Consider the following 72089-nt stretch of genomic DNA (forward strand, 5'->3'; position numbering starts at 1 on the left):
TTGTAATTTTCGAAGCGAACTTTGATCAAAAACCAAAAACCACTCACACATAACAATGAATTCAGAAAGTGAAACTCATGCGGATATCTTTTTTACCACATCAATTAGTCAAAAAGGACCATGATTACAATCTTTGAAAAGCGGTAGATATTCAAAGTATGGTAGAAAAGCCACAAGCAATTACTCCACCATTTTTTGTAGGAATGTCCTTTGGGAGTGACAGTTTTCGAAAAGCGAAAATCTTACCTTCGAAATTTGAAAACTAAATTTCACCAAAGCTTTTTTTAGAATATTTTGAAAATAGTAAGAGTCTCGATGAGGCTAATCTCTTTCTCTTTTTTAAAAGGAACTAAATTGATAGGCTTTTATTTGCGACCAGAATGACAACGGTCGAAACAACAATAGTCTAAAGCAGTTTTTGTATAAATTATGTAATGAGAGAAAAACTTTACAAGTACAGGTTCAGGTCACAATCGATAAAGTAAAACCAAAGGTTTTTTTCCATCAATCCAAGGCCGTCACAAATAGAGTTCGCAGGAATGATTAGATCTATTTTTTCTCTAGTCAAAATCAGCCAATCAGGGTACTGAAAACCGAAAAACATTAATTCAATCAGCCAGAGGACCTCGAATTCATAAAACTTTTCATGCTATCGTTTAATCTAAGTTAGGTGTTACTAAATCCTACTTTGAGCGCAAGAAAAACGCTTCACAAACCAAAAGTTGAACAAGCGTCGTCAATGTGAACGTTCACTACAGTATTTGCATTGGTGAGAAAAATGATGAAGAACAACTGCATGAACGTAAATAAAGTTTCATGAATAACACGTCGAAAATTTAGTCAGCCAAAGAAATTAACAATACTCATAATTGTTTCAGAAAATCAAGTTAGCGCTTCTGAATAATATTTTGTCAAAATATAACTGGCGTTAAACAGATAAGAAGCAAAGCGAATTCCATCTCAAGTAATGCAGTGTTTCACATGCCGAAAGTTTGGTCACTCAGCCAGAGAATGCAGTCATGCAGTTTGATGTGTTCGCTGCTTGGTGGAGGACAGTATTTAAGAATTCACTGTTAACAACGCCCTGAAATTTCAAACGTTGATAATGATTATCGTGGCTGTCCGACTTATCAGTAAAATCAGGGCGAGGCTACAAAAAGATAAATCAGTATAAAAAAATCACGCATAGCTTACAAATTCGAACCTCAAGCGAACCGTGATTTTACCCCACCTACGGAAAAAAATGTTATAATTGCTGAAGTTCTAAGCAAAATTCAAACTGTTCTCAATACCATGTCTTAGAGTGATACAATAAATTTTGTCAATGAAAAAAATGATAATCAAAAATACACAAGAGCAATAACAGAGTAAATACTGCTCCTGTCCTGTCAAAAGTGACAATCAATCTAGTAATGAGGCCATGATTTATTCAAAATGTATCAGCGCAAAAATTTTGCAATCAGCTGCCGTTGTCTAATTAACAAAATAACCGATCTAACCCAACCTAAATACTATTTTGTTGCAACAAAACCGTGTCCAAACGGTTATCGGAGCTCTGTATGGAATTCCCTGGAAAACCGCAGTCAATGTAGAATGTTTTCTCGGTTGAATTGTTGAACATATTTTTTGGTGACTTTAATGTTCCCCACCAAGAACAAAACGTCCGAACAGAGCTTCGGATTAAAACTTCCGAACAACGGTCATTTCACCGATCAGTCAATCGACAAAAAAATTGTGAAAATATGTTTCACATGCATTTTTGTGATCGTAACTTTGTAAACATTTTAGCGATTTCTTTGTGTCCCAAGATCTAGACAGTGCTCAGAAGACAGGTAAGGAGCAAAATTATACAGAGATTAAATTATTATGCATGAACAATTTGCATGAAATTGTGTCCTGAGATTGAAAACGATGAAAAACCGGAAAGAAAACAAGCTTAACAACGAAACTGAAAAGTTGAGCCAACCAGTAAAGCAAACAAATAAAAACATGCGATTAAATTCAAACTACTAGCGGTTGGCATATTTGTTGAAATCTCAAAAGTGGATAAACAAAGAATGTACACAAACGGTCCATTCCAATTCCCGCTGGGTTATTTTTATTTCCTGGATGCGTTTCGTCTTTTTAGTATGTTTCTTTACCAATTTTTAGCATATCAAGAGGAACAAAGTGGCGCATTAGTCAACACAGCGCAAGGAAATTAATAGAAACGACAAATTTTATCGCTTTCCGATCTAGGCACTCTCAGTTACTTTTTCATTTCTTTTTTGTTCTTCGTTACCAAAACCATCTTTATCTTTAACAGCACAACAGCTTCCGGTAAGCCACCCAGTAAAAGCTCGGCAAAAGCACAACTCAATTGAATAAAGGTTAGGTGTTCAGAGAGCCGCTTGCTTAGCAAACTTGGGGTTGAACGTAATTCACAACAAAAATCAAAGCAAACGGAAAACGGCTATCATAAGTTGCTTGATGTGTAAAGACTGTTAGCATGTGCAAATTTTCTGCTGTATCCTATCTTCCCTCTCAAACAGTTTTCTTTACCTTCAACACTCCACTGATTTCAAAAAGAGAGTTTCTTCCGACCAAGATAACTTTCGGTTTTATGCTGAAAGTGGAACTTAACTAACCACTTCATAGTTTTGTTACCTTTACTTGTTATACCATTCTTTTCTGTTCATATCAAAACAACGGTCTACACGTTTCTCTAATTCTTCTAAGACTAACTTTACGCGTTTATTCTTCTTATTGTGATTCATACCGAAAACTATGTTTTATTTTATGGCCAGTTTAAAACGTCTCTGTAATAATAGCAACGAACCAAGTCAAAATTTGAACATATGCTGCATCTCACACGGACTTAAGCGCGGTCCACTATTTCGGCTTCGGAGTTGTACGCGTCTGTTCGAAAATCATCATGGGCAGCTTATTTTTCGGGAGGAATGGAAAATTTGGAAAACACAACAATAAAGCAAAACATTTTCTATCACACAAGACAACTTAATCATTTTCGCTATCATCAAACAATATTCAAAGGGCTCTTGCCCCACCTATGCACATCAGGCTTTTAATGTCCTCACAAATTTACTATTTTAATTTTTGTTTTAATCCTGAAGATACATGTTACTAAACAAAGTAAGAGACTTGCCATTCAAACAATCTCCTACGAGGCTAGCCAAACAACCGAGACGCTATCATGTGGATATATTAGGATCAAAACGATGCCAAGTGCTGGCTAAAACCATTATTAACGTTTTTCAAAAGCAGTACTCTAAAAAAACATCTTGAATTGTTCCCTAATACTGAAAATTACCTCAAATGTCATAAAAGAGTCTTTATTCTGATTTTATTAGCGGTCTTGGCAATAGTATTCTCTGTAACCAAAAACGGTGTAAGATTTCTTGAATCGAAGAATGAAACTTCAAATTTCATTATCATATCTGCTTACCTTTCATTGCTTTCGTTTTTGCTATCTATTTTTGCTATTTTTTGCTATTATTGTAGTTACCTATTTTTGCTTCCTCTGTTGCTACCCATTAAAGCTGCTATTACAGCAATCATTTCTGCTCCCTATTGCGTAAAGTAAAATTTGAATTATATTCTCTTAATTTTATTCTGATTATGCATAATTGAGAAACCACTTCACAGTTGGTTGTAAAATCATTTTGAATCAGTTCTAAAACCTTAAATTGCTCTGAAATTGTTCTGAAACATTACAGATTGTCAATGACTCTTAGGTGTGAGTTTTACTAACTGATTTGTGCAAAACTATTGCACGTTCGCAAAGAAAAAATGCATTGAAAAAAAATAGAGATTACAATGATTTTTTTCTGCCGTCAGACAACCTGACACTCGCCACAGAATATTTGCCCAGGATGAAGTCCGCGACCCAAGACAGGTATTGGCCAGACCAACTTGGGTCGCGGACAGGGGGGTCAGGTGCGACCGTCCACAATGGTCTGGAAAAAATTTGGGTCGCGCCTTCCGTCTGGGCCATGGCAATTTTGGTCTGTTCGGTCTGGCGAATACCCATAATTCGGTTTGTTCGGTGTGGCCAATACCCATATTTCGGTCTGTTCAGTCTGGCCAATACCTATCTTTGGGTATGGTCGGTCTGGCCAATACCTGTCCTGGGTCGCGGACTTCATCCTAGGTGTCATTACTAGTTCAAATCTCTGCTGACAAAATTTTGATCACCGGAAGTGAAAAACAAATCTATTTTGCAAACCAAGGTAACCTTTTAATGAAATTGTTTCTTCACTTTTACAAAAGTGGCCTAACATCACTTCAAAAAAAGTACTGACCATAGTTTTACGCAAACAGGTTAAGTTTGGTGAGCTATTACGTCAGCTGTCCTGTAAAACTGCTCATAGTTGGACGTTTACCGTATTAGCGCGCTGTATTAACAAGTTGATATACCAGGCAGCTGTAATATCAATTTGTTCTTTGAAACTGTTTTGAATTTTAATGACCGTTTCTGATGACTTTTGCTTTTAGTTTTAGATTCGATGACTTTTCTCATGGCACCGCTGTTTTAGCTCATCTAAAGCTGCTGTTTTAGCGCAGTAAAAATCACGGAAATCTGCAATTTAAGATGTTTTAAAGCGAAACAGAGAAACAGTGTTTTTATTATTTTGTCAGACAAATTTTAATCCGGCACCAAACATTTTATCATTACTAGCGGATTTTATGTTTATCGTGTTTAGCAAAGTTGTCTAGTTTCACTGCTGGACAAGTCTACTCGGAGCAGAAAATGACACAAATGCCAAATTTTGCTATCAATGTATTCGTCCAGTTTAGTACTATGTGTTCGTTATTGCTGATGATGGTGCAACTAAGTCACCCAATAAGTGACCAGACTCTTGTTCCAGATGCCTCGGGATGTGAGGTTGCAAAAGCTGCCCTGGATAGGGTTAAATCCAGCGGAATTTTCAAAACAGATGACAAATTTTTACTGGTTAGAGCGGCTTATACCAGTAAATTCGGCAAGAAAGTCGTGATTTCCGGAACCAAAGGTATCTGGCATTTACCGAAAGCGTCGTTAAAAAAAGCTCAAGATATCTCTGCAAAATTGAATTATGTTGACAAAATCCGGAATATACTCTGCGTTGATTTTGAGAAGGCAAGTTTTGAAGACTACAGAAAACCGTTGTATAGTGTAGTTGCGGCTGCGCTTTTAATAGAACAAGAGGGTAAAAATGTTCCTCTAAGATCTCAACAAAAGGAACAACTGAGTATGTGGAAAAAAGACTCCCTGGTATCCAATGAAATTGACAAACTCTGGAGTTCAGCTATCAAAATACTTGACGAAAACAATGGGGAAGATGACACGCAGTGTTTTGTTTGCGTGGAGCCTCCTACCGATGTTTGTATCGCTATTGACGAGTCAACGAGTATTACTCCAGCGTAATTTGTTTTCTTTTGTTTAAAAAACAAACCAAATCTCATTGTGTTATGTTGAAAAATCAACAACAATCCTATATCACAATCTTTCATTAGGATACCTGTATCCCCCCGTTGATATTTAACGCAATCCATGGGTCTGTAATATTCATCGTTTATTTGGATCTAATCTGTTCCCCCTCCAGTGTTTCGTTTTACTCCCAGTTATAAACTATGTGTTGTTATATAGCACGTTGCTATGTAAAAATAATGCACGTGTGCAAGAGGGTCATAAAGCAATTATTCCCACTAAGCTTGGGGGGGGGGGGTGGTGGGCAAAAAGGAATAAATCTATCGCCATTGTGAGAAATATGTGTCCCTTGACTACACTTATACTGTAGCCACAAAGCCATAGCGAACTTGTCAGAGTTTAGCGTAATTGAATCGTATCATCGGATATTGTATCGGATACTGTTTTTACGGCTGAAGAGCTCGTAAAAGTTAGCCGTTTTTTAATCAACCGAGATGGTGTAGAATAGGATGAAGAAGTCAATGTCGCACTTGAAGATAATTACTTTTTCGTTTTTGAACAAAGTCGAGGAGCATAGAGGTGAGAGCGTAATGGTTTGGTTCATTTCGTTTTTCTGGAAGATGAATTTACTAAAGTTGAATTTAAATTTTCAATTAAATGCTATCAACTGCTTCCAAAACTTCGAATTTTCTCTGAAGTATCATTGAGAAGTTGAGGGTGTTATTGTGATCAAGTATTGTTTCCCGGGAGCTTATTTGTCAAGTCATTTCAAACTAATCAACCGCATGACTCCCAGAAATTCGAATAGCTTTGAAATTGCAAAAAAAACTAGAACCATTGAAAATTTTACAATCTTCCTGCCGCCAAAATTATAGCAATTTTATGTGGAATTTTGGTTATTGTAAGTTCAAGATAATCGTTTAACTTATCGTAAATTAAATTGACTGGCATTTAGTAGAGCTTGGCCTGCTTCAGACAGTTCGATTTGCAGAGAAGCTTTGTGTACGAAATCCTAAAGAGATACGAGAAAAGTTTCAACGCTAAAACTAGTCATGGTGCCGTAATTGGTTTCACTGGAGAAATTTGCAGAGAGGTCCGTTTCACGGACAACTATCAGCAGCTAGTTGACGCCATGAGTGCGCCTTACCATTATGAAGCTGAGTAAGTAGAAAATAATGTTTGTCGATATCTTTTTTGGTTATCAGAAAGCAAATAATTGTTTTTCTTATTCTAATTGTATTAGCCACGGTTAATAAAAACACAAGTTTTAAGATCGCAGATGGAGGCCTATTTGACAAAACGGCGTAAGTTTATGCGTAGGTTTAGGCAAATGCTATGCTCCCAGTAAAGTAACGTTGGAGGAATGAAAAGAGCATACGAACTGAAAGAGCAACATATTTTGTATTTCGTCGTCGCGATTTTTGTTACAACCATATGACGTCACAACCACTTCAAATCTGCTTTTTGTTCATTCGTTCTTGCAATTTCAACTGAATTGCGTGCGTGACGTCATTTTTCGTTCTTAGTGGAGCGAGTTTTTCTGTTCATTCGCGTGATTGAATTTTTGGTCACACTTGATTTACCTCACTCTCAAAAATGACTTCCTCACTTTGAAATTGACTTTTACTTAAGTTAATTCAAAGAAATAAGGTCAATTGGGTGTGTGTTACTCTAAAGGAAGGTTATTAGAGAGCAGCTAATAGAGGCAGCAAAAACATATACATATTTTTAATCAAAATATAACAAATCAGCTTTCAATGAAAAGAGGGTTTTTTAGGTCCGGCCTTTTTACTGTTTTTTTAGACTGCGGGTCTACGAAGCTATAGCGGCTATTTTCTGGCAATCCGCCAGCTATGTTATCATTAGTTTGTCCCTAAAAGAAGCTTCAACGTCAGCATGCAGATAAAAACTGTTCTCAATTCCCCTCGAACGATGTTTGAATCAATTTCGGTAGGTGTCTTTTTATGCAATGCTTTCTGGAAACCGTTTGCGTGCTTTTCTTGTAGAGTTTTCTTTGACTTTTTGAATGACTGTTTCTTGATTGTTCCAAGTTGCCCTCATTCTGAAATAAAGTTTGTGGCTAATATTAGAGCGGTTATGATCAAAACGGCTCTGAAGCCATTGTAGCTTGCTGGTTGAGATTTCAGAATGACATCCCGGAGTTGCACGAACTTCTTTGGTCTCGCTTTCTTTTGCAGAGAAAATCAAAAAAAACTTTTCTATGCAACGCTCTCTTTGAATCATCGTGTCTCACTTGCCATTAGAGAGAGCAGATCATCTCACAAAAGTTTGTTCAAATCCGAACTCAGGCATTTGGCGACATCCAATTGAAAATGCGACTATTAGTACGAGTTTCCCGAAAAAACCGCTAAGTTCAATGTTGCGTTAAGTTTTGCAGTTATTAGAAACCAATGGTTCAATAACAGAGTCTTTGCCGTCCTCTCATTTAACGTTGAAGTTTAATTTTTGTCTCTGTTTCCTACCAATTTGAAATTGAATTTTTTTGGCATTATCAAAGGGTCATGGCATGGACCAATTTTATTCAAAAAAAATAACCCAAAATAATAACCTGTAAATCTGAAATAAAATTCTGAATTGAAAAGATTGGATGAAAACTTTAAGGCTGGCTACATAGGAAAAAAGCATAAGAGAAGGAAGAATAGTTAGTTCATAGTTGTAGTGCAGATCGAGTTGAAGAGCAGGAAAAGGATGAGACCACTGATAGACCCACTGATCCACCAAGACATCCAAAGACCTGAAGTATACACATACTAATAACTATTGTTGAAATAACGATTCAAGCAAGCTAATTTTTGGATGATGACAGAAAAAATTGGTCAATTAGTATCTTGGAGGTCGATCTTGAAACTGTGGACGTTATTATAAAATACATATTCTTACAAATCGATTCCACAAGATCGCAGTTACTTTCATACGCTATTGAACACTCCTCACACAATAATTTTTTACTTCATAAATTGTTTACATCAGACATCGGTATTTTCAATGTTGACAAATCTGACTTCTAATGAAACAAAATACATTGTAACTTGATAACATTTTTCAACAAAAAGACCTATTATCAAAATGACGGATAGCAAACTTAGATAGGCTTAACATTTCATTACAATTTTGTTTTTATCTCTCAATTATTGAAAGCGTTCGTATCACTGTCCAAATATTGACTTTCAGAAAATTTGTCTTCAACTCTTCAGGATACACTGTTACAGACAGCAATTCAGGGCTCCTTTGTTTTATTTATTCGACAAAAAACAATCAATTTCCCCAAGAAACTAAATTGGAATTGTTCGGAAAATTGGCATTAACATTGGCATTATTGTGCTATCTTGATTTGAAACAGATTTAAAAAAATTGGCACTGAAGATGCCAATGGGCAAAAATTCACAATCCGTCAGCTATCCATCAATTTTGAGCTCAGTTTTTAAAGAAAACTCGGTTTAGATATTCATTACCTTTATCTCCAGTGATCACCAAAATAAAATCGATCCCTTAGTAACTTGACCAAATGCTCCTCAGCAGAGAAAGCCGCGGTTAAAAAAGTTTCAGACACTGCAGCAATGGCTACAGCCATCGCAACGGCAAAAACGGCTAGCATAACTACTTCAACCGATTCACCAAACGTACAATATACGCCATTCTCGGGCTCTTCTACTGAAGACTTCAGAGTCTAAAAGCAACCAATTCATAGTTTTTCAGAGTTTAGCGTAATTGAATCGTATCATCGGATATTGTATCGGATACTGTTTTTACGGCTGAAGAGCTCGTAAAAGTTAGCCGTTTTTTAATCAACCGAGTTGGTGTAAAATAGGACGAAGAAGTCAATGTCGCACTTGAAGATAATTACTTTTTCGTTTTTGAACAACGTCGAAGGGTAGAGAGATGAGAACGTAATGGCGTGGTTCATTTCGCTTTTTTGGAAGATGATTTACCAAACTTGAATTTAAATTTTTAATTAACAATGCTATCAATTGCTTCAAAAACTTAAGAAATTTCTCTGAAGTATCAATGAGAAGTTGAGGGTGTATTGTGATCAAGTACTGTTTCCCGGGAGCTTTTTTGTCAAGTCGTTTCAAACTAATCAACCGAATGACTCCCAGAAATTCGAATAGCTTTGAAGTTGCAAAAAAACTAGAAACATTGAAAATTTTACAATCTTCCCTTTTCATCCTGCCGCCAAAATTATAGCAATTTTATGTGGAATTTTGTTTATTGTAAGTTCAAGATAATCGTTTAACTTATCGTAAATTAAATTGACTGGCATTTAGTAGAGCTTGGCCTGCTTCAGACAGTTCGATTTGCAGAGAAGCTTTGTGTACGAAATCCTAAAGAGATACGAGAAAAGTTTCAACGCTAAAACTAGTCATGGTGCCGTAATTGGTTTCACTGGAGAAATTTGCAGAGAGGTCCGTTTCACGGACAACTATCAGCAGCTAGTTGACGCCATGAGTGCGCCTTCCCATTATGAAGCTGAGTAAGTAGAAAATATTGTTTGTCGATATCTTTTTTGGTTATCAGAAAGCAAATAATTGTTTTTCTTATTCTAATTGTATTAGCCACGGTTAATAAAAATACAAGTTTTAAGATCGCAGATGGAGGCCTATTTGACAAAACGGCGTATTGTTATGCGAAGGTTTAGGCAAATGCTATGCTCCCAGTAAAGTAACGTTGGAGGAAAGAAAAGAGCATACGAACTGAAAGAGCAACAGCTTATTAATAGCCGCACAGCGATAGCTGGGGCTATTATTGGCCTTCTCTTGGTTTTTTTGTTTTTCGTCGTCGCGATTTTTGTTACAACCATACGACGTCACAACCACTTCAAATCTGCTTTTTGTTCATTCGTTCTTGCAATTTCAACTGAATTGCGTGCGTGACGTCATTTTTCGTTCTTAGTGGAGCGAGTTTTTCTGTTCATTCGCGTGATTGAATTTTTGGTCACACTTGATTTACCTCACTCTCAAAAATGACTTCCTCACTTTGAAATTGACTTTTACTTAAGTTAATTCAAAGAAATAAGGTCAATTGGGTGTGTGTTACTCTAAAGGAAGGTTATTAGAGAGCAGCTAATAGAGGCAGCAAAAACATATACATATTTTTAATCAAAATATAACAAATCAGCTTTCAATGAAAAGAGGGTTTTTTAGGTCCGGCCTTTTTACTGTTTTTTTAGACTGCGGGTCTACGAAGCTATAGCGGCTATTTTCTGGCAATCCGCCAGCTATGTTATCATTAGTTTGTCCCTAAAAGAAGCTTCAACGTCAGCATGCAGATAAAAACTGTTCTCAATTCCCCTCGAACGATGTTTGAATCAATTTCGGTAGGTGTCTTTTTATGCAATGCTTTCTGGAAACCGTTTGCGTGCTTTTCTTGTAGAGTTTTCTTTGACTTTTTGAATGACTGTTTCTTGATTGTTCCAAGTTGCCCTCATTCTGAAATAAAGTTTGTGGCTAATATTAGAGCGGTTATGATCAAAACGGCTCTGAAGCCATTGTAGCTTGCTGGTTGAGATTTCAGAATGACATCCCGGAGTTGCACGAACTTCTTTGGTCTCGCTTTCTTTTGCAGAGAAAATCAAAAAAAACTTTTCTATGCAACGCTCTCTTTGAATCATCGTGTCTCACTTGCCATTAGAGAGAGCAGATCATCTCACAAAAGTTTGTTCAAATCCGAACTCAGGCATTTGGCGACATCCAATTGAAAATGCGACTATTAGTACGAGTTTCCCGAAAAAACCGCTAAGTTCAATGTTGCGTTAAGTTTTGCAGTTATTAGAAACCAATGGTTCAATAACAGAGTCTTTGCCGTCCTCTCATTTAACGTTGAAGTTTAATTTTTGTCTCTGTTTCCTACCAATTTGAAATTGAATTTTTTTGGCATTATCAAAGGGTCATGGCATGGACCAATTTTATTCAAAAAAAATAACCCAAAATAATAACCTGTAAATCTGAAATAAAATTCTGAATTGAAAAGATTGGATGAAAACTTTAAGGCTGGCTACATAGGAAAAAAGCATAAGAGAAGGAAGAAAAGTTAGTTCATAGTTGTAGTGCAGATTGAGTTGAAGAGCAGGAAAAGGATGAGACCACTGATAGACCCACTGATCCACCAAGACATCCAAAGACCTGAAGTATACACATACTAATAACTATTGTTGAAATAACGATTCAAGCAAGCTAATTTTTGGATGATGACAGAAAAAATTGGTCAATTAGTATCTTGGAGGTCGATCTTGAAACTGTGGACGTTATTATAAAATACATATTCTTACAAATCGATTCCACAAGATCGCAGTTACTTTCATACGCTATTGAACACTCCTCACACAATAATTTTTTACTTCATAAATTGTTTACATCAGACATCGGTATTTTCAATGTTGACAAATCTGACTTCTAATGAAACAAAATACATTGTAACTTGATAACATTTTTCAACAAAAAGACCTATTATCAAAATGACGGATAGCAAACTTAGATAGGCTTAACATTTCATTACAATTTTGTTTTTATCTCTCAATTATTGAAAGCGTTCGTATCACTGTCCAAATATTGACTTTCAGAAAATTTGTCTTCAACTCTTCAGGATACACTGTTACAGACAGCAATTCAGGGCTCCTTTGTTTTATTTATTCGACAAAAAACAATCAATTTCCCCAAGAAACTAAATTGGAATTGTTCGGAAAATTGGCATTAACATTGGCATTATTGTGCTATCTTGATTTGAAACAGATTTAAAAAAATTGGCACTGAAGATGCCAATGGGCAAAAATTCACAATCCGTCAGCTATCCATCAATTTTGAGCTCAGTTTTTAAAGAAAACTCGGTTTAGATATTCATTACCTTTATTTCCAGTGATCACCAAAATAAAATCGATCCCTTAGTAACTTGACCAAATGCTCCTCAGCAGAGAAAGCCGCGGTTAAAAAAGTTTCAGACACTGCAGCAATGGCCACAGCCATCGCAACGGCAAAAACAGCTAGTATAACTACTTCAACCGATTCACCAACCGTACAATATACGCCATTCTCGGGCTCTTCTACTGAAGACTTCAGAGTTTAAAAGCAACCAATTCATAGTTCAATTGCTTTGACTCAATTTCCATAAGCAGGCAAAGTCGATCATTTGAAACAACAACATAACAGAGGTGCCTTCATCTATTTTCTGGAACTATTAAATACCGACCAGATTACAATGACTAAAGCTCTTGCTGCATTCAAATTTAGGTCTTCCACTGCAATTAAATTAGAACTTTATTAATTAAGTTTTGAAAGAAAAATTGACCACTCGAAAGAAACTCCAAAAAAGTATTTAACTAAACTCTTCAACATAGCTCTCTCTGGTACACCTGGAACAAATAGACCAGAAAAACGACCTCGCCGATTAGGGACATTCATTTCTGGGTTGAATACTTAATTTTTTTCTGAAACTTCTGATGAGACCAGATAGAGACCCCGTCCCGTTAATAACTCTTTGCTCGCAATTCTCCAAACCTCTTGGACTTATAGGGATTTTGGCAGATGATGAATCTTCTACAGTTTTCAGTTTTGGCGACTGCGATGAAGCCCGAACATTTACAAAGTGCTCAACTTTTTGGTGGAAGCCCAGTAGATATCATTAAAGCATTTTAAAAAACAACAAATGTCCCAAAGAGGCGAGTCAATGCAATATAAATCAAGATCGAACTGCCCAATAGCAGGAACACGACATCGGGGACAAAGCAGAAGTCCAATGAATTGGAACCAACTGAAACCAATTAGAATTAGTGGGGTTATTTTCTAAACAACACATAATGTTTAAAAAAAAACTTTGGCATCACAGAGAGACTTACATTAGCAAAGGTCATACAGCCCAAGGTTCTCAGCAATAGCTTCTCAGCCAAATGCAAAGAGATTGACTGGCTCGAAAACTAGTACACCGCGATTATTATGTTCCATTTGCAACACTTTCAAACAAAAAATAACCAAAATTTAGCCTCATGAGTTTTTCTCTAGCATTGTTCAAGCAAAGAACTCACAATTGAGTTCCAGTGCATGATGAGATTATTTTCAAGATTCAATATAATTTTGGAAAAATTAATGAAAATTTACTAATTGACATCGGAGCCTTCTCGAGCGCCATGCCCTATGAGACTTTACAAAAAAGCTGAAGACCCTACTGGAAGCGATCATCAAGTTTAGTGATTATTTTCCAAGCAGAGTTGGACTAGGACTCGCCAGCGGGAAAAAAGCTGACGTTTTAAATTCAGTGATATTTGAAAATTGAAAAGCACATCCAAATTCGAGGAAGAATTCTCAAACTTGAAACATAAGAGCTCACATTTATTGGAGAATCCATTCTTCAAGAAGAAAAATTTTGTGCTACACCCAAACAGGGTTCCTTTTTTATCAGTTTTCACTGTAGGCCCCAAAAATTGTAAAACAAACAGAACTGGGAAAACAACTTTATTACGTTGTACATGGATCAAAATCACGTTAAGAACTAAACAACAAAAAGTATATGATTGTGAAGTTACGGAGGGTGATCCTTTCGAAAATAAAGTATTGGATTTATTAAGATCTCAGGAATGTTCGAACCTGGCCTTGTTCTATGTCATTAAGAATAAGCAAAACTGATTCGTGCCGAAAAAGAAAAACAGAATTAATTAACTAATTAACTTGATGCCAACAGTAGTGACATTCTCGGCAAGAACGCGCAAAGCTGAATTTCAAATAATGGCCCTAAAACAAGCAACATATCTCCTACTCATTCACCCCTCAATCCTGGAAAAACAAAACAACCTTAATACGATAATCAAGGCAGACAAAAACGGTCTTAAAGCCAATTATTTGAAGTTAGGCTATGGTTTCCAAAACCTGAAAATTGTCCGGACGGATCCGATTACGCTGGAGTACAGAGAACCATTCGTCAAACCATAAAATTCTTCAATAGAGTAGCAAAATTAGGTATAATTTACGTAAAAAGAAATTGGTGCAAAACTTCTTATAGATTTGGACTGGAAAGATTCAGCTTTCAGCCCGCAGGAAAAACAGAAGAGCAAAAATTCTTGTTAAAATATCATTCAACTTTTGCATGCCATGGATCATATTTAGGCAAAAACAAATATTGAACCATCCTACTAATACCTGAATATACATAACCAGTATACAATTCAAATCGCCCGACGCCAATTTTTTAAAACATTTAGAGATGATAACATCATTGCATTTTCTAAATACTCCTCACCGATAATTACCCAATGAAAGAGTTCCGGCAACTTACGAGACATAATAAACCTCTGTCGAATTAATTCATGATTAAACCAAAAAGTAGTTTCCATTTACAACAAATCCTGACGCTGTAGCCCACTTAGCGAGAATGTTTTTTGAAAGTTTGGAACTTTAGCCTAGCTTTTTTGTCTAAGGAGTGCCAACGAACTGAGCAGTCCATATTTAGCGTTCAGTTTTAGTGGCAGAAAGTTTGCAAGCAAAAGGCTTGCTCAAGGGTTAAACAGGTCGCCTAATCTAGCTCCTCCGTAAGGAGGCAATTACACTCTTTATTGCAAGCAGCAAATACTTCGTCAGCTTGATAACCTCTGGAGTCGAGCGAAAGATTAAATCACTGTGATCAAAAACTAAATGCAAACTCCAATCAGTACTCTCTCTATGTAAAAATATCAGTTTGGTATCAGAAAAAATAATTTCCTTGGTCAAACTATCACGCCCGGGCAGAGTGGAATCAGCCCGAACAGAGTGGAAACTGGATAACTTTTGGCCAGTAGTAGTAATATTAGCCAGTAGTATTAATATTATGGCCAGTAGTTGTAATTTGGACAGTAGTAGTAATAGGGTGAGCAAGGCTCCGGGGGGGGGGGGGTGTAGACCCCATGTATTAAGATAGGCTATAGGAGTATTTTTGAGAGAGGGTCTACTCTAATGTTTTAAGTTAGGGTATACGCGGCGTACATGTATTAAGATTAGTTATAGCGGCCGCCACGTATTAAGATTAGGAATAGCGGCCGCCACGTATTACGATTAGGAAAAGCCGCCGCAACGTATTCAGATTAAGAATAGCCGCCGCAACGTATTAAAATTAGGAATAGCAGCCGCAACGTATTAAGATTAGGTATAGCCGCCGCAACGTATTAAGATTAGGAATAGCCGTCGCAACGTATTAAGATTAGGAATAGCCGCCGCAACGTATTAAGATTGATTATATTGACCAGAGTGTTAGTAGTATAGTGTGAGTAGATCAGGCGCATTTTTGGGAGCCGGTCCATAGCCTTTCCGAGCAGGGAATTGTACAGGCGGGGAATTGTACAGGCAGCGCGCACGGGAATTGTACAGCGCACGGCAGTTACACTCTTTATTGCAAGCAGCAAATACTTCGTCAGTTACATAAGCTCTGGAGTCGAGCAAAAGATTAAACTACTGTGATCAAAAACTAAAAGCAAACTCCAATCAGTACTCTCTCTATGTAAAAACATCAGTTTGGTATCAGGAAAAATAATTTCCTTGGTCATCTATCACAGAAAACGGAATCAGCCCGAACAGAGTGGAAACTGGATAATTTTTGGCCAGCAGTAGTAATAATAGCCAGTAGTATTAATAATATGGCCAGTAGTAGTAGTTTGGACAGTAGTAGTAATAGGGTGAGCAAGGCTCCGGTGTGGGTGTAGACCCCATGTATTAAGATAGCGTGTATGAGTATTTTTGAGAGAGGCTATACTCTAATGTATTAAGATAGGGTATAGGCGGCGTACATGTATTAAGATTAGTTATAGCGGCCGCCACGTATTAAGATTGGGAATAGCGGCCGCCACTTATTAGGATTAGGAATAGCGGCCGCCACATATTAAGATTAGGTATAGCCGCCGCAACGTATTAAGATTAGGAATAGCCGCCGCAACGTATTAAGATTAATTATAGGGACCAGGGTGTTAGTAGTATAGTGTGAGTAGATCAGCCGCATTTTTGGGAGCCGTTCCTTAGCCTTTCCGAGCAGGGAATTGTACAGGCGGGGAATTGTACAGGCAGCGCCCACGGGAATTGTACAGCTCACGGCAATTACACTCTTTATTGCAAGCAGCAAATACTTCGTCAGTTTGATAAGCTCTGGAGTCGAGCGAAAGATTAAACTACTGTGATCAAAAACTAAAAGCAAACTCCAATCAGTACTCTCTCTATGTAAAAACATCAGTTTGGTATCAGGAAAAATAATTTCCGTGGTCATCTATCACAGAAAACGGAATCAGCCCGAACAGAGTGGAAACTGGATAATTTTTGGCCAGTAGTAGTAATAATAGCCAGTAGTATTAATAATATGGCTAGTAGTAGTAATTTGGACAGTAGTAGTAATAGGGTGAGCAAGGCTCCGGTGTGGGTGTAGACCCCATGTATTAAGATAGCGTGTATGAGTATTTTTGAGAGAGGCTATACTCTAATGTATTAAGATAGGGTATAGGCGGCGTACATGTATTAAGATTAGTTATAGCGGCCGCCACGTATTAAGATTAGGAATAGCAGCCGCCACTTATTAGGATTAGGAATAGCGGCCGCCACATATTAAGATTAGGTATAGCCGCCGCAACGTATTGAGATTAGGAATAGCCACCGCAACGTATTAAGATTAATTATAGGGACCAGGGTGTTAGTAGTATAGTGTGAGTAGATCAGCCGCATTTTTGGGAGCCGGTCCTTAGCCTTTCCGAGCAGGGAATTGTACAGGCGGGGAATTGTACAGGCAGCGCCCACGGGAATTGTACAGCGCACGGCAATTACACTCTTTATTGCAAGCAGCAAATACTTCGTCAGTTTGATAACCTCTGGAGTCGAGCGAAAGATTAAATCACTGTGATCAAAAACTAAATGCAAACTCCAATCAGTACTCTCTCTATGTAAAAATATCAGTTTGGTATCAGAAAAAATAATTTCCTTGGTCATACTATCACGCCCGAACAGAGTGGAATCGGCCCGAACAGAGTGGAAACTGGATAACTTTTGGCCAGTAGTAGTAATAATAGCCAGTAGTAATAATAATAGGGCCAGTATTATTAATTTGGACAGTAGTAGTAATAGGGTGAGCAAGGCGGAGGTGTGGGTGTAGAGCCCAAGTATTAAGATAGGATATAGGAGTATTTTTGAAAGAGGGTCTACTGTAATGTATTAAGATAGGGCATAGGCGGCGTACATGTATTAAGATTAGTTATAGCGGCCGACACGTATTAAGATTAGGAATAGCGGCCGCCAATTATTAAGAATAGGAAAAGCGGCCGCCACGTATTAAGATTAGGTATAGCCGCCGCAACGTATTAAGATTAGGAATAGCCGCCGCAACGTATTAAGATTAGGAATAGCCGCCGCAACGTATTAAGACTAGGAATAGCCGCCGCAACGTATTACGATTAGGAATAGCCACCGCAACGTATTAAGATTAAGAATAGCCGCCGCAACGTATTAAGATTAATTATAGGGACCAGAGTATTAGTAGCATAGTGGGAGTAGATCAGCCGCATTTTTGGGAGCCGGCCATTAGCCTTTCCGCGCTGGGAATTGTACAGGCGAGGAAATGTACAGGCAGCGCGCACGGGAATTGTACAGGCGAGGAATTGTACAGGCAGCTGGTATTAACGGAAATGTCCCCTCTCAGTAAATATCAACATTTTTTTGGGATAGCCACTGCATTGTATTAAGATTAGGTATAGCTGCCGCAATGTAATAAGATTAGGTATAGCCGCCGCAATGTATTAAGATTTGGTATAAATGACCCTAAATAGCAAGATGGCGCAGCCGTAGCGTGCTGGGCTCATAACCCAGAGGTCCGTAGATCAAAACTACCTCTTGTTGATCTGGCATTGTCACAGTACTAGTGGACTTTTACGCGCTCATAACTTGGAAAAATGTTAAATAAAAGAAAAAAATTGAATTAAAAAGTAGAAAATAAAAGACAGTACAAATTAAGCAAATGAAATTACAAAATTAATCATATAGTTACATGATGATAGCACAAAAGGAAAGAGTATCAAAGTACATTTAGCCGAGTAGTTAATAAAGTCGACAACTAAAATTTGAGCAACTAACGAAGAATTTAGGAATTTAGAAAAACAAATTAGTGTCGACTTTATTACACTTCGACTTTTTTTTAACATTACATTTATCTAATTCACATATAATTACTTATAAAGTTTAAAACATGAACATCATGAACATTGTTCAGTTTTGTTTGAAAAAATTTGAATAGTTGAAATGCTGCAAAAATTCGGTAAAGTCCACACAAATTATCAGTTTTCTGAACTTGTTGTTGTATCATTTTCTGATACTTTTTATTCAACAATTTGTATTTTGTGATTGGACGAGCCAAAGAATCAGCATAGTAATAAGTTCGATTGAGTCGAGCAATCACTATCCAACGCTCTCCAGCTTCACTGCTCGGAGAAGTGTTGCTGATAGCAAGGCTGAATGTGGGTAGTCTTGGAATGCAATCTGCTGGAAAGGATCCAATATAGCGGTATTTCAGTTCTGGGATTCGTTCAATAATCTGTCTCAGGGAAGTGTTCTCCATGACAAACAATTTTTCTCTGCTTTAATTCGCAAGTACCATTTACACACGGATTTCTAACTGTACAGTCAAGCTGAAAAGACTCATTCTGTTCAAAAAAGCAGCAATCATTGGACTTTTTACCTTGCTCTAATAAAATTTTGCTTGATTTTTTTATTTTGTCAACAGAATTGTTATGGGAGTTGGGGTAGAAAAAAATAATTATAAAAAAGCACCAGAGAAATTAGGAGAGGAAGGCAAACAAAAGTTTGAATTAGTTCGCCCCCACTTAACGTCAATTTTAAGAAATTACTTTGTGAAGAAAATGGCAACTGAGTGACGATAATATATAACCCACAAATGTTCCAATGCAGAAAGCGGTGATCTAAAATCCATGAAAAAAAAGAAAAAAAATATGAAAAAATTTTCGTTAACGCAAAAATCTTCAGATATTTTTAACAACCGTTCCAAACTGATCAATTTTAACAGTGGACATTCTGTCTCCTAGAAAAATTATTTCTGTCACGTTTCTTAGCGGGCGGTCGAAAAACATTTCTAATTGGATACTTTCACCGCTGAGTTCAAAATAATGAATATTTTCTCCAGCATCTTGAAGTGAAGTGAGATCAAATACAAGCAGGTAATGGTTCTGAAATAGATTATTTGGTAACGCAGGAATTTCTTCGTTAAAACTCATTGCTTTCATTGTTGTTACATATGCCCTACATTCATTGGTTGTATCAACTGATACTATAGGTCTACCTCCTGGAACAATTCTTAATTCTCGTAAACCAAATTTCTGATAGTGGAAAGGTTTTTCTTGAAACCGTCCTGTGAATGCTGAATTTGTGTTCATCACAATAACTCTTCTTCTGATTGGAGCATTGTTAAAAACATTTTGCTGAATAAACTGGTTCTGTCTTGAAGGAATAATAAATGTGCGTGCAATTGTTTCCATAAAGTCGTAACAAGCAGGTTGATGAGTTGATTGATATTTGATAGTCTGGTGATACACTTCGTTAACAACAACACGTCTTGTAAAAAGGGAACAGTGAAGAACTTTAAAGGAGACGTCAGGATTGTAGGAGATCATGTAAAAATTGGGTCTCGCACGAATGAATTTCACATTTAACTAATTTCAAATTTACCATTTAACTATTTTACACTAACTTTTCACATTGGAACAAATCAATTGCTAATTTACCGTAATAAATAGTTCCATTTTTCAGCAAAAGTTCTTCTCGATCTATAAAAGGCTTTTCTCAAAATCGCGAACAGCGAGTCTTGAGAAGAGCGAGTGTAATAAATTTTTGACGTGAGTTAGATAATGTAAATCATCATCTGTGAAAGACATTCCCATATCTGCTTTTCCATGCTCGTCTTTTTTCATAAAGTCATAAATTTTGATAACTCATGTATTGTCCCGTTGAGATGATATCTCCATTCTTAACTTTTGATATAAACGGAATGCATCGTAAAAAATTGACAAAAAGTCTTTTTTGTTACACTTTTTGGAGTTTTACCTGTTGACCGATTAAATCTTGTGTTCATAGTTTTGAGAAAGGAATCCATTTTTCTCATGTATTTGTCACCATTTTCTTCCATATAGCGATACAGAAGGTTTTTCAGAGATTTTACAGCTCGTTCTTCTACAGCAGCTTTTGTTTCACTTCTAGTTTAGAAAATTTTGATTTCCTTGTCCGTACAAAACTTTCGAAACTCACCACTAAACTCTGTTCCCTGATAAACCCATACTTTTGTTGGCATACTCTTTTACGCAACATTGTTTGAAAGCTACAACTGCATTGGTAGAGTACTTTGACTCTATTGGTTTCACACGAACAAAGAGAAAAGACGTCAACACATACTAATAAATATTTCACTCCATTATTACTGTCCGATAATTTATCCATAAAAGTTATATCGAGACACCAGATCTCATTGATTCGCTTAGCAAATGCTGGGAGCTTTTTGAAGTGTCGTGTTGCATGACGATACTTTGTGTAGGAATCTTTACTGTTCAGAAAGTAGGCAACTTTCTTTTTGGATAATCCACTTGCCTTTTGTAGATTTTGATTTGATCCATATGCGGCTTTTCCATCTTTACACAGTCTTTGTAGCTTGGCTTTTTCGGATTTTGAAAGGAATCCAGCCCCCTCTGACTCTGCTATTGGCATCTTTGTTTACTACTTTTTGCGGATTTATTCCGGCATCATCAAGTATTGTGTAATACATGTCGGGAAAATCAACGTTCTTTCTTTTTAATGCAAAAATAAAATCTATGAAAGCTACTGCTGTTTCTCTTCTATCTAATAAAATTGTGTCATTGAGAGATAGCTTGACTCGCGGAGAATTCAAAATTTGATCTACAATTGATTCGTTCTTTAATGATCTGGTTTTGTGGCTGATTTCCATGTAAATAGGGCTCAAATGTGTTGGGACAGAAACTGGTTTCTGCTCAAAAGTGTCCAAATTTTTAACTTCTAATTTAATTTTTTGTTCATAAAGGTGTTGAGGGATCAATACAAACTGTTCCATTTCAAGACAATTGATTAATGATAGATGGTGTCAAAATTGATATGAGCTCTATTCCTTTTCGTGAACTTAAAATTGCTCTTCTTTTTTTTATTCCGGTTCTTTTCAGCACGTGCTGATGAATTTCGTCTCTGACTTTATTATGTCTTGCTTTTGTATTTCCGGTAGTTGTCCTCCGAGATGGTTTGCTCTGCATTCATTTAGAAACTGAATGAAATCTTTTGGACAATTTCATAGGAACGTTTTCTTGAAGTTCTGGGAATACGTTCGGAACGTTATCAGTGTAGAGAGATGTTGTGTGTTCATCGTTCAAAAAAGTAATCCCTTGTTTCGTTTGAGGGAGAAAAAAAATAGTGGGCATAGAGCCCCTGTTTCTGTGCAAAATCTAAGAGAGTCGACTGTTTTCGGAGTCAGATCAATGAGTAGATGACCATACGGGATTGAAGTAGCTTTTGTAAACCAATCTTTTAATTGTGATCCTAACGCGAGCTGTTGACTAAGAGTGTTAATCTGGAGAACACCTCTAGGAGACTTGAATAAAACTATATGAGTATTTGTAACTCAATATCTCTTGCCAACGTACTCTGATGAAAAAGATTATGCTTTATATATATTGTACTAAGTCCTTTGTGTCTTCCAGCAGTCGCGATTTTGACAAAATCTTTCGAGCTTGAGATTTCCTCACAAGAATCAAAGAAATCATCAAGTACTTTGTTCCATTATTAGGTAGACTCTGAATGAACTCAAAGTCAACTCCTTGAATAAAATGAATGTTCCTAATGTTTTTGGACATTAGTCCGTAAAGTGATTGATAATGTTGATAAAAATAGTAAATTTAATCAAAATCGGGTTGAAAAGCTCCAACAATTGGCCAATAATGGATAAGATGAGATTTTCCAGACCCAATTGGTCCCAACAATGAAATAAAAATGCGTTCCTTAGTAGAAATTATTTTGTTCATTGTTTAGGAGAAGGTAAAATATAACCGACTGCACCAGATAAGATAGCAATCCAAACTGTTGTTTCTTCACAGGTTTTGGCAAGAGTTATTCTTACTATACAACACGCTAATAATAACAAAATTACAAAAAATTGGGACAAAAAAACCACCAGAGAGCTATTACAGGTCTGTCCAAAACATTTCCACGATTTTCGTTCCTGGTTATTATCATCAAAGAGGAAATTACCTAAATTTATACCGTTATCTGTATGATCTGTCATTTATACCTTATTTTATGGGAAAATCAATTTTTCCAACTGAGAATGCGACTTCTGTCTGATTTCAAAAGTAGTAGAATAAAAACAATTAATTACAAAACGATCACAAATACAATTAGAAATTACAAATATTATACGTTATCAAAAAATCAAGAGTCCAAGTTCCGTAAGCATAAGCTTTCTTCTCTACACAGTGAAATGTCTTTTTGTGTCGACACGGATAGTTTCTACAATCCCAGTCAGTATCCGAGTCGTTGAGAAGTTTGGACACTTTTGGACAACCAAGATCATTTAGATTCTCCACATCTTTACACAAGTAATTTGAGAGGAGATTGCACTTCTCTAACCATTTTGCAAAGTATTCTGTTGTAGGTGAACAATGTTGGTGAATGATTGATGACAACTCAGTGTATTCCAGTTTTCCATTGTTCCAATTAATCCCATGTAAACTTTTAGTGTTCCACTTTGAAAAGTAGGTTTATAGACTTTGGGTAGGAGGAAACTGTATCCCAATACATTTCCATCCTTGAAAACACCCATTTCCTTGACAATTTTTCCCTACAAGCACTCAATATCAAATACAACCAGAGATAATCTTTTTTCTAGGTTGGATTGTTACAAAAATGATTAGCAGTCTAGCATTTTGAAAATTTGAGGTTGACAAAATTCAATAAAAACACAAAAGATTAACCCAGTTAAATGTCCCAGGAAACATGAGCTAGGAACATTCGGTAACATGTAGCAGTATCCTGGACCCTTGTTGTGGTTGCTTTAACCGCTCCAACAGAATCGTGTAGTATAGCATGTAATCGAAAAACTTTCAATCTAGCAAAGAAAAAGTCTAAAAAGGAAATTCCATAACCAATAAGTCCTCCATGAGGAAATTTTTGGTTAATTTCCTCCAAATTTATATTCTTGTCCAAAATCTTACCGGCCGCTAAAAAACAGTTTTTGCGTTTTTCATTTTCGGGAAACATTGAAAGTGTGCTTCCGTAACAATTGAATATGTTGACAAGAATGACAATATCAATCAGTTTTGCGTTCCTTCATCCATGTCAATGCAAGTTTTCTTAAACTTTTCAATATAAGATAAAAGTGTATTGAGACGTTCTAATAAGTTCTCGTACTCTTCTTTTTTAATTCAATATTTGTCAGAAAACTCCACTGATATCCGTTCCAACAATGTTGTGAAATGGTAACTTGTTGTTTATCTGAACGATATATGAGACTTGTTCTGCGTAAACCGTTGTGAATAACCCACTTAAATTCCGAACTTTGGGACTCTAAGTCCAAATTTTCTAATTTGGGAAAATTTTGAGCTTCAAGAACAGTATAGGAATATCTTTTAAGTTCGCAATGAAGTCTAACGTGAAAAACCTTTGACCTTTATCTCTGAGACTCAAAAAAATGTTTCTTCAGCAACCAATGTCCCAATTCATTCTCAGATCAAAGATTTTTAAAATGAAAAATTTATTGTAGAGAAGACAAAGACATATTACAAAATCACACAACAATTATTACTGAAATCTGCATTATTCAATGTTAGAAAAGTCATTCAAATTTTGAATCAGTTCCTTGAACTCGTCCAAAGTGTAGCTGACATAAGTCTCCTGTTTGAACTCATTGTTTTCTTTACGACAAAAGAGCCGAATCTGCACATAAATGGAGGCTGGATTCTCCTGAACGTATTGAACGAAAGTCACATTTATTCGTCGATATCGTCCTATGCTGACTTCTCTGAATTTGTGACATCGTTGCAGCACATCCTCCATTCAGGATATTGTTCTTTTGGAAACAAAATTTTTTGAATTCGTAATCTCCAATTCGAAGTTTTTGGTACTTCTCAAATGTTCCAGAGTTATCTTTTTTGAATACTTGGAAATTTGGTTCAGAATAATTTTGTCCATTTTTAAAAATTTGGGACACAGTAAATCTCCCAAATCTTTTTGGGTTAGAACCAAAGTCTATATAAAATGGAACCGACTCAGTTCCAGTTTTAGGTTGAGAATCGGTTAACCTAGAAAGAGCACTCGAGTAAAACGGAGAGACTTTAGAGAGAGACATTTTATCAACTGAATCTAGAGAGAAATTAATTGAATGATTTGAATTGCAATTTTATTCCCTCTATTGTTTCCGATCACCTTTATTTGGTAATGATGTCATTATCCTTCTTTCATTTCCAAATATGTAAAATTCAATTGCATTATTTTGCAAAAAGTCCTTATAAGGAAACTTTGTCAGAAATTTTAAGTTGAGCAAAAATTTGAACTAGAGCAGCATATTTATCTTGGTGTTTAGCACGTCTGTGTTGCATTGGCGAGTAATAGTGTTTGAAATATTTAGAACAAGTAAAACAACGGATTTTTTCTGAGCTGCTGTCTCTTGAACTGTGTCATTTTTCAAATAAAATTTTTGTTGCGTTTGAACTGATTTGCGTTACTTCCTTATACGGCAGTTTAAAAGAATCACTCCAAAGTCAATTTGGTTACAGAATGACAGCAGCTTTGTGTCAAGTTTTACCTGACTTTTATAAAAATCTTGTGAGAAAGCTTTGTTCATTTGCGTATTTGTTAAGGATTATATCCCATAGCTGCTTTCTAGTGAATACTTTGTTGCGTCTCACAATTACACTTTTTGTCCTCTGAAAAATTGTTCTTATCACATAATTCTCATTTCATCGTCCATCAATGAAATACTCCAAAAAATAGATGATTTATTTTTTCAATATCAGACAGTGGACTGCTTATACACCTTATATAAACATCAGTTTTTTGGTCATACAATGGACGAAGCAGGACTTGGTTTTACTCAATTGAAGAGAGTGGTACTTTATAATTCGCAAAACAAATTTTTTGAAAAACTACCCAGCGTATCCAAGAAGAGATTGATTAGAAAGAAGTTCAAGAGACATCTACTGAGAGCTGAGCAAAGAAATGCAAGCACACAAACATTGAGATCGTCCTTCTTTGACCGAATTCAGAAATTTAAGAACTCAAATAATGAGAGTGAAATAATAAAAATTTGTTGATTGTTTACTAGATGGCCATGGAATAATTGATAACCTCATGTTGTACTTTGAAGTTAGAAAGTAATAAAGTTTTGATACTAAAATATTTCAAATCTAGTGTATATTCTAAAAGTCGAAATTTGAATTCAATTTGTTTGTTAAATGTCGAATATTCAAACAACATTTTTTGATAAAAGTCAAAAATAGAACCTGAGATTTTTCGTTAAAAATCAAAAATGTTACCAAATTGTGCTAACAAAATGTTCAATTTTGTCTCAATTTTCTTAGTTTTACGGCATGATTTTAAGCAAAAAACAAAAATTTTTATTGTTTTTAAAATGACAAATGTTGACTCTGTTCTTGCAGCTTAAAAATCGAATTTAATAATTTTTTCTTAGAAATCGAATTTTTTCTCGACATTTTTTGTTAAATATCAAAATTAAATTCGACAATTTTCTTAAATTTCAAAATAAATTCGGCAATTTTCTTAATTAAACAAAGCTTTTATTAATATCCAAGTACCTAAATTATCAAGCAACCTTTCGTGTTAATCTTTTATTCTGAAAAACTTGAAAAAATTAGTTAAAATTTTTATATTTGAAAATATAAATTTAATACGAAACACCTAAAAGGTTTTAAACAGCTTTATTATTTTTAGGAAAAAATACAAAATAGCTTACAAAATTGAACATAGAACTCTTTCAAAAAGAGTTTCAATAACATATTCTGGCAAGTTCTGAATTTCAATACCGAAACCTCTTTGTCGCTCAATTCTACCAGTTAGTTGGGTTGGTTGAACAGTGACTGGGGTATTAGGTACATCACTCAAAAAGATAGGGTTGTGAGCTGTTCCTACCTCAATTGAAGGAGCTGTCATCGAGGGCGTAAGTAGATCCATAGTACTGCGCTGGAACAAAGTTTTCCAGATCGTTAAATGACGTGGTGGTACTAGTATCGATACTCAACTCGCTATTTTCTCTACTATGAGCTCTTGAAACCATTTGGAGAATATTGTTTTCCACCTCCGAGCTTGATGTCTCACCTACCTCCGGTGAAGTGAACCAGCTGTTTGGAATTTGCCCTTTCTCCCACGGAAATGTGTACTGAATGTTTCCAGCGACGTAGTTGGCGGAAAAACCAGATCTATTACGTGAGGATAGTGGTGTCCACTAACAACAGCGACTTCGTGTCCCATCGCGTGAGTTCCGAGCTGATTCTCTAAGATTGGAACCTGACCCTGATGATATGTATCAAACTGTTGTCGCTGGTGCTCAATAATGTGCCACACAGTAATGGGTAAACCGATCACTGACTCATACAGTCCGTTTGATAAATCTCGAACTCCTGTCCGAGCAATCTCCTCAGTGAAAGAAACTGAGTACAGAAGGTTATTATTTTGAACAGTGAACTCCATTTTGGATTAAAAGATAGAAGAGATTTTTTGTTAGAAAGTGTTGAGAAGGGAACGAAAGATTCCTGTTGAGAACGTGATAAAAGTGATCAGTGGAGAGTAAGTTAGAAAGCAGCAAATTCATTTTTTAGGAAGAAAATAGAATATCTAATTTAGATTTAAACAAAAGTTAGAACTAAAGTAAGTATTTATTAATAAGAAGAATGTGAATGTTGGAGCTCGATAGCATGACAAAATGTTGACGAGTAGTTAGTATAATGGTGAGAAACAGTAGCGATGATGTTTTCAGACAAGCTGGATCAAATGATAATGTCAAAATCAACAACCTCTATATACAATCAGAGAACATTAACCAAAGATGGAAGATTTTACGAGAAAAAAGTGACGTTTAGCTTGAAATTTCTGGAAGAACTGAAATTCAAATCCAAATTTTTTAGGAAGTGAAGGATACGTACAAGTTTCCGACTAAGCTTTTATCTAGAATGGACTATTTTAGTTAAAATGAGGTGACATAATTTAACAAAAAACTCCAGCTTTGATAAATTTTGTCCAATTCGTTAAATTTCAGATCAATCTCGAAAAATGTTCCATTTTTGGAATCAAATTTTTGTTTATATACGTTAGGTAAACGAATTCCGAACCTGATCCCTACTCCCACTGCATTGTAATCGTTGTAGTAACGGAAGTACAAAGCACTCTGTAGTGAAGAAGTTATTGTTATTGGGTCTGGGAGAGGAACAAAGTTTGTTTGTGAAATATTTGTGTACTGCTCCACTATATCGGGGACGGAGTTCAAAATGAACAACAATTCGTACTTGCCTACATGCAATTCTGAGGATAAATTGAAAGACTGTTTCGCAATAAACTCCTCATATTCAAAAATTTTTTAATAGAGAACGTTGCATACTCAAGACCTAAATCGTATTATTCTGTTGGATTTTGAGAAAATGTCCAATAAATTGTAAAAAAAGTATGAATCTACATCTATTTGGTCAATTTTGTATGCATCAGTAATACCTTCTTTTCTCTTGTAAATCTTCTACAATTTTTGTAAGTGGTGTTTGATCAACATGTTTCTCAAAAGATCAATATTTCACGTATTAATCTATTAAAACAAAAAAAAAGTTTAAAGAGAAAACGAGATAAACAAAACGATATCCTTAACTTTTACAACAAGATTCTTAATACTAAAATTTGATTGGTTTGTAGTTTGTAATATAATCACGTTAGCGTCAATTGTATAGAAGTTATCGTCAACTATAGTAGGAGATTTCTTCTCTAATGTTTTAATATTATTGTAAAAACACAATTAGTGTACTATCGATAAAATTACAAAATTATTTCGTTTACAATAATATTTGTATTCTCTAAGTGAGCAAACATCTGACAGACAGATTTTGTTAAAAGGTCTGTTTTGGGATGAAAAGTATTGTTTTGTAAAAAAAAGTAACACAAATCAGCAATATGACAACTAAATATAACTTCAGATTTCCAATTTTCCTCCAAGGAAAAATATTACACACTTTGGATGCTTTCTGGATTTAAATACAATGTAGAATGCAACACTGTGACTGCTTCATAGGAAGTTCTTGAACTTTTTATTTCGTACTGTTACTAAAAATGGAAATTACGCCATTTCCTTATATGGAAATAATGAGTCATACGAGTTACTCTAACTAACAAACCAAAAATTGTATTCATTCTCACTTTGTTATCAGATACAGTTGCTCGGTTTTTTACCTGAATTTCATTCAATTTTATTTGGATCAAAACGGTACAATGCCTTCTCTTGATAGAAATCTAACTGTCAAATGCACAAAGTGCGAGAAAATGGTTGTCAAGCACCAAATTGCTCGACACAGAAAATCATGTGATAGTGGGACTTTAAATTGTCCCAAGTGTCCACATTTCTATACAAAGAGGAAAAAGGACTTAAACTACCACCTTGCTAAGCATCACGCTCCTCAAGACAAGAAGCCTAATACAGTGTGCACTAGATGCTTGGAGGAATTTCCAAGTTTTTATTCTCTTCAACAACATAAGAGACGGAAGCAGGGAACATCGAGCAAATGTTGGAATCAAATCCAGCAAAAGCTTGAAAGAAGTATTAGAATCGGAAGAATTGGATAAGAACAACGAACAGTTACAGCAGGAAGTTAGTGCCTGTCAACACTTCTTTGACAAAACTGAGATAGAGAATGGTAGACATAGAGTTTTCAATTTTAAATTGTGGAAACTTCATCCAAGCGAAATTAATGAAAAACTGAGGGAAGTGTTTGAAAACCTTAACTGCGCTGCAAAAATAAATTTACCGCTTAGTTTTTTTACGAAATGTGGACACAGACGAATACCGATACTGTTATGCTCATGAGAACAACACCTTCTTTGAGAAGTCTCATTTACATTGTTCTAAGGGGGACTTAGTCTCACTTCAGGATAGAGTAGAGAAAACGGATTTGGTTGAGACTTGCGCTCAAGAAAGGGCAAATACAAAATGGCGGTATGCACTAACTACGAATGTAACAATTTTCTGTGCTCTTCTCAACAATATCCCAATGGGATGTATAGATGCTGTTATACCTGAGCAGTTGTTGAGGAGATCAGATGTTAATTGTCTTGTTACGAATGGATACGGAGAAACCTACAAGCACTACCTTTGCTTGTTTAGAGCTGTGGCTGTTCACTTGTATGGATCATCTGAGCTGGAAACAAACGCCGCTAAGTTGTTCAGTGACTTTCTCCACGAGTCTGGTCATGATGCAATTAACTTTAGAGGAGTGTCAATGCATCACCTTGTGTTTGTTGAAAACGCTATAAAACACAACTTTTTCATTTATGACATTGATATTGAGGGCGGGGATTTTGTAGGTGAACTTGCAAGAAGAAGTATTGAGATGTACGATAACCTATTGCGCTTCAACAACCACTTTTGCTATGTTGATGATATCAACACGTTTTTCAAACGATTCCGCTGTCCTAATTGTGATACTTTTATTAGGCGTGCTGGTAACTTCCACCGCCACGTAAAATCTTGTAAAGATAGGATACAGCACGTTTGTCCGAAGAGTGTTTACACTTTGAGAGAAACTTTGTTCGATAAACTTGACGGATTTGGAGTTATAAATGAGGAAGATCAAAAACTGTTTAAAAACTTGGCTGTATTTGATTTCGAATCAATCTGCGTTCCATCTAATGAACTAAAAGATACCAATACAACTACTTGGATAGGATAACATGAACCAATATCTGTGTCAATTTCCTCTAATCTATTACAAAAACTTATTTTCCTATGCAACAAAGACCCCAAGACACTGATTGTATCTTTTGTTGAAGCACTAAAAGAACTAGCTAGCAAAAGTAAAGCAGAAATGTTGCAAAATTCAAAAGTGAATTCTATTGTCGAGAAGCTAAATGAAAGGAAAAATGAGAATACTCCAATGTTTGAATTTCAAAATATCGAAGAAGAAGAAGAAATTGATATGTCGACTGAATTCCACCAAATTCGGAAAAATCAACTTCTCGAACTACAACAACATTTTGAACGTTATGTGAACACTGTATTTGTTTTCAACATTTTGATCGTTATGTCATAACTGTATTTGTTAGCTGTATTTGGATTCAACAGCAGGAAAAATGATCTGAATCTTATCAAGTCTTATTTACTACCCTCCCTCATTCACGAGCGCGATGTTCAACCAACGGTTATTAAAAAAGCTAATCTTTTTGTATCCTTTAAATTTGGTGATGTACAGTTTCTCGATATTCTAAACTTTCTTCGTGGAGCAACATCGCTAGATTCGTTCCTCAAAGCTTACAAGACAAATGAGACCAAAGGGTTTTTCCCTTATGCATGTTTCGCCTCACCAAACAAATTGGACGCAACTTTCCTTCCCCCTTACGCATGCTTCTTTAGTAAGTTGAGAGATCACAATCCCTTGGAGAAAGAATTTACGGATTTCAAAAAAATGTTGAAGAGTGGATTTTCACAACAGGAGGCTCTGAAAAAACTTAGGTTGATGGTAGTGCCCCCCTCGGGAGTTGACAACTACAATTACTTGGAAAGTGTGTGGGAGCAAGAGCAAATGACATTTTTTCTAGACTTTGTCAGGTGGTATAACAACAAGGATATTGTTACGACACTAGAAGCGATGCAGAAAATGGTCAAATTCTATCATAACAAAGGGATTGATATGTTAAAACTGGGTTGCACACTACCTAATTTGGCAAATATTTGTCTACACAAATCAACTAATAACAATTTTATCCTTTCGTTGAAGCAGACAAAGATTTACATGATAAAATACGCGAGGATATGACTGGTGGTCCTTCTATCGTCTTTACTAGAAAAGCGGTTGTAGATCAAACATATCCGAAGCTCAGAAAACATTTGCAAATCAATTGTGGGTATAGACGCCAGTCAACTTTACCTTTTAACCGAGGAAGTTTGAGAATATGGTTATGTCGTACCTACAATCTCAGCGTCCTAACTGCACTATTGAAAGTTACTACACAACCGGAACTCAGAAAAAGATTGGTCGTTTTAATGTAGACGGATTTTGTGCTCACTGTAAAACCATATTTGAAGCAATGGGTTGTTACTTTCACTTTTGTGCATGTCAGGAAGCAAGAGCAAGTATGTCAGAGGAAGAGACTCAGAGAGGACTCAAGAAACGGGAATACGATGAACTAAGACGAGACTATTTTCGGAACAAAGGATATAAAGTTGTTGAGATATTGGAATGTAACTGGTGGGAAACTCTCAAAGGTGACGAATCTGTAAAAATTCACGTGAGAAACAATTTCCCATTCAAAATACCTCTGACTCAAAAATCTCTACTTGCTAAGATAAGAGAAGATAAATTTTTTGGTTACGTTCAGTGTGATCTCGAAGTTCCAGATGGGTTGAAATACAGGTTCTCAAATTTTCCACCAATCTTCAAAAACTTTAATGTTAGTCGAGCAGATATTGGTGATTAATTGAGTGATTATGCAATTGATAACGATTTACTCAAGCAACCACGACGCATTTTGATTTCGAGCTTCAAGTTGGAGAATGGAACAGTCATAACACTTTTACTCAACTTTTACCCCAGTCTTGGTCTGAAATGCACCAAAATTTATCGCTTCGTTCAGTACACACCCAAAAAATGTTTCAACATTTTTGTCCAATCAGCTGTTGTTGCAAGAGGAGCTGGAGATGAAAATCTTGAATCAAGCGTTGTAGCAGAAACACTGAAACTGTTAGGGAATAGTTCCTATGGTTACCAAATCATGGACAGAAGCAGACATACAGAGACAAAATACCTGAACGATGAAAAGACACACAAAGCTATCAACGGGAAATTGTTTAAGAGACTTAGCAGTGTGTCGAAAAAACATTACGAAGTTGAACTTGTAAAATCAAAATTTGAGCACCGCGAACCGATAATAGTTGGCTTTTTTATACTTCAGTACGCAAAATTAAGTATGCTGGAGCTTTATTACAATTTTTTGATAAATTTTGCGATGTCGACACTTTCCAAGAGTTAGAAATGGACACTGACTCCTTTTACTTAGCTCTAGCACAAGATAATTTGTACGATTGCATTCGTTCATCTAAAAAAGCAGAGTGGGAAGCTCCGAGGGAACACGATTGTGATGATTCTTTCAAAGCTGATGCTGTACAAAAATTCTTCCCTAGATCTTGTTGTGATAAACATAAAAAGCACGATAAGCGTGAACCAGGACTGTTCAAGGAAGAATTTAGATGTACTGAAATGATTTGTCTCTGTAGCAAAACGTATTTTTGCTACGATGCCAAATCGGATAAGTACAAATTCACCAGCAAAGGTCTAGACAAACGAACATTGGAAGAGACCGGAGATGGTCCATTGGAAAAGTATCTGCGAGTGATGGAAGAAATCATCAATTTAATATCTTTAAGTAGAGGATTTCGAACAATCAACCACTGCGTCGCTACCTATGAACGAACAAAGAAAGCACTCTCTTATTTTTATCCTAAACAAAAAGTGTTATCTGATGGAATTCATACTGTACCCCTGAACTTGTAAACTATTTTTCATATTGTGAGCGCTCTCTGTTGTGTTTAAAATTACTTATAATGTACTTCATTAATACTGTGTCTGTCTTTTTGTGCCTTCATAATTCATTCTTTTAAAAATTTTCAGTTTTCTCAATTTTTAACGGTGGCTTTACCTAGTCTTAATACGTTTCGGCGGCTATACCTAATCTTAATGCGTTGCGGTGGCTATTCCTAATCTTAATACGTTGCGGCGGCAACTCCTAATCTTAATACGTTGCGGCGGCTATTCCTATTCTTAATACGTTGCAGCGGCTATTCCTAATCTTAATACGTTGCGGCGGCTATTCCTAATCTTAATACGTTGCGGCGGCTATTCCTAAGCTTAATACGTTGCGGCGGCTATTCCTAATCTTAATACGTTGCGGCGGCTATTCCTAATCTATTAACGTTGCGGCGGCTATTCCTAATCTTAATACGTTGCGGCGGCTATACCTAATCTTAATACGTGGCGGCCGCTTTTCCTATTCTTAATAATTGGCGGCCGCTATTCCTAATCTTAATACGTGTCGGCCGCTATAACTAATCTTAATACATGTACGCCGCCTATGCCCTATCTTAATAAATTAGAGTAGACCCTCTCTCAAAAATACTCCTATACCCTATCTTAATACATGGAGTCTACCCCCGCCCCCACCCGTGGGGCCTTGCTCGCCCTATTACTACTCCAATCAGTGCTCTCTCTATGTAAAAATATCAGTTTGGTATCAGGAAAAATAATTTTTTTTGGTCATACTATCACAGAATACGGAATCAGCCCGAACAGAGTGGAAACTGGATAATTTTCGGCCAATATGCCTATGCTAAAAACAATAACGCAAAAAAGACGTTCAGTTTGCTGTGTGCAAGTTTTCAAAGAAATATACGAAATCTGGCAATCAAATTGCCTGCATTTTTTGTATTTTAAGAATCATGAGTGCATTTGGAGAAGAATGAGATCGCCAAGCTGGGAGACTGAGTTCAACTATTCATAACTTTTGTAGGTGATACTTTTCATATTTTTTGGTGTCTGTGAGCGTCTCTGTAAACCAGGAGACAAATTAAAAGTTTTTGTTCGTAAAAATGCTTGTATAGGAAACACCAAGTGTTGTTTAATGATAAGAAAACTATTTTTCCATTTCGAAGAAAAACTCCGAAGTTTGGAAAAACCTAAACTTGAGAACTATTATTTTTCAATGGTGTCAATTCAAAGCTTTTAGAGAAAGCTCATAAAGTTAACCTACATGTTATTAACAAGTAGATGTAGAATGGAAAAACTCTTTGAAAACTCGGACAAATAGGAAAATTTACTTATTTTTACTTCAATTTCGGGTTTTTAAATTCTTTTAGCACAAATTTTTTTTTTAAAAAATCCAGCTGATAACAAAAAAATCCAATTGTCTGTCGATGTTACTATTTTCGATAAAATTGCCTAAAGAGGTCCAGACATGGTTAAAAAAATAGTAAAACAAAAAATTTTAATGAAAAGTGATGAAACATGAGTAATTATCAGTTGACAAAAAAAAATTTCAAAAAAACTTTTCCAGGTGCCTAGCATTGTTCTTTAGTGGTTTAGTTTGTGTGTGTGTGTATGTGTGTGTGTGTGTGTGTGTGTGTGTGTGTGTGCATATTTTTGAGCGCAATTTTGTGGGTGTGAGTGCCTTTGTGTGCAAAGTGTGCGGTGTGTGAATATATGAAACAAAGAGTGAACCCCACTTTTTCAAGAAAAAAACACTTCATAACACAAAATTGAATCAGTTGAAACCTGGACTAAATAAGTTAACCTGTACTTCCTTGAGTAAGATATGAGGATATTAGAACAGTCAATAATGAGACTCGGTAACAGGTCGACAAAGAATTGCAAAGAGCGCAAAGTTCAAAATTATGTTTCTTTTATTGAAAACAACCAATTACCTATCAACTGGGTTTATTAACAATGTTAGTTTATACCTCAATGGGATGCAAATCACATCTCACAATATCCATATTATGTCAACAAACAACAAAGAGATAGAGAAACCTAAAAAATTTCAATTAATTTTAACAAGAGAGCGCTGTTGCAAACGTTAAAATCATAAACTACCACCTGAAAACTTTAAAGATGTTCAATTGAACAATTCTTCAACGCCTATTGAGCAAACCCATTAGTGTGATAATGTGGCAAGAGAACTAAAAAACCTCAGAAAAACCTCAAAATTCCACAAAATTACTTCTTTTATGAAAATGCGTAGTACCAAATCAAGGAAACAATTAACTGACTATAAAAGCATAAAATAGCTTGGTTCATGGTTCACGAGAAAGTGGATTCCACCTGCAGTTAAAAAGCCCACAATAAATAATTGACAGCAGTAAGAAAAATTACAAAGATAAAAAAATACTGATTTTTTAAAACAACTCTTTTCAAAATTTCAAACAAACCATGAGAAAAGAAACTAACTCATAACCAAGAAAGTTAAATTGCAACCGTTTGGGAACCTAATTGTGACCGTTTTACGTGAGAAGGAATCATAAGACATCAAAAAACATAAAATAAGAATTTTTTTTCAAACAATTGAATGAAGAGTCTGTTAAATCATAAATAATCGAAGGCCCTGAAAGCCAGAAAAAACATTAAACTGATAATTTTACCACATCCGCTTATTGGGTTTCTTAGCAGTCTTCCTCGAAAAAGGTTCTCTATTTAAAAGACATGAAAAAGGACAAAAATTGACCAGTATCAAAATCTTACGAATTTTTGTTTGAAAACAAATTTCTAAGCTCTTAAGATGTCAATCAAAACAGAAAGTTGCTGATCTTTGTCAACAATGACACAAAGTTACTTGTTGACGACAATGAGAACAGAAATCTGGAACTACAATTTTTTCAAACAAAAACAATATTATTGAAAGTAAATAAAAACGATAGCTAAAAACTGCAGTTTTTGAATAGATTCATTTAGACATCGATAGAAGGAAGCCATTTTTTTGTTGTCAATAATATATTTTGCGACAACAAAAGAACGACAGTTAGATGCAAAAAAATTCTATTAAATTTTGAGAGAGATGGTTTTGCAGCTTTTAAGACTGTAAGCTTTTCACTGATACCTTCAAAAGAACGTCACTTACAGCAGTCCATCATTGTCAGTTTGAATTACATTTAATTCAAAACTTTCTAAAAGGAACAAACTACAACCTCAAAGGCAAATCTGCAAAAACCAAACACCTGTTATCAATTTTGGAAGTAGTAAAGCCAAAAACCATCCGTTATATATACAAAAATATATAAAACAATTGTGGAGAGTTTTTTATTCACATCTCATGGATTAAACTTTGTCTTTTATATTTTGGGACTGAGCCACATGTGGGCAGAAAAAAGATAAAAAGTTGACAAATTTCGAAAGTTTCACTGTTATTTTCTTCAAACAAATTTATTTAAAAGCCTCAAGAGGCATTACGTTACATCTATAAGCTTTTATAATTCCAACTCGAGATCCTAAAGAACTTATTTGAGTGCTTGATTGTAATGTCAAGAGGCCGCGAAAAGAATGACAAATGAAAGCAAAACAAAAGAAATCATTTAAAAATTACGAGAACACAATGCCATAGTCTTTAAAAAATGAGATTTTCTCTAAAAAACGAGGTAAAAAGAATAATTATTTCATTGCAAGAATCCAAGATGTGTCCAAACCTATCCTCGATTTTGCTGCGCGTCCAATAAAAACAATTAATTATTCCATACAGTTGCAAAAAAGGATCAATTAGCAAGGAGATATTTTAACAAAGCAAAAAGATACGATGTACTTTCTATAAACGTTGATTTATTTTATCCAAAAACTCGCAAAACTTTAACTACTGAAGTTTCTTTTTTTGGAGGTTTCAAAGGTTATGACAGCATATTTCAGGTGTTTACTTCAGGCATATTTAAACAAAGAGGGATAAAAAACGTAATAGGAGACATTTTTGGTTTAAAAATTCTGGAATCCAAAAAAAAATTAGCCAAAGTATTAACCAAAAGACTAGGACAAGACCAATAGAAAAGCCTCATCTATCTTTGAAAGTAAAACCAGCAACTTTTTTGAAGACAATTTTACCAAAATAAACAAAATTGACGAACTTTTTGTCAAAATTACGGAAATTGTGAATAAGAACAACAGTATTCTGACTACTATTCTCAAAATTTTATACCTCGATAACTCCGCAACTAACGAAAATCAGAAAATTCTCGAAAGTTTCACTGACATTTTCTTCACACAAATTTATTTAAAAGCCTCAAGAGGCATTACGTTACATCTATAAGCTTTTATAATTCCAACTCGAGATCCTAAAGAACTTATTTGAGTGCTTGATTGTAATGTCAAGAGGCCGCGAAAAGAATGACAAATGAAAGCAAAACAAAAGAAATCATTTAAAAATTACGAGAACACAATGCCACAGTCTTTAAAAAATGAGATTTTCTCTAAAAAACGAGGTAAAAAAATAATTATTTCATTGCAAGAATTCAAGATGTGTCCAAACCTATCCTCGATTTTGCTGCGCGTCCAATAAAAACAATTAATTATTCCATACAGTTGCAAAAAAGGATCAATTAGCAAGGAGATATTTTAGCAAAGCAAAAAGATACGATGTACTTTCTATAAACGTTGATTTATTTTATCCAAAGCTCGCAAAACTTTAACTACTAAAGTTTCTTTTTTTGGAGGTTACAAAGGTTATGACAGCATATTTCAGGTGTTTACTTCAGGCACATTTAAACAAAGAGGGATAAAAAACGTAATAGGAGCCATTTTTGGTTTAAAAATTCTGGAATCCAAAAAAAAATTAGCCAAAGTATTAACCAAAAGACTAGGACAAGACCAATAGAAAAGCCTCATCTATCTTTGAAAGTAAAACCAGCAACTTTTTTGAAGACAATTTTACCAAAATAAACAAAATTGACGAACATTTTGTCAAAATTACGGAAATTGTGAATAAGAACAACAGTATTCTGACTACTATTCTCAAAATTTTATACCTCGATAACTCCGCAACTAACGAAAATCAGAAAATTCTCGAAAGTTTCACTGACATTTTCTTCAAACAAATTTATTTAAAAGCCTCAAGAGGCATTACGTTACATCTATAAGCTTTTATAATTCCAACTCGAGATCCTAAAGAACTTATTTGAGTGCTGGATTGAAATGTCAAGAGGCCGCAAGAAGAATGACAAATGAAAGCAAAACAAAAGAAATCATTTAAAAGTTACGAGAACACAATGCCACAGTCTTTAAAAAATGAGATTTTCTCTGAATACATAAAATAATTTCGTTTTGCTTCATTTTGTAGTAAATAGGATTGGTAATTAATTGGGACTTAATTTGAGATTATTCTTGTCGGTAGTCAAAATGAAAATAACCAAAATGCGAAAATATTTTGAAAGAAACACCGCTCTAAAATAATACGAACAATTATTTCATTGCAAGAATCCAAGATGTGTCCAAACCTATCCTCGATTTTGCTGCGCGTCCAATAAAAACAATTAATTATTCCATACCGTTGCAAAAAAAGGATCAATTAGGAAGGGAAATATTTCAACAAAGCAAAAAAATACGATGTATTATCTATAAACGTTGAGTTATTTTATCCAAAAACTCGCAAAACCTTAATTAATGAAGTTTCATTTTTTGGAGATTTTAAAGGTTATGACAGCATATTTCAGGTGTTTACTTCAGGCATATTTAAACAAAGGGGGATAAAAAAAACGTAATAGGAGCCATTTTTGGTTTAAAAATTCTGGAATCCAACAAAAAATTAGCCAAAATATTAACCAAAAGACTATGACAAGACCAATCGAAAAGCCTCATCTATCTTTGAAAGTAAAACCAGCAACGTTTTCGAAGACAATTTTACCAAAATTAACAAAATTGACGAACATTTTGTCAAAATTACGGAAAATGTGAATAAGAACAACGGTATTCTGACTACTATTAAATTCTTCTGTAAAATATCATTCTTGTTATTCTCTCATTTTGAGAAATTAATTTTTCTACTTAGTTAATAACGCTTTTATTCCGCTTGCGAAAGTCCATAACCCAACAGGTTATGGGCCCAGCAATTTTCTAAGTCTTAAAACTAATTTCTAAAACAAAACTAATTGTTGTTGACAGTCATAATCATTTTCTGCTTAGTACCTTTACTTTTCACAACTGTTTTGCCTGGTCAAACTACGATGGATCAACAGACAGTGAAGCTGCTTACCTACACAGGAAAGGCACAGGACTTTCCAATCTGGAGCACAAGATTTGTGGCAATGATGCAGACGATGGGACTCTAAAAATCACTACTTGGGTCAGAGGAGCAACCCAACGAGCCTGCACCACTAGCCAATGGGGCGAGCAACGATGAAAAGAAGAACCATAAGGTGCTGAAGGATGCATTTGAGAAGGAAGTTGCAGACATCAAGGAGAAAAGGAACAATGTGTGATGCCATCTGGCACTGACTCTAGATGCAACAACCCTCATGCTGATGAGACATGACTATGTGGGAAATGACGGAACCGGAGATGGAGCAAAGGCTTGGAAGCTTTTGCAAGAGAGATTTCAGAGTGTGGAGACGCCGACAGTGGTGACTTTGGTGGCACAGCTTGCTCGACTGCAGCTCGAGGATGCTGAGGATTTGGATAGCTTCTTCATCAGAGGACAGGAGTTGCTCACAAGGCTACAAGAAGCAGGGGAAGCAGTCTCAGAGACACTCTTCAACGCCTTGGTCCTCAGTGGACTGCCAATGAGGTATGAAAGTTTATTTATACAGGAAAGCTTTAACCCGGCAACGAACTTCACTTGATGTTGCGGTGCATACCCTTCTTGTGGTATGAGCTGCTTTTTTAAATCTTTGTATTCTTGACCCACAAAACACTGCTGCTCGTCAGTTTTTTTCTTTACGTTTTCATGGATTAATTAGATTTATGTTATCAAACTCATATTTGTTTTCTATTATTACGTTTGGTGTAGTTCTCTTTACACCTATAGGAGTAATCTGATCTTCTTCGGACATGGTAGAAAACTCTGTTTCAAATTGGTTCTCCCCATGAGGCTATTAGTCTAGCCAATCATCAAGGCGTTCTCTGTTTTCATGGAAAGAAAGAAATCGAATGCCTTACACACTCTTTACTTTCGTGCTCGAGTTTTGTTCTAACATTAACTGCTCCACTTCTCCTTCTTCTTCTAATTCAATATGTCTCACTTCTAACTCTCTCTTCTCTCTGGCTCGAGAAAGAGAGAGTTTTCGTTCAATTTCAACTTCATCCCGTTTCCTTACTATAGCCGCTTCTTGAGCTAACGGCCTTCTCTCGCTTCATTGTGAAGAAGTTGTCGATACTCTGCTTTTGGTCTGAAAAGAGGCTTCTTTTAGGGTATTTGAGGTCACAATCGTCAGTTTTCTCTATCCTTGATGAAACAAGTTCACCCAATTTTTCGTCTTCAGTTTCTTGATTTGTTTTATTTGCGCTAACTTCTGCATTCATTGGAGTGCTCTTCTCTGGGTCTCCAAATGCGACACTGGCTGTGGCTTCAGCATTTTTAGGTTGCGCCTGTTCTTCAACAGTTTCAGTTCGAGAAACTGGTGCAGTTAATTGGGGTGCTGCTGTGGCTGCGGTTACGATTTCTTGTTTTCTTCCCCTTTAGTCTTGAAACGATACAGAGGGGCTCGTTTGAAGCGCTTCAGCTTCAGTAATGTACTTCAGCCAAAATTCTAACGTGGGTGCTAGATAGTTCTGCAATTTTGTTTTCTGGAAGGACTTTTGTTATTTATATCAGTTGAGAACAAACTGATCCTTTTTATTTAAATGGTCTTCAAAAATGTCCATCAGATTCTCTATTTTTTCAATCTCGTTTTTGACTGCTGCTACAATTCTTTTCTGTTTAACCAAGGTATTTATTTCTTCCTTTAACGTGTAACATTGCGCCCGCTAAGCAGTCATCTGCTCATTGTTTTTTGCATTTTGCGAAAGATTTGCTGAAGGTTTCAACTCTATTTGCCTCTTTTCGAGAGCCCCTATCATTCTATACCAAGCTCTCCATTGCACAATTAATCTCTCAAATCTTTTCTAACCGAGCATACAATTTCTCGTTCTTGTCCATACTTCTCTTGTGAAAGTTTAGTACTTTCTGCTAATGCATATTTAAACACATTTGAAGGTTTTAATATCTCAGTATAATTTTTGCTAACTCACTGACTCTCATTTCTGCAGCTTTCGAATTCTCGTCACAACGAGCTGAACACAGTCTGCTGTTCAGATCGTCACCTTGCTTCTTGACTTCTGCAATCTGCTTCACGTAACCTTCCCATTGGAATTTTGTGTCAGGATCGATAAGATGTTTTTCAATTTTTGAAAATAATCGATATTGATTATCTTGAATAAACTCAAAGAAAATAAAGATAACAATCAAAGCCAAGGAAATTAAAACTCATTTGCGAACCAATAATATTCCGGTTCGCGGCACCGAATATAACGGCTGATCAATAACTATTACTTATCGGCCCTTTAGACCGGACCTGGTCGACCACAAATTTTGTTATATCTTGAAAATTGAAGTAAAATCTTAATTTTTCTCAAAAGTAAATCCTTTATAATACTATTAACTATCGATTCCATTGCTTCGGAACAAAATTGAAAGCGTACAAAAAACTCGCTGAAATTGGCTGGAAAATTTGTAACTTGAAGATGATTTTATTTCAAACAATATGTTCTCTGTTTTATTCTCTGAGCGAATGTTAAGCTCATGAAATGACAAAACTGGAGTAGAATCTATTGAACAATTCAAGCAACCGTTTTCTACTATGGTTGAGAGTAATCTCTAAACAAGTATATTAAATTTATACAAAAATGAGGTTCCTGTATTTTTTTACACAAATATTTGCTATTATAAGGCTATACGGGTACCATATAAGTATAAAATGACTATATAAAGTTATATTGCTTTCTATTAGCATCCGTTAATCTCAAATAATCTTTTGACTGCTTAAAATTTTGAAATATAAACTGAAATTAATTAAAGTTATCTCAAATATATAATATAAATTTTTGAAACAAAATAAGAATATCTCAGTAACTAATATAAAATTTGGGGAACCAGGAAAATCAGTGTAGAAGCACATTTTCATGCTATACGACGATATAAAACTCAATAAGCTGCAATGAATGAGATATAAACAGGGTGACATAAAATAAACAAAAAACTAAAAATTTTAAAAATAATGCTTCAAAAGGTCGCAAGCTTATCGTTTTCCCCCTTTAATCATGAGCAAAAACAATTGCCGTTTTTTAAACGCAAAAGGAGATTGGTTTTTTGAGTGAAAAACCATGAACTATTATCATCTTGGTTTTCAACACAGATGAGTTCCGCAGGCGAAGCTAAAAACCATCGGGATTTTCAGTTTCAAACATAATCAACCGTCAGAAATTTTAAGAGACCTTGCTTGTAAACTCTTTCAAGAAATAGTCAAACTGAATTGAACAACAGAGTCCTCCTCAATCAAAAATTTTGCAAATTTTTCAGGATCTTTCTTTAAGAAGTACATTCAAAAATCCTACACAAGGAACGCTATCACAACGTTTGACAACGTTATAAACAGAAAAATAAATTTTTTATGCAAAAACCAGCCATTTCTTATGTCTAGAGCCGGACATAGCGATTATCTTATGCGTTTAAGTACTGAACATTTCGACGATCTCTTACGTTTATTCACCGAATACACCGACGATCTTTTACATTTAATTATCGAACATTCCGACGATCTCCCACGCTTTAATACCGAACATACCAAATCGTCTGAAACCAAAAATATCTAATATCTTTTGCATTTAAAAATGACGATAACAACAAATCTTTTTGGCGTTCGAGACAGACAATGCCGAACAAATCGAACGTACTGATGCTTCCTTACTTTTGAAACCAAACAAACCGAAGATTTCCTACAGTTTTTTTGTTGTTTTTGTTCAACTAAGGGTTCAGTATTATCTCAATTTTTTCATAAACTATGACTTCACTCAGAAAACAGATCCACAGCTGGAAAATCATTTCCAACAGAAAATTCTTCCACAAGTTTCTTTGTATTTTGTCTTCCAAAGTTTTATTCCTCCAAATTTAAACGATTGTTTTTTGAGTTTGTTTTCATAAAACGAATAGGGAGTTTTTGTCAGACTTCTCATAAGATCTGAAAACAATAATTTTTAATACTTTATTTTTAGATTTTTATTTTGATTTTTATTCGAAATAAGAAACGTTTCACAAGAAGTTCACAAGACCCAATTTTTTCTAAGTCCCTGCTAAAAGACATTTTATCCGTTTCGCCTGTAAAAAAGATGTTGCTTAATACGGCTTGAAAGTATTATGTTGGAAGAGTGTGATGTTTCTATTCAGATCAATAGGTTTCCAGAGCACACTGTTTTCAGAATCAAGGCCCATTTAAAAGTCAGGAAAATTTCGCCCCTGCACTCGACTGGCACCAAATTAGAGGTTGAAAATGACTGCGTATAATGTCTATTGATGCTGTCTTCATAACATTTTAAATTTTTCTGATAAGTGTTCCAGAATATTTTCATCCTCAAAAGACACAAGCACGAGTTGAGAGTTTTTCGCAAGAAAACTTTAAGAGTTTTGGGGTGAGTAATATATATTCTCCACTGCAAAGCGTCGCGGTATTACGTATTAATGAATATGTTAAAAGCGGTGATTTGTTTTTCAAGTTTTTGCTTTTCGAGTTGAAATGAAAAGTTGTTATCGCTGAGAACACCAACCCCAAACTTTAAAAATAACGCATTATAACCCAATTTCTTAAAAACTTTCATGACCAGGGTTTGAAATTTCCATCTCCGAAAGTCTTCGAATTCTGATGAAGAAGCCTATTCTTTTTTTCTTTGCAACAACTGTCTCCTTTCGTATGTCTTCAAATCAATTTCTAATTAATTTAGAGTGAAATATCTGCGCTTAAATTTTGTAAGACAGAATCGCGCGATTCCGTCTGCTGATGTTTAGTCACCCAGGTTCAGACTTCGACTTATGCGAAGACCATACTCCACCGAAAAATGATACGAAAAGACCATGCTCGACTCAAACACACCTAACAACAGATGCTCACAGAGAACAGGTTTTTAAATTGTCTCAAGTAAAGTTTTGCGGAAATTATAATATTCCTGCTTTTTTGCAATTTTTTTCGGCGTAATAGATTCTAAATAAGCAGCATGCCAAAATTGTTTTAGAGAAATAAAATATTAGTGTGAATGGCGGTTCTAGTTTAGACCCCCCATCAACCCCTTCACACTGCCAGCCCATATATCGGTCTCCTTCACCCCTTCCCCCTGTAGCAGCCCCCCATCAAATTTCTAATACCACCCCTGCACATTGATCCACCCTTAACACAGTGACTCCACCCTTCAAATATATCTTGATCTTACCGCTTTGAGTTTGGATGGATATAGAATCCGACTATCGAGAGTTTTTTGGTCAATTCAAGCTTTTTGGTGCAAGTCTTTTGAAAAGAAACCTCTTATCAGACCATGCCTGACCAAAATAACCTCTGATCAGAATAAAGTGCGCTGGAACCTGTCTGTGATCAGAACTCGCGGGCGGAAATCACATCTGATCAGACCCAAATTAGAACATTGTCCAGACAATTATGTACCGATGACCAGAACAAATCCAGACCATCGTTCAGACGATTTTGCGCTTGAGATGACCCCTAATCAAACTATCTTTAGACCAAAAAAGCCACTTATCAGACTATTTTCTAACGATCGTCCACACCAACTCAAGACCATTGTACAGACGATTGTGCGCTTAAAACGACCTCTGATCAGACTATCCCGAGACCAAATATGCAACTGATCAGACCAATTCTCCACTTCTTCGCTTATTATTTTTTTGAAAATGTCGAAAATTTATTGGGTCAAGGACTTGTTTAAGGTAAACCAAATTAATATCTCAGACTAGTAGTATGCAATATATAAAACAATAAGAGCTGTCTGCCTAACGTTCCCTGGACAAAAATTGTATTGCTTTGGGAAAAATCGACCTACTCGCTTATTACTTTTTCAAAAATAAAGAAATTTTTTGGTTCAAAGAGTTGTTTAAAGTAAACGGAATTTATATCCCACTACCAGTATTATGTTGTCACTACAATCAGAATAGTCTGCCTGAAAATCCCATTCAGAAGTGACTTCTGATCAGACCATCCACAGACCGAAGTAACCTATGATCATACTAAAGTGCGCTCGAAATAAATCCCAAATCCTGTAATTCTGATCTGTGAACACACCGTTTGCGTTGGACTTGTTCTGATAAGAGGTCACTTCCGGATGGCACCTCTACCCGGATTCTGACTTCCTTAGAGTTTGTGATGAATTGGGGAAAATTTTCTTCCAGATGAATAGCCGAATTCATTCCATATTGTATTTCTGGATCAAATTAATAATTAACTTTGAACTTTGGAGGAATTCACTTTTTTCAAACAATTTTCAAACCACATTTACACCGAATTCACCTCTATTTATCCTTTGTTCCACCTTTACTAATTTTACTCCTGACACAATGACTTGAGTTTTAACTGTTTAAGCACTGGTATAGGATGTGCTGTTAGACGCATGAGCGAGCTGTTTAAAGAAGACGTCTCAGAACGCCTGTACGATCCCTCGATTAGAAAGGTGTTCTTCATCACTACTGACGGCCAGGCTTCAACGTGCGAATCTGATCTATCACCCTATCAAAATATACCAGTAACAACTTTTGCCATTGGGTCGAAGAAGGAGTCAGACTGGCCTACATTGGAGGCATTAGCTTCTAAGCCAGAATATGCCAGAAGATATGATACTTTTGAACAATTTCAGGCCGAGCTGCCCTCTTTACTTTATGACACGTGCAAGGTTGGGCAGCACGTGTCGCCGACAGGGAGAACTCCGAATGGTACAACCGGTTTGTCTTCTGATACAAAAATTAGTTTTGATATTGCTGGAATGATGTCGGGTGACGTTCGCTACTTTAAATTTAACATAAGCGAAGGATCCACCGCCACCTTGAAAGTGACCCCTATCAAAATTGATCTCAAATTGTTTGCGTCTTTCAGTAACTTGTATCCTAGTGAAGTGAGTTACGATTTCAAATCAGAATGCAATGCTGGAACTCAATGTAGTTTAGTAGTTAAACACCCGGCTCAGTTTACAAACGCTGTATGCGTAAACAAAGCACACAGGGGACTAAAGAGTATACCGTTACAGTAGAAGCTACCGGTGGAACAGGGCCTGAAGATTTGACCGCTGATATTGTGATTGGGGCTAACACCGGAGATGATTATTCATCTTCACCTGATCAAAACAAAACAGGCAAACCGTCTCAAAAACAACTAATCGTGCAAGCTCGAGTGGACTCATCAACGAAAGAAACAGTTTTTAAAATACTTATGGGAGCTAGCTTGTCAATTTTTTTTGATTGGTGATTATATCAAATGAGACATAGATACAATTCTTGAAGCAATACTACTTCAACTTAACTTCTAGTTTAAAATATATACTTTGCCACATACACAAAAATCTGTTTCTTTTTTCAAGCTCAAGATAATTGTTTTTCTACCTAATCAAAGATAATTATTAGTTCCCGATTCAAGTTGGTTCAAAAATATTAAGTAATCTGTAGTCACAAACTGATTCTATCACATATCAATATTTTTTTTCGGGCGATAAATTTTTTGCCTGCAAAAATGGACAAATTTAAGAAACAGATAAATAAAGTCAGAAATGCATTGAGAGAACTGGCCTATTTTTTCCAATCTGCAATGAGATTGTTGAGAGAAAAAATTTTTCCTGAAGCTCAAATTTTTGAAGATCTGATTGAAGTTTTGAATTGGTAACGACTGTTGATGTGTTTATTTTAATGATATTTGTAATAGATAAATATTTTGGAAGGTCTTGTTTAGTTGATATTGTTAGATATAATTTAATGATTGTGTCCAATTGTACGGCTGTTGGCAACCACCATTTATTTGGAACTAGCGTAGATAATGAGGTTTTTGTGATTACAGAAGTCAAGAGAGTTTAAAATGAATATGCCGTGTTTAATCAGCTATTCAGTCATATGCGTATTATTACTGTTCCTGCGGTTTTCACGCACAAAGCCTATTAAATCATAAATGTGTAAAATATTTATTGGATCGATAAATTTATAGGTCTTTCTTTTTAAGAGCATGATATCCAAAATTTTCTAAGCGAAATGACTGTATTAGATTTTGTCACGAAAACTTCTGTCACGCATAGGAAAAGACTCAGTGATAACTCCTGCGCGATACGGGTGCCTCCTAATATCATCATAGAGGCAATCTGTAGTTAGGAAGCATCTCAAGAAGTTTATCTTGCATCAAAGAAATAGGTATTCAGCGCAATGAAAAAGTTATAAATGGCCGCAAATGGAAATCTTTTGTTTTAAACAGAAAAATTAGAGACACGGACTTTCTTCTTCAGTGATAAATAGAAAATAATCATAACTAGTCCATATGTCTCCTAAAATTATTGGTACTCGTGAAGCGGTCCTACCTACATGACAAAATTCAAACAATTTCAGTGCTATATTATTGAGTTCTCTTGTGCTATTGCCTTCGTATATGTCGACATAGTGAATCAACCAATCAGGCTATGCCAGTTGGCAAGCAGTATAAATCAGCACTATAAAACGCAGTGCGTTTTTACTAAAACCACTTTTTCCAACTCTGCAAGGAAACAATCCCCTGGCTGGCGATTCAATCCAAGCAGCAGAGGAATAGCCGCTAACAAAAACAACAAGCTACGCTGAGCGCGGCGGCTAACTGCGTAGCCATATAGCTCGAGCAGTAAGAGCTAATGCTTAGCATATTTCCTCACACTAATAGTATGTACAATTAGGCGCTATATTATATAGTGATGACTGTCCGTAGTGCGTATTTCCAATTAAACATCTCATTATCCACGCATATTTTGTACTCTAAAACTAGATATACTTCTCTAGCTACGGCTTTTTATTATAATCTGTCGAAAACTGAGGTTACATTTCACTCTCTGTAAAATATACTAAATTTGATCAGTCACAGAATTTTAGAGTGGTGTACGCCATCTTCATGCAAAGAAATAAGGCGTCCTTTATCTTTCAATCTATGAGAAAAAAATCTTCCTCAATTTTCAATTTAGACGTTGACCTTTTGATAAAAAACGTGCAAACTCCAAAAAATGGGTTTGCCGTCTCTGAAGGCGTCTTGTTTATTCTTTCCTCGACATGAGTAGCTTTACTGCAATTTCAGGAGAGTTTTTAATCAGGTTGAAAAAGAATCAGATATATACAACATTTTTCTTTAAGAAACATTTTCATTGTGCTCGTACGTAAAAAGTCATAGCTGTTTGGGTTTTCAAATGGACGTTTTTCGTTTTTTTTCAGAAACAGTTGTTTCCCTAAATTATTATGAAATAAAGAGAAGTGCAAAAATATTCAATGGATTTATTGTTCTGAGAAAAAAAACTTTTTGCGCCTATAAAAACAAAATCAACAAGTTTTGCGGCCCGAATTTGCGAATAATTTAACGCGCTTTGTCTGATTATTGATCTGTCTAAAATTTAATTTAAGCAATCACATGCAATATTTTTCCATTTTGTCTGCTTTTATTTGTTTAGTGTTTCAATTCCGGTGACGAAGCAAATAAAAACTGATCGTCGTGATTTTGTCCGTTCTAGAAGGGCAAAATGAGGAAAAGAATTTGATTTTTCCGAATATCCAACAAATGAAGTAAAAAGACTTAGACATTTTTTTTATTTATCGCAGCCTTCCTTATTGTTAAGAAAAATTTCGGAAGTGTGTGTTACAAATTCGTCATAGTAATATAAACACAACAACAGAATATAAACTTTATGCTGCAGCGTTTTATAGTAGGAGTCAAGTCGTGGCCAAGTGGTTTTATCAAACTGTAGCTTCCGATACGAGTTGATCACGGACAAAAAAATAAAGAAGACGGTTTTTCTTTACTTCAACTTCTGTTATTGATCAAAAACGTCTAGAATATCAGAAGCGTCAGAAACAGTACAACAATTGAGTCAATTAAGATCTAATGCGTAACACTCGACTACTCGGGCCAAATTATCCCTTCAATGGATCAAAAACTTGGGGTGATGTAATAATAGCTCAAAAGTTAAATATTTTCTATCTAAAGTAGGCGTAGAATACATTTGGTTGGGTGACAAGCGGTAATATCTTAAATACGCTCCCTCTGTGTTCCCTATACTTTTTTCCTCGTTGGTAAGAGATCGTAGACTAGGCTATCTTCTTCAAATGCATTACCTAACAAATAAAACTATGAAAAATTGAGTTTTTCTTAAATAGGAACAATAACTTCTGAATTTTTCATGAAATATGCTGGCATACCCTTTGTTTACGGCTACTTCAAAGAGGAGCGCCTAAAAATCAGTCGAAAAGGGAAGATTATTTTCATTAATTTTCAATGTAGCTTTCGGATTGCAAATCACTCACTCGTGAGTTGATCATGAACAATCATCGTCAAGGATTCTAAATAAATGCAAAATAATGATTCAGAAATGTATATTGTTGCAGCAAAAAATAGTTAAGAAAGAAAACATACAGATCTGAAATTTAGCAAGACAATTTTTGGAAAATTAAATATTTTTCGCCTATTCACACGAGGTGCGCGTCGTAGTAGCGTGCTTTCTTTGATTTATATGAAGAAATTGATGCCGTTTTCAGAGTTTAATCTTGCCGACGAGGCCTGACATTTTTCTTTAAATTCTGCTTTAAAAATAGAATTCATCTCATTTATTAGATGAAAAATAACCACCTACCCTATCACCCAAATTGATATGAGTCTTTTTTAATCCTGCTCTCAGGTCTTTTCCTTGTCGTCGAAGTAGCAATGACATCTTCACTGACACCTAGTGATCTTAAGGTTGAGGCTTCATGATGTTGAGAAATTTGATTAATGCAGCTTAAGCAGCAGAAGAATGCTAATCTGACTTTTGTTCGAAGAGCTGCTCTCCTCAAAGATTTTTCAAACAGTTTCTCTCTGAAAATCAACTAGGCAGAAAATTGACATTTTGTTGTTCCGACCCCTTTTGAGGAACTATGTACTTAAATTGTTTTTTTTTTGTTCAGACAGTTTTGGCCAGTCGATATAATCATCGTACAGAGTTGAGACTGGTATCATTAGAACCCAGGTTGAGGTCCAGACACAAATTGGTTTATGATCAGACCCAGTCGAGCGCACACTCCTGTGTTCCCAGAACGAAATTACGGGGTCTGGAAGAAAGTTCTTCGAGCGCACTACAGTCTGGACGGTGGCCTGGAGATGGACTGATCAGACGCCGATTTGGTCTGAAAAGTCTGATCATAGGCGGATTCGAGCGCACTTGGGTCTGATCAGAGGCAACTTCGAGCGCAATTGGGTCTGATCGTAACCTCTTCGAGCGCACTTTTGACTTTTTCATGAAATATGCTGGCATACCCTTTGTTTACGGCTACTTCAAAGAGGAGCGCCTAAAAATCAGTCGAAAAGGGAAGATTAATTTCATTAATTTTCAATGTAGCTTTCGGATTGCAAATCACTCACTCGTGAGTTGATCATGAACAATCATCGTCAAGGATTCTAAATAAATGCAAAATAATGATTCAGAAATGTATATTGTTGCAGCAAAAAATAGTTAAAAAAGAAAACATACAGAACTGAAATTCAGCAAGACAATTTTTGGAAAATTAAATATTTTTCGCCTATTCACACGAGATGCGCGTCGTAGTAGCGTGCTTTCTTTGATTTATATGAAGAAATTGATGCCGTTTTCAGAGTTTAATCTTGCCGACGAGGCCTGACATTTTTCTTTAAATTCTGCTTTAAAAAAAGAATTCATCTCATTTATTTGATGAAAAAATAACCACCTACCCTATCACCCAAATTGATATGAGTCTTTTTTAATCCTGCTCTCAGGTCTTTTCCTTGTCGTCGAAGTAGCAATGACATCTTCACTGACACCTAGTGATCTTAAGGTTGAGGCTTCATGATGTTGAGAAATTTGATTAATGCAGCTTAAGCAGCAGAAGAAAGCTAATCTGACTTTTGTTCGAAGAGCTGCTCTCCTCAAAGATTTTTCAAACAATTTCTCTCTGAAAATCAACTAGGCAGAAAATTGACATTTTGTTGTTCCGAACCCTTTTGAGGAACTATGTACTTAAATTGTTTTTTTTGTTCAGACAGTTTTGGCCAGTCGATATAATCATCGTACAGAGTTGAGACTGGTATCATTAGAACCCAGGTTGAGGTCCAGACACAAATTGGTTTATGATCAGACCCAGTCGAGCGCACACTCCTGTGTTCCCAGAACGAAATTACGGGGTCTGGAAGAAAGTTCTTCGAGCGCACTACAGTCTGGACGGTGGCCTGGAGATGGACTGATCAGAAGCCGATTTGGTCTGAAAAGTCTGATCATAGGCGGATTCGAGCGCACTTGGGTCTGATCAGAGGCAACTTCGAGCGCAATTGGGTCTGATCATAACCTCTTCGAGCGCACTTTTGTCTGATGAGAGGCGACTTCAAGCGCAATTGGGTCTGATCATAATTTCTTCGAGCGCACTTGGAACTAATCAGAAATGTTTTCGAACGCAGTTGGGTCTGTTCAGGGACCATTTTGAGCGCATTAATTTTTTCTTTTTTGGTTCTCTTTTTACTGAGAGATGTTGGATCTACCAAGAGGCAGCCATAAAGCAGCGTTCTGATCAACGACTCCTCTAAAGTCCGATAGCTCTGATCAGAAAAAAGGAGTCCAGCTGATAGCAGAGGCCGGCCCCCTTCAGAAAAGTTTTTGATCAACTGGAGACCACGATATTTCTTATGGAAAGCTGTCTCAACTCGTCCATTGAGTCAGAAATATACACTAAAAGGTACACTAAATAAAATTCGTTCTCAAAAGTTGGGTTTCGTTTTCTTTAGCAATACTTTTATAATGGATTTTTACTTAGATGAATTAAATACCTCAAACATCAGTTTTTTTGAAATGAGTATGTTATAGCAATGTAAGGAGACTTTTTCAAAATAAAAATCTGTCTCTAATCAGTCTATTTTGAGCGCACTTGAGTCTGGTCGGAACCGGTTTCGAGCGCACTTCAGTCTGATCTTAAATGGCTGCAAGCACAACTGGGTCTGACCATAAATGCTTCGAGCGCAACTGGGTCTAATCATAACCTCTTCGAGCGCACTTGAGTCTGATCATAGTCTGATTAAGTTCTGGGCAATGGTTTGAATTTGATTCTGGACCATGGTCTGATCAGAACAGCTTCGGTCTGAAATGTCTGATCAGAGACCTTTTGTGACTTGAAAGTCTGAGCAGAGGTAAATTGGGTCTGGAAATTCTGACCAGGATGAATTTCTGTCTGTAAAGTCTGATCAGAAATAGTTTTTGGTCTGGAAAGTCTGATCAGATAAAAATTTGGGTCTGGACCTCAATCTGGGAAAGCTTGACCAGCGTAGAATATAGAATAAAAAAGATTTTTCTGATTTTTGTTTTTTACAGGGTGTGAAAACTTTGACCGTAAGGTATGTAATTGAAGAGCAATTGCTTGTCAGAATTTCCGACATTGGATTTGAGCTGCAAATCCAATACAATTTACGTAGTTTTAAATAACAGCTTTTAAAGCTACATTCTCAAATTAGGAAAAACTGACTCAATTTCACTAACAAAAAAATCTCAGTCCAAAACAGGAGAGATTGACAAGCAACTGAATTTAAGATTTAACTGACAAAGAGTGAAATTATAAAGAGCAAGAAAAAAGAGACGTATGATCATATCTGAAGACTTCACTTATTAGTCGGAGGTAAGGAATTACCGCAGTGAATAACTAGAAGTTAATGACTCATTTGAATGATTTTATGACAAGTAATAATTTAGTACATGTTTTGATATTTTGATATGTATATATTACATATCCGCGACTCCGGCAAAAATTTGAATACTGCAAGTTATCAATTTTTAATTATAAATAACATAGTTAACGGTTACTTTAAAAAATGATTTACGGTTAAAATTTATGACGATAGTTCTGAGTTTGAATCACACACATCAAATTTTGGAAACGCGATGCCTATCCTTGAACAGCAGTTGTGACACGAATGTAGCCGTGTTTATGAAATGAACAAATGATTTGGTGTAACACAAGAATTGCCTCGAAATTAAAACAAATACAACAGCTAAAGTATCAAAAATGAATGACAGATCAAAACATTGACAGCTAAATTAAAATTGCATGAAATGAGAGTTAAAAGAAAAATTCAAACGGAATTAATTTGAGGGTGTTTTAATTGATTTAAATTTGATTTTTGGCATCAAACGCGCTCATGCTGAGCTGTCTTTCGTATTTAGCATAATCGTAACCATAATCCGTAGGGGAGGTTGTAATTGGTCCAATTCGCGGATCCGGAGGACTGACTACTGGAAGTTTGAATGAAGTTTCTAGTAAAAGAGGTTTAAAAGGTTATCCTCTTGTATCACTGTCTCGATGACAGGGTGTGGTACGGTTGTACCATATTAAGTTCATGTTTATTAATTTGTACTAAATCATTTTATGTTTGCCCCTGTCAGGCTATAAGTCATAGCTCACCTACAAGTAATTTACCGCCGACTAAAAAGTCAATAATTCAGATTGTTCACATCCTCCACTTTTGATTAATTATTCATTCTCTTGAATCTTGTTTCTGAATTCAGTTGCATTCAATCTAGTCTGTTTTGCACTAACCGAGATCCTGTTGGATTTGAGGAGGAATTCCACTCTCACTATTTTGTCTGCAATCGCAACACGATTGTAACTAAAATCTAAAAGTGGTAATCCAATAACTCAGTAAAGCTTGGATTCGCACCTCGAATCCATTCATCTAATTTTAAGTGGATTTGTGACACGAATTGTATCTCTACAGTCAGGGATATCACATGGCGCAGTCAGCAACTAAAGAACGTGCACTCTTGGGAATCGAGACCTTTTGGGAAAAACCAACACTTGAACCTCCATTACGATGGGATAGATGGCAAATCATGCTAAAATTGGCTATCATGGCTAAAGAAGGAATTTCAATTGACATTCTACTGGACAACCCTCCGGACAAGGTCACCCTACCCCCAGAACATTTTTACGAGGATGATGTCGAAAATAGCACAGCTCAAAGTAAACGAGATCGACGTACCAGAAACGAACAGCTCAAAAATTCGTGGCTCAATAGATGTCAAAAAATAGAACTTGTTGGCATACTGTGTGGAAAAAAACCTTGGAAGTATTGTGATAGCAAAGCAGTCTCTCTAACATACCTCAGCTTGGGAATTGAAGGGAGACGAATATTTCGTTCGCAAGAACCGAGCATCCAGATCGATAGAGTGACAACAAAAGTTCTTTGGGAATGCCTTGATAGGGTGTTCACTAAGCAAAGGAATATCATATTTGGTCGATACACAATTCTCACTCGAAAACAAATGAAAGGAGAACCGGTGGAAAAATTCTACGGGTGTCTTCGAGAGTTGTCTCTAAATTACGATCTTGGAAGTCACGAGGAGTCGATCATTCGGGATGTCTTCATTGCTAATATGCAAGATGGTGAGATCCAAAGGGAGCTACTCAAAGAAACACGGACGGCTAAAAAAGCTCTTGAGGTTGCGATGAATATTGAAATGGGAATACAAAACCAATTGAAAATTTCTGGAACTCCAACTCTCAACACCACAAATGAAATTTCAAGTCAATCGATGAATAATGTTCAAGGATCGTGGAATAGAACCCGAGCACCGACAAACCAGTTTGTCAAACCTACGATTTGCCCAAGTTGTGGCTATGGCTGGACTCCTTCTCATAGACAAAACTGTCCTGCCCGCGGAAAATCTTGTAAAAATGGTGGAATCGCTAATCACTTTGCAAAAGTTTGTCGCAAATCAAAACAACCTAGTAAACCAAAACCTAGAGTAAACTATGTAGATGACTCGGTTTCTCAGGCGGCTACAGTAGGTACTTCAACAACGGCGGCGGAACAAGTTAACAATATCAGCAAGCTTCTACAGCAGAAGAGCATCTACGATGCCAACTACGACTCCGATTCCGATGAATATAACAATAACTGTGTAGCTGCAATTTCCATCAAAACCGACACTCGTCAGGTAGAACCCGTAAATTTAGTCATTTGTGTTGGAAATACAAGCACGAAAGCTTTGGTGAATTCGGGAAGCGTCTGCACTATTGTAAACAGAAGTCTGGCGGACACAGTAGTGCCCGAATAAAAAGAAAGTTATTGGGTACAGTCACCCGAAATACATGATCTGAAAACTTTTTCTAATGATATAATCAAGACAACAATACATCAATAAAAAGTAATGACTGGATAGCCACGGGCGTTGATGTAACTGTCGTGGAAGACGGTCACCGACCCATCATTGGACGAGATCTCTTTCCAAAGCTCAATGTCCAATCAAGAGGCAGATCTCTTTTGATTTTCCAGATCTCATCACCCGTGTCGGTAAATCTTTAAAATATTTAGTAAAGTCAACATTCCATAATGAATTTACACCTACACACCAAAAAGGACGACGTGTTCCAATTAACTTACAACCACTAGTGAATATAGAACTTAAAAAACTACTTGACGAAAAACACATCATAAAATTGAACAGTTGCTCAGACAAAAGTTTTATTTCATCTATAGTCATTACAGTTAAAAGAGATAAAACAGTTAAATTAGCTTTAGATTCCAAAATCTTAAATAAATCTATTCATAAAAACAAATATCAAATGCCAAATATTGACAATTTAATTGACACAATTCAACAGAATTTGAATACATCCGCATCACAAGAAACAGCATATTATTCAACATTGGATTTGAAGTACGCATACAGTCAACTTAAACTAGATCCGGAAACGGCTCAACACTGTAACTTTAATATTATTAGCGGTGAGAGAACTGGAACATACCATTTTATTACAGGTTTTTACGGTTTAACTGATATGCCAGCAGCTTTCCAAAAAGTGATGGATTATACTTTAGTCGGACTTCAAAATACCTATTGTTTTCTGGATGACATTATAGTAGTTAGTCGTGGTTCTAAAGAAGACCACTTAAAACTTGTCTATAAATGTTTAAAGAAATTAGATGAGGATAATTTACGGATCAACTTACCTAAATGTCATTTTGCAAAAACTGAAATTGAATGGTTGGGACATATGTTTAGTCAATCAGGAATAGCTCCACTTGAGTCAAAAACAGCGGCAATTGCTTCCCTATCAGCACTTAAAAACTTAAAGCAACTTCGATCTTTCTTAGGTTCTAGTCATTATCTAGGAAAATTTATCCCTAATTTGTCTCAATTTTGCCATCCCCTTCGTCCATTATTAAAAAAGAACACAAAGTTCATTTGGAACACTGAACATGACACACACTTTCAAGCAATTAAAGATAAAGTAGCAAACGCCACAGAAAACACACATTATAATCCTCATTTGGAAACGCGGATCAAATGCGATGCTTCAAGAGCGGGTTTAGGAGCAGCATTAGAACAACGTTCGCCTACGGGCTGGCATACAGTTGCATTTGCATCTCGTTTCCTCAACTCTAATGAGGAACGCTATAGCATTAATGAACTAGAATTGTTAGGTGTAGTGTGGTCTGTAGAATATTTTAAATATTATTTATTTGGCAAATCATTCACAATTATCACGGATCATCGAGCATTACTTTCAATAATGAAAGAACATAGGTCGAATAAATCTTATAATAGTAGATTAACACGCTGGATCGATCGTCTTTTACCTTTTGATTTTAATATCGAACATATACCTGGTGCAAAAATGGGGCTGGTAGAATATATTTCTCGCCAACCAAATCAAAAAGCAAAAGTTACAAACAAATATGACGAGGAATTTGCGGTAGCAACAATTACCCGCATTTGCGACGCTATTGCTGCAATTTATGTAAATACCACACCACAAACCTGTCAATCACAGCACTTTAACAGCGTCACTCACACACATTCCATACGTGCCTCGCATCCTCGCTCAACAAACTATTCCAAATTGCTTTCTGCCATTAATCGTAATACAAATCAGTTGCTTCTTAAAAATTCTGCAAACGCAGCACAAATCCAGTCTCCTTCTATTAGCAGTACAACACCAATTCAAATCCAACCACATCTCAATCCTCAATCAAACACATCTCATATCCATTCAATTCACAATCACACAATGAGCAGCTCTGCATCTAACCCGCAAACTCCCCCTACACACAGCCGGGTCACATTCCAGTCTACCCCTAATTCCGGAGTGAATACTACCAGATCATCTAATGAAGGCCAAACTTTCCCAAACTTGGACTTATCAAAAGAAGAGGTTTTCGAGAACAACCTCACGCAACTCTTCACCAGTAAGGCGGTCCTCACCAGTAAGGATGCAGTCCTGAAGGAAGTACGTGACTGCATTCTTCAAAACGACCCTCAAAGGTGTAAGGAAGTGAATCCTTACCTGTTCTCCTACTGGAGAGACCTGCATGTCCGCTCGGGCTGTGTATGCGTGGACGAACGAGTAGCAATTCCGCACTCCATTCAGGACGCTGTCTTGGAAAGCCTCCACTTGACACATCCGGGAAGTTGGGGCATGATAACGCTCGAGCAATTAAAAAAAAAGATTAAACAAAGTGGCTCAGTGCAAGCCTTGTTTTGATATTGGTAAGAACCCTAAGCCTGTTATTCCGGCGTCTAAATGGAAACCTTTACTACCATGTACAGAGCCCAATGAAGAAATACAAATTGACTTTGGAGGTCCTATCACAAATGAAAAAGATCAAGATAATTATTTCCTTGCATGTATTGATCGTTTTTCTAAATATCCCTCTGTAGAAGTATTTGACAAAGCTAATGGACCAAATGTTCTTAAATTTCTAGAGGATTACATTCAAATCTACGGTGTTCCCCGAAATATTCGATTAGTTCAAGCACGTTGTCTAATAGGTTATAAAGTTAAAAATTTTTGTGAACAACATAATATTAACATACTCACTGCTCCTGCAAACGACCATAGAGCTATAGGATTAGTGTAGCGTTTGATACAAACTAATAAAAGACGCTTAAGCTGCATGAAATTAGACAATAGAAATAAAACATTCACAATTAAAGAAGCAATAAAGTCAATTGTATATCAATTACGCATATGTAAGCAAAAGACAACAAAACGTAACACCTTTCCAAGCACATTTTGGAAGAAAGCCAAACACACCACTAAGTAATATAATTACACACCCAAATCATCTAATTTATCATATGAAAACATTCTTCACCACTATTTAGATGCCGATACCGTCACTGTCGAAGATTACATGGATGAAAATGGATGGGTGACGGGGGATCGACGCGATATTTTGATCGAAGAGGCGATGCAGAAAGCACAGGTAGACGCGGGACGCCGCTATAATGGAGATAACAATAAATTTATCTCCCGTTTCATCATGCATCCCAAATTGAACAACCCTATACCACGGACAGAGCAGTCACTGGACCTTAAACTGGCTAGAAAAGCAACAAACCGTTCAAAACGGGATCTTCGAGGACTCTGGGAAACCCTGGCCCCGGGTAGTACAGTTGTCCGTACATCTGATACCACTACGGTTATTAAGGATCCAGGAGTACCAGAGGTCTGTGTCAGAAACAGTGATATTACCAAATTCGGCACCGGTGCAGAACGAAATACAGACCTCTGGGAATACGCCAAACGACGACCTCTGCCATATGAGAAAACTACGGAGGAGAAGATTTCTCAACACACTAAATAATTAAAGAAAAAATTCCGCGGAGAGATTAAAATCCGCAATCGTCCAACTCAATCTGATGCAGCATCGGGAGTCTCCTCAGCGAGCAGCAACATATCTAAAGCAATGGCGTCTCAAAAACCTCGTAAGCCTCAAGCAGGAGGAAAGCGTTCTCGAAATACGTCTGCAACTTTGAACACCTCCAATGCCTCGTCTGTTGCTGCCTCCTCAGTGACAACATCTGTTGCTTCCCCCTCAACCTCTCGCAATAAACGTACTCGCCGAGCTCCCAATTACTTCGGATTTGAGAGTTCGGTGTGCTCCATCAGTGATGATTTAGCCGCTCCTGTTCCTAAGAAACAAAAACCCGCGAATCCCGTTATAGAGACTATCATTCAGGAAGAAGCAGCACTGCCTCCTGTTCCTGATACGCATTACGAGCTGAGAGTAGTGAGCTCTCCTGCACCTCCTCCAGTGGGAACATGGTCCCCTGAGAGCTACGAATATGAGGACTATGCACGGGAAATTAGTATGAGCGTCTTTGACGCAGAAAACCAGATTTGAATTAAAACTTTTAGACTATCATTGTTAATTGTTAAATTGTTCAAATTTCAATTCTGTAATTGTTCATTTAAATATGGATTCGTATCACTTTTCCATTCATTTCGTGTTTGTGTTCGCTAAAAAAACTGTGTTCGTGTTAAATAAACTTTTGTTAAAATTGATGTTGCTCATGTAACCATATTTTCTGTGTTATTAATTTTGCGGGATTTGCATCGCGATTGTTCATTAATTTATAATGCATGCATATATTTTACCGTAAATGTTGAGAGTTTACATTGATTTCGTTTCCTCCTGCATTTGAACCACCTTTCCACTATTCATTCGTCAACCCTCTGTTGTTGCTCACAATTCTTATTATTTATAATAACCAGTACATATGTTAATATTATCATAAATTTTACACTGTTACAGTTTAAAAATTTGCTCAGCACAGGATATGTGGTACGGTTGTACCATATTAAGTTCATGTTTATTAATTTGTAGTAAATCATTTTATGTTTGCCCTTGTCAGGCTGTAAGTCATAGTTCACCTACAAGTAATTTACCGCCGACTAAAAAGTCAATATTTCAGATTGTTCACATCCCCCACTTTTGATTAATTATTCATTCTCTTGAATCTTGTTTCTGAACTCAGTTGCATTCAATCTAGTCTGTTTTGCACTAACCGAGATCCTGTTGGATTTGAGGAGGAATTCCACTCTCACTAATTTTGTCTGCAATCGCAACACGATTGTAACTAAAATCTAAAAGTGGTAATCCAATAACTCAGTAAAGCTTGGAATCGCACCTCGAATCCATTCATCTAATTTTAAGTGGATTTGTGACACGAATTGTATCTCTACAGTCAGGGATATCACACAGGGTTAGGGGTCCTTGGTCGTTTAGGCTTTGGTACTGATTCTTGATCGCTCACCAAGCAGAATGAATTTTCGAAGCCGTAGTAGTCCGGGGCTCGACGATTGCGCTTTCCTTTTGAAGTTGTAGGGCTGGAAGTGGATGATGCTGCCGGAGTTTTTGGGGTTGCTGACAAGTTTTTGGGGTTGCTAAAATTGCTAACTCCCGAAGTATTGTGCGCGTGTTGATGGCAAATCTTTACGTTGCCCCTATTTTTTGTTTTCAACTCCTTGGAGTGCAAGCCAACTTTCTCCTCCGTAGTCTTATCGTACGGAAAAAGGCATCTTTGTGCATATTGTCAAAGATTTGTGTTGCGTTCGGACTTTTCACCAAATTTTCGGGTATCAATATTCCGTACTTAAATTTTGGGGACACTTAGCTCTTTAATAGCGGTCGTCGTGGGTGAAGTACGGACCACAGTAATTCCAGGGGGTCAACGTGTCCCACAAGCCTTGAAGGTCTCGTTTCGATCTTTTAGATACTTTCTTCGCCGATTTTAGTTCCGGGAACTTTTTGTTCGTAGGATCGGGTTGGAAAGTTTCGGGTGAAGTATGAAGCGAGATAGCGCTTTGTTCTTTTTGCCATTGTATCTTGAACCCGCATCCACTTGGTTTTTGGTCATAGCCTCCTCTATGAGGATTTCACTTCTTTCACCCGTCATCTAACCGTTATCGTCCAATTGATCTTCAACAAAGAAACCGTATCAGGTTCTTAGTAATGATATAGAATATATATTCTTTTAAAAGATTTGAAGATTTTGGGACTGTACTTATATTGCTTTGTGGTGTTTTTGGTTTTCTTCCAAAGTGTGCTTGGAAAAGTGGTACATTTTTTGTCTTTTGTTTGCATTTACGTTATTAATATACTATTAACTCAAGTGCATCTTTAATTGTGATTTTATTATTTCTATTTACTAATTTTGCTTATCTTAATCGCCTTTTAATTGTTTGTTTCCAATGCTCCACTAATCCAATAGCTCTATGATCGTTTGCAAGTGCTCTGGCAATAATAAAATTTTTGTATGTACAGAAATTTTTAACTTTATTGTCTATAAGGCAGCTTGCTTGGTCGAGTCTAATATTTCTAGGAACTCCATGGACTTGAACAAATTCATCTAAGAATTTTAATACATTATGTCCGTTTGCTTTGTCAAATACTTCCACGGTGGGATCTTTGAAAAGATGATCGATACATGTAAGAAATTGTAAATCTTGATCTTTTTCACTTGTCTTCCTTCCACCAAAATCTATTTGATTTTCTTCATTAGGTTCAGATTAGCTTACAAGATGATGCAATTTTGACGCCGGAATTATTGATTTAAAATTTTTACCAATCTCCTTACACAATTTGCATTTTGTAGCCTCTTTCAATATCCCCCAATGAAAATATGGCAAAAATGCATACTGTCCCAATGTTATCATGTACCAACTTTCTGGATGGGTCAGGCGCAGTGACTCGAGTACCGGATCCTGAATGGAGTTGGGAATCCCTACCCGTGCGTCAACACACACGCAACCCAATCTGAAGTGGAGGAGGTCGCTCAAGAATGAATGTAGATAGGGTTTCACATCCCTACAACTTTGGTCGTCTCTTTGTACGATGCAGTCTCGCACATCTTTCAACACGGCATCTTTGCTCGTTAAGACTGCCAATAATCCCTTTGTGAACATTCCAGTGAGGTTATTCTCGAAGACCTCGTCTTCAAAAAGAACAAGGTTTGGAGTAGCAGGACCTTCGTTGGACGCACGCGTAGCGTTTGCCCAAGAGTTAGGTGTAGACTGGAAAGTTACCCGTCAAATTGATGACGCAGAGGGAGTTTTTGGGATTGTATTCCTCATCAAAATTGTTTTTATGGTTTGCTATTCGATTTGGTTGACAAGAAATGTAATTTACCAGTCCCATTTTTGCGCCGGGTATATGTTCAATATTAAAATCAAAGGGTTATAAATGATCTACAAAATGTCTAATCGTTTATTGTAAGATTTATTGGATCTATGTTCTTTTATGATCGATAACAATGCTCTATGATCAGTGCTGATGGTGAACAATTTTTCAAACAGACAATACTTAAAGTATTCAACGGACTACACTACTTCTAACATTTCTAGTTCGTTAACACTATACAGTTCTTCATTTAAATTAAGGAATTGAGACGCAAATTGAACTGTATATCAACCTGATTGTGAGCGCTGTTCTAATGTTGTCCCAGCTCTAGAAGAGTCGCATTTGACTCGAGTTTCCAAAATGTGGATAATAGTGTCTGTTTTCTGTAGCGTTTGCTACATTTTCTGTTCTGTGTTGGAATTGACATTCAAGTTCATTAGTGTAGATGAATTTAGTATTCTTTTTAAGGAGTGGTCGGACTGGATGACAGAGTTGAGATAGTTTCGGTATGAATTTATCTAATTAATGCACAGACCCTAAAATTGAACTTAGCTGTTTTGAGTTTTCAAGTTTTAAAATAGTCGATTTTTAGTCTCAATTGGTGCAATTCCATATTCAGTAGTTTTATAAACCAACCAGTCTATTTTTGTGATAGCTAAGTAGCATTCAGGCAGATCTATTCTCAAATTGTCTTCATCTAGTTTTTTCAAACATTCATGACTAACTGTAAATGATCTTCTCTAGATCCTCGGCTGACAACGATGATATCGTCGAAAAAACAATGTGTATTAAGAAGTCCAAATAAAGGATAATCCATTACTTTTTGGAATGCTGACGGCATGTCAGATGAACCATAAAATCCGGTAATAAAACGATATGTGCCCGTGCACTCACCACTAACTATTTTAATTATACAGTCGAGGGATTTAATCATAAAATTCAACAATCGATGAATTGATTTAATCAATATTTTTGAATCTCGTGCTAATTTAACAGTTTTATCCCTCTTATCAATTATGACAATTGGAGATATGAAGTTTTTGTCAGAACAACTATTCAATTTTATTGTGTGTTTTTCAACTACTTTCTTTAATTTAAAGGTTGAAGAATAAAGCTGCTTGTACTAAAGGTTGAAGAATTATAGGTGCTCGTCGTTCTGTTTGATATGTGGGTGTGAAGTGTTTGTGAAACGTAGATTTAACTGAGTGTTTGAGAGATTTACCGACCCTCGAGATAAGGCCTGGGAAGTCTAGGGTTATTTGTTTTCTGATTAAACATTGATTTTGATTGATGTCTGTTAATTGCTTAGATTGCGTTAGTGAACGTCCAAGTTGTGGGAACAAGTTTCGGCCCATTATAGGTCTGTGGTCATCTTCTACGACGTTAACGTTCACGTTCGCAGCTAACCAAACGATACATTTCACTGTAGTACTGTTCACAACAATTGTCATGATTAACTCATTGGAGAATGTCTTGAGATCGTAAAATTTTGGTGTCTGTGACCAGTAGCTTTTTGGACTATTCAATACTACCGCGTTTGCTAGACTTTTGTTTATAATATTGCAAACGCTCCCTGAATCCACCGATGAGTTTGTTTCAGTGTTTCCGGATTGAATATGCATGTTGACGGGCTCCTATTCTCTGAGACTGTTATTATCAGAAATAACGGCTACGAAGCTGTCTTCGATGTCGTCATAGTCAGAGTTATAGTTGTCGTCATATATACGCAAATTTCAGTATCGTCGCATCAATTTGATTCACCTGTTCCTCCACCGTTGCAGATGGGCCGATGATGGCAGCTTCTGAAGATGCATCGTCAAAATTGATGACGCGTGGTTTCGGCGTCCATGGATTTTTCGATTTTCGACAGACTTTCGCAAAGTGAAAAGTGGTTCCACATTTTTTGAAGTTTTCCCCCGTGCTGGGCATTTTGACGACGACTGGCCGACCAAGCGTATCCAAAGTTTGGACAAACTATAGCTTTGTTGTTATTCGTTGTCGATATAGGTCTATTCCATGAGTTTTGGATGCTGTTGATAGAAGTGTTTGCAATTTGATTAGAAACAGTATATGCTGTCGTTTCCGACATTTTTAAATGTTTTGAATGCCCATTTTGATTGCCAGTTGCAAATTTTTCTTGGCCGTACTCGTATCTTTCAACAGCTCTCTTTGTTTTTCTCCATCTTTCATGTTGGCGTTAAATATATCGCAAAATATGGATTCCTCGTGAGAGGCAGCCGTAAAACTTCTCTGCTGTCTGTTCTTTGAGTTGTGAAGAAGGCATAACGATCGAATGTTATATTCCTTTGTTTTGTCATTGTCCTAGCTATCCCAGAGGTCCTTCGTAGAAGTTTGATCAATCTGTACCATTGGTTCTTAAGATCCAAAAATTCGCCGGCTTACCGTGCCTAGACTGAGATCTGTAAGTGAGACGGGTTTGTTATCATGAAATTTCCATGGCATATTGCCACAGAAAACTCCCGCTGCTTCAATTGTTTTGAGACATGCATTTGTGAGTTGTTCAGTACGAAGCCTCAATCTCTCTCACTTTGAGCCTTGCTGTTGTCCATACCTTTCTCATAAATGAGTTCAGGATGGAAAGTAACTTTATCTGGGAATGCCTCTTGTAGTATGTTGATTGAAATGCCTTCTTTTTTGAGTGTTACCAACTTCAGGGTGAGTTGGACGTTCCCAAAACTGTTCTATTCCAAGAATGGCTGGTTCTTTTGGTGCTGACGGCGTCATGGGATAACTTAGACCGTTAAACATGTAATTGAGTTGCAAATACTTGTCTGAATTTCAGACAATGGATACGAAGTGCGAATCTAATACAATTTATATAGTTTGAAATTACAGATTTCAAGATTTTTCTGTGATAGAGTTACGATTGTAGCTCTATTCTCAAATAACTGAATACTGACTCGATTCCACTAACAAACTATTCTCAGTCCAAATTAGGAGAAACTGACCAGCAATTAAAGTTCAGAATTAACTGAAAAAGAATGAAATTATAAGGAGCAAGAAAAAGGGGACGTATGAACATATTTGAGCACTTGACTTTTTACCGGAGGTATAATTTTCCTCATTAAATAACTAGAAGTTAACGAATGTACTGAATGAATTTTATGACAAGTAATAATTTGATACACATTTTGACTATTTGAAATGTATATATCACACAGGGAATTATCGAGGTTTAAACTTTTGAGAAAATAGAGTGAATTCCGTTGAATTTCTTTAATTGTTTTGGAGTTTTTGACTAAATTTCCACCCATTTTGTGAAAAAACGTTAAAAAACTTTTGAGAAGGTGTTGTTGATTTTGTTTTTAAAGACAAAAAAACATTAGCGGCTACTTCTTTTAAATTTTGTGTCAAAAATTCTGGCTAAATATTTCAAATTATCTATATCTATGGCATTCAAGAAAACAAGTGTTTATAATGGACAAACAGCATTAGCAGGGCTAGTTTTTTGACCAATCTAGGACTGATACAATCCAAAAATAATTCGGATTGTTTTTTTGTCGATTTTTTTATTTAAAAAAACTCGGTCTTTTTTATATTAAATAAATAACAGAACATTTTAAACCAAAATTTACTACTGATATGTCTAATTCGTTTCCTAATTTGTGCCAAATTAATGTTTCTAGTTTATTACTTGAAAGCTCATGGTCGTTTTGAATTTTGAAAATGTTCGATTTTTTGATAAAAAAATGGCTTACTGAACTTTCTCTCAATTTTGTCAACTTGTAGCTAGGTGTCAGCAATGAAAGAATGCTTCGTTTTTCTACTGAACTCAAAAATAAATCTTTAGTGCGCTTTTACGCCCTAAGTTATGGTGTTTTGGCTTTGATACTACAAGATTTCGCACCTTTTCTATTTTCAGGTATTTGCCCATTTTTAATATTTTCTAATTTTGTCACATTATCAGGTTGTTGACAGTTCATATATCACAAAATTGGCGTTAATATAAAACAGAATTGATAATATTAAAATCCTTAAAGGTATAGATTTTGGTTATAACGGCTACCAAACTACTTTCTCGAACAGTTTAATTGAATTTTTTAGTTTTGTCTTTAACTGTCCTTATTACTTTGTCGATTTAGTCGGGTGAAATTTTGTATACAATGACCTGGTTTCATTGGTTAATTTGGTCGTTTTAATGGCTGTTTGTTACCTAGTCCTGTTGATTAGAGGGCAAATACGACATTATTGTTGTCAAGGGAAAGTGTAAAAAGGAATTGGTGTCACAAACTCTCATGTTTTTAAGTAATTCGGTTTGAATTTACTGGCTTCGACGAGGGTTTTTTTACAAAGTATAATAATTTTTGATTTTTGTCATATTTGACGTTCTTTTCCTAGACGTTTGACATATTCTGGATATTTGCAAGACTCAAGTATTTCCTTTGGAAGAAAAAACGACACTATTTAGATATGTTTTTTATAATTAATGGCATCCTTGTCTTTGGAAAAAAACTTTTCTTTTCTGAAAAGAAGCGAGTATTACCTAATTTTTCTTTTTTTATTATCTACTTGTTACCTAGTTTCGTTAACGAGGTCACATAATACTTCATCCGTTTTTGAAAAGATACAATTGAATGTTTTCTGAGAGCCAAAGTATGGCTTTACGGCTTTGAAAGCCTTTTCTGTCAAGTTTTAATTGATTTTTTGTATATTGTCTATTGGTTGTTCTTTTTGTATTCGTATAAAAAATGTATACCGACATTTTGTAATTCTCTTCCATGGAAACAGAAACACTCGTAATAGTACACATATGGGAATTTTCATTTGATTTCTAATTGATTTCATTACTTCGAAATAATTTTTTTGAAATTAATCGAATTTTTTTCAACTTTACTGTTTTTTGTTCTTTATTGCCTAATTGTTAGCAAGTCTTATTATTGACTGATCCTATATCTTTTCTGGCGAATTAAGCGCCTAATTGCACCTGCTATGTTCAAAACTCTGTGTATCTTCTGTTTTTGCAAATTAATTGTCAACGAATGTGGTTTTATGTCTGTAAAAATCATTAATTGGGTGTTTTGTTTTTCTTTTGAATTTCATATTAAACGATACAAGTGATCAAGATTGCGTCAAAGAAATTCCTTCAGATTGACCTTTTTATATTTTTCACAACGTTCTGATAGAAAACTGATAAAAAAACTGATAGACATATTTCCCTCCAAAAAAACTGACAAACGAAATTTTATAATCTACCCACACTCTCCCACGATCTGTTTTGTTCCGTGATCCAATTTTGCCATTCACGAGTCTCATAGCCTTCAACCTAGTGCTAGATTTCTTAATTTTACGAAAGCTACGTGTGTTTTTGAAAATTTTGTAGGCATGTATTAAAACGTTTTTATGAAGAAATTTAAATTTGAACTCTATTTTTTTGCAAGTAATTCAATTTGATGCTACGGACTTTTCTTATCGAAATAAAACAAACCGACTGTTTTCGGACAAATTACTATTGAACGACTGTCGGGGTGTACTGTTTAGAAGGAGCATAGGTTAGAGTTTTTATGGTTACTAAATGCCTTTAAAAATTTCCGACTGGGACATTCACCTCAACGCTCATGCACGCTCATTACTCATAACATCTTTTTTTAGCAAAAGACTTCTATATACAATCAGTTCAAATCACTCAAAAACTCAAGAGTACTTGAGACATTTGACTAGAAGTATGGTTTTTGAAAACTCCCACGAAAAACAATGCATAGAAAAAGACATGCACATTTATAATAAGTGCTTCAACTTTCGTTCGAGAGCAATTTATTACTGACATCGGAATTCCCAGATAGTAAAATGGATCGTTAGATGAGATTGTCGACTGCGGATACTCTAAGAGGTTTGTGTGGTAGAAAATGAAACTGAAATAAGTGCCAGTTAGAAAAATCACAATATAGCCCGATTCAAAATTGAAATTTAAAAATAGTGCTCAAGGCTGCTAAATTGCAAAAAAACATTTGCATTCAGTGACTGCAGTGAATACCAGTACACTTTTTGGCGTTTTACAAACGTTTTCTTAGCTTAACGGAGTACAAATTATAGACACTGTCCAAAGAATTGAAATAAGAGAATTGAAAATCAAAATTATCAGCTAAGCAGCAATTTGGTCATTTTATTCCATGTGTTTTTTTTTCACCTGCGACGTCATTTCCAAAAATTTTAATTTTACCTTCATATGCAAAATTTAAACTTTGAAAAACAAAAACTATCCTGTGTTTGCAGACACTTTCTTTTATTTCAATTTCAAGGGACGCGCTTCATATATAGAGCGTTTTTGTAAAGACATAACTTCTCAAATAGATTTCACAGTTTGAAGGAAGCAGTTTGCTCTCAAAACTCGCGGATAAATTAGAATGAAAGCCGAAGTCATGGTCTAATATTTCAACATTTTGATCTATTACCTTTCTAACGCTGTTGTGTTTCCAAAGTTGTGCTACAAAATTCTGCAAAAGTGCCAAAAAATTCCAGGCAACGCAAGCGCACATTCGTAGAACTGCTAACATTTAACTCAACTTCCGAATGCTCATTTGTTTGTCAATTCAGCTAGCAGTTAACCTAACAGGTCCTCGAAATCTCTGCAAATTTATAAAACATTGGAGTTGCAACTTTATGGGACACCGTTTGTAGTCAGTCCCACAAAACTGCAATCTAACGTTCTGGAGATCAATATGCATCGTCAATATACCCAACAGCTCTTGAAACGTATGCTTGAGTTGAAGTTTTATAGGTTTGCAACTAAGTTTAATTGTAAAGTAAATACATTCAGTCCCCTTGAGTTGCAGAGCTATCTTTTGTTTCGAAGGTCACAGGTCAAATTAACGAAACGTAGCAATCAGCATTTTGATATTAAATTAAACGTCAGTTTTTCGAACGTTCGCTTGCTTTGCAGCCTTATGGAACTTATAGTAAATCCCATAAAGTTCCAACGCAAGCGAACGTTCGAAAAGCTTGGGACAAGCAAATGAACAATGCTTTGCTAGATATCTACATGTTTTAAATTTGAACTTTGACCTTTGAAACGTTCGATAGCGTTGCAACTTTATCGGACTGACTGATCATGCAAATGGATATCAAGGCGCGGCTTTTCTCATCGATCTAATTGCATCTAAACTTTTCGCATCTAACGAATTTTAACTTTGAACTGAAGATTTGAAGTCTCCGCGTGCGTTAAATTTTTACAATGAGTGTCCCAACCGGTTGAAATAGGCCAATGTTTCAATAGCCACACAACAGTTCAAGGTCAAGGTCAAGTTCAAAATCAAAACATGTAGAAAAGTATAGCGGGTCCCATAAAGTTGAAATAAGTGAGCGTTTCAAATACAATAGTATAGAGTTCAAAGGTCAAAGTTCGAATTTCAAACGAGTAGAAAAATATTGATGATTGACAGCTTAATGAAAAACCGTTGGCATTAAAATTACACGTTGACAATTACACGCTCGAGGTTTTCGATCGTTCGGTTTTTTCAACTTTATGGGACAGACTTTAAATCAACAGAAGCTTAATGGAGAAAAAGTTGAAAAGAACACATTGATGCCCAACTGGATTGTTTTTCAGCTTTTCGAACGTCCTATTAATACTATTACTATAAAGTTGAAATGAGCGAATGTGTCAAAAAAGCACAGATTAGAGTTAAACTCGTAGAAAATGAATGAAAACGTTGACATTCAAATGAGCAAATGAGCACATTTATGCTCAATTGCATGTTTTCGGCGTTTTACGAACGTTCGCGTATTTCAACTTTATGGGACAGACTACAGAAATCAGCAAACTTGAAAAAGCAAGCAATTGTAGTTTCCCTGTCGGTTCCGTTTCACGCTGCCTGATTGCCATTTTGTAGGGAAATTTTAGGAGTGGACCATTCATGTCTTAAGCTTCAAATGAAAGTCGAGACTAATGAGAGCCTATTGTCTAGTTGAATATAGTTACGTACTGAGATTTCACCCATAAATATGTACAAATTGTGTTCGTTGAAAAAGATCGAAGATGGTTGAAAATTATAACCGCTGATTTACCCGCGTGTCTATAAAAAATAACCATTTTCAACGAACAGACACGCGGGTAAATTAGGGGTTATAGTTAAGATTTGCGGTTTTTGTGTGAAACAATTAATTTTTACATCGCTTCTCCGCGTGCTGTCATTTTTCAACTATTTCACACAGCTCGTTTTTTGGGCAGGACCTGCTATAAGACTAACAAAAAAAACTTGAGACCAGTTATTAAGACATGACTCACTAAAATGGCAGCATAAAGTTGAAATTCTTGTCGTGGTTGATAACACGGGTCAAAGAATTCAATAAGTTGAATTTTAAATTAAATTTTGAACTGAAAATATACAAAAATTAGCTTGTATTTATAGTGGTTATCTATGCGAAAATATACAGAGAAAATTTAGATTAGCTAAAAATATTTAACATGATTGGCATGTGAAAAGATATTAACTCCGAATCCCGGAGGTGATTTTCTATTTTCATCAACATTTCATGAGAATCATATATGGCTTGGGTACAAGCGAGTTCATTAGTTGGAGGTCGGTGGATGTTAGGATCAAGTTTCTGTTGGTGGGAGAATTTACTTCTGACATATGATTGATAGGTCAATAAGATAATGATAGCGCCAAAACAAAATTAGAATTGAGTTTAGTTTTGTAGCCATTACTTATCGACACAGCAATAACGTTCGTCAGGTAAGTTCTTCTTTCGTTCTTTGAAACTTTAATAAAACTTCTAAGTTTCTTGATGTTTCATTGAAACCACATCCTCCCTCCTTTTTTAAGCAAGTTTGTGGGTATAGGTTCTCCAAATCTGTGAGGTTGTTTTCTGTTCCTGGTTGATGTTCGTGAAGGCTCTGAGGTTTCGGGTTGTTGGTGCTCTGCAGATGATGTGGCTGCAGAAGCTTCATCTTGATGTGAAGGTCCCACATCTGTGTTCTGAGGTTGTGGTTCTGATTGAGATATGGTCTCCTCCACTGCTGGTTCAGTTTTCACATTGTCCTCGTCTAGTCTCGCAATTTGGTTGTCGCTCACTAGAATAGTCCTTGCTGAGTTTTCAGGCTGTATGAAAGATGTGTTCAGGCCCTTCCTGATGATGAAGGTAGCAGGAACTGTATTTGTCTTTTCGTTGGCCTTGAATAGAATGGGTTCGCACAAGTCGAAATCTGCTATTGCTGGTAGTCTCACTCTGCGTCTCAACAGGAGTTCAACTGGAGTTTTGCTCCTCGTCTTTGAAGTGTTGCGATGTGTCATCAGTGCCCTTTGCAGGAATGCTCCAAATGACACATTAAGGTTTGGACTCCACGCTTGAAGTGCCCGCTTCACTGTCTGAACTGCTCTTTCAGCTAGTCTATTAGCTCTTGGATGATAAAAGGGTGATTCCATTTTCCTAATTCCCAGTGATTCACACCACTGTTTAAGATCACCGCTTACAAATTCAGAACCATTATCAGATACTAAAGTTTTCGGTATTCCGAATCTTGCAAAGATTTGACTAAGATGTATTTTTACTGTTTCTGATGTTCTATTTCCCACGGGGAAGGCTTCTATCCAGACAGAACCCGCGTCAACAATTACTAATATATTGCCTTGGTCCTTAACATAACCCCAGTCCATGTGGAGCCGTTCCCAAACTTCGGCTTCTGGCCACGTAGAGACTGTTTTTCCCAGGCTAGGACTGTTCAATTGACAATTCTTACATTTACTAACAAAGTGTTGAACGTCTTGGGTAATGCCAGGCCACCAAGCTATCATTCTGACTGATGCCTCAGTTGCATTCTTTCCGGGATGTGTCTCATGCG

General features: G+C 36.1%; 1 protein-coding gene across 3 annotated transcripts; it reads left to right on the top strand.

Moving 5' to 3' along the window:
* Positions 1–3236: 3236 nt before the first annotated feature.
* On the top strand, positions 3237–46724 carry LOC142351780 (uncharacterized). 3 transcript variants are annotated; one of them, XM_075403945.1, is made up of 4 exons: positions 3237–3263; positions 4603–5403; positions 6386–6571; positions 45737–46724. In XM_075403945.1, exons 2-4 carry the CDS (start codon positions 4751–4753, stop codon positions 46395–46397), a joined length of 1500 nt encoding a protein of 499 aa, XP_075260060.1. In that variant the 5' UTR covers positions 3237–3263; positions 4603–4750; the 3' UTR covers positions 46398–46724. The 3 variants fall into 3 exon arrangements, with proteins under 3 accessions (XP_075260060.1, XP_075260059.1, XP_075260063.1); XM_075403944.1 differs by lacking the exon at positions 3237–3263 and having other exon boundaries at positions 4514–5403; XM_075403948.1 differs by lacking the exons at positions 3237–3263; positions 6386–6571 and having other exon boundaries at positions 4514–5403.
* The last annotated feature ends 25365 nt before the right edge of the window (positions 46725–72089 follow it).

Source organism: Convolutriloba macropyga, chromosome 13 (assembly GCF_964194025.1).
Source record: "Convolutriloba macropyga chromosome 13, txConMacr16.3, whole genome shotgun sequence".
NCBI lineage: Eukaryota > Metazoa > Xenacoelomorpha > Acoela > Convolutidae > Convolutriloba > Convolutriloba macropyga.

Bases quoted from the DNA above. Each gene is read 5' to 3' on its own strand.
- LOC142351780 (XM_075403945.1), top strand. From the start codon at position 4,751: ATGACACAAATGCCAAATTTTGCTATCAATGTATTCGTCCAGTTTAGT. The intron at 5,404-6,385 runs GTAATTTGTTTT...GGCCTGCTTCAG, and splicing joins TCAACGAGTATTACTCCAGC to ACAGTTCGATTTGCAGAGAA. The intron at 6,572-45,736 runs GTAAGTAGAAAA...TAACTGTTTAAG, and splicing joins CCTTACCATTATGAAGCTGA to CACTGGTATAGGATGTGCTG.